General features: G+C 37.2%; 3 protein-coding genes and 1 long non-coding RNA gene across 4 annotated transcripts; 2 read left to right on the top strand and 2 right to left on the bottom strand.

Moving 5' to 3' along the window:
• Nucleotides 1-500: 500 nt before the first annotated feature.
• LOC146884179 (uncharacterized) lies at nucleotides 501-2590 on the bottom strand. Its single transcript, XM_085665883.1, has 4 exons — nucleotides 2329-2590; nucleotides 1977-2071; nucleotides 1092-1559; nucleotides 501-794 (listed from the first exon to the last, which is right to left on the bottom strand). Exons 1-4 carry the CDS (start codon nucleotides 2588-2590, stop codon nucleotides 501-503), a joined length of 1119 nt encoding a protein of 372 aa, XP_085522009.1.
• A 21270-nt stretch (nucleotides 2591-23860) lies between these two features.
• On the bottom strand, nucleotides 23861-24646 carry LOC114194889 (uncharacterized). Its single transcript, XM_028085297.1, has one exon. It carries the CDS (start codon nucleotides 24644-24646, stop codon nucleotides 23861-23863), a length of 786 nt encoding a protein of 261 aa, XP_027941098.1.
• Nucleotides 24647-31593: 6947 nt separating this feature from the next.
• On the top strand, nucleotides 31594-38385 carry LOC114194888 (uncharacterized). Its single transcript, XM_028085295.2, has 4 exons — nucleotides 31594-31875; nucleotides 37165-37548; nucleotides 37743-38042; nucleotides 38155-38385. The coding sequence occupies exons 1-4, from the start codon at nucleotides 31594-31596 to the stop codon at nucleotides 38383-38385; spliced, it is 1197 nt and encodes a 398-aa protein (XP_027941096.2).
• Nucleotides 38386-39280: 895 nt separating this feature from the next.
• LOC146884178 (uncharacterized) lies at nucleotides 39281-40805 on the top strand. Its single transcript, XR_014984108.1, has 2 exons — nucleotides 39281-40279; nucleotides 40550-40805. It is a non-coding gene; the product is annotated as an uncharacterized LOC146884178 (long non-coding RNA).
• The last annotated feature ends 31284 nt before the right edge of the window (nucleotides 40806-72089 follow it).

Here is a 72089-nt window from a genome sequence, read left to right as displayed (position 1 = left end):
TGGTCATTGTAAACTTGGAATCGCACCCCATAAAGATAGTGTCTCAATGCTTTCAAGGCAAACACCACTACAACCAACTCAATGTCATGTGTTGGATAATTTTTCTCGTGCACCTTCAACTAACGGGATGCATACACCACTGGTCTCTTTTCTTGCATCAACACGCATCTAAGTCCCTGATAAAATGCATCACAAAAAACTTCAAAAGGTTTACCAGTATCCAAAACCACTAAAATTGGAGCAGTTGTCAATCTTCGCTTCATCTCTTCAAAGCTAGCCTCACACTTGTCTGACTAGATAAAAGGTTAATCCTTGGGTGTCAACTGGGTCAAAGGTCCCACTATCTTGGAGAACCCCTCCACAAACCTCCGATAATAACCTACCAAACCCACAAAGCTTAGTACCTCTGTTACCAACTTCGATCGCTCCCATTTTAACACCGCCTCCACTTTTGCTAGGTCTACTGAGATCCCTTGAGTAGAAATTATGTGTCCCAAAAACTACATTTCCTCCAACCAGAACTCACACTTGGAGAATTTTCCATACAGTTGTTGTTCCCTCAAGATCTCTAACACAGATCTCAAATGTTTAACATGTTCTTCCCGATTCTTAGAATAGATGAGAATGTTGTCAATGAATATGAGCACAAACTTGTCTAGGCAAGATTGGAAGATGCGATTCATATAATCCATTAAAATTGCAGGAGCATTTGTCACTCCGAAAGGCATCACAACATACTCATAGTGTTCATAACGTGATCGAAAAGTTATCTTCTGAACATAATTCGGCTTGACCTACATTTGATGATATCCAGACCTTAAATCGATCTTCAAAAACACACTGGCACCCCTCAACTGATCCAACAAATCCCCGATCCTAGGCAAAGGGTAATTGTTCTTAATCATAACTTCGTTCAGTTGTTGGTAGTCAACACATAATCGTGAACTCTCATCCTTCTTCTTTACAAGCAAAATTGGAGCTCCCCATGATGATACACTTAGGCGGAGAAAATTTTTTTCCAAGATATCTTCTATCTATTTTTTCAATTCTGCTAGCTCAGCGAGGGCCATTCGGTATGGAGCCAGTGACACCAGACCCGTTCCTAGCACTAAATCAATTGCAAACTCGACTTCCCGACTCGGTGGTAACCTTGGAACTTCTTCCGAAAAGATGTCTACAAATTCCTCCACCACTAGTATGCCAATGATTTTCTCCTCTATATTCTTCTGTTTTTCTTCTTCAACCCATACCACGTAGCACACTACTCCTTCTCTGGTATCCTGTAAGATTACCCATGATGTTGCAATCTGTCCAACCTTTATGTCCGGGAAAACCACCTTCCGCTTTCCACAATCCATGATGACATCATTGGTTGTCAAACAATCCATCCCTAATATCACGTTAAACCCTTTAAGTGGTAAGCATACCAAGTTAACCTTGAACTTGCGTCCTACTACTTCAATTGGACAACCAACACAGACTGAATTGGTTGAGACATATCCTGATGTTGGCGTAGAAACCACTAACTCACATCCGAGATCATTGACCGATAATCCGAGCTTTTCCGAACACATTAAGGACATAAATGAATGCGATGCACCCGAATCAAACAGAACATTGACACATTCACAACACAACAAATATGTGTCTTGAATTAATTTACATGATTTATTTGCCTCTGATCCGGACATGGCGAACACCCTTCCTGCCGCCTTCGTCTTCTCTCTGGAAGACTTTTGTTGCTGCTATGGCGCTCCAAAATTCCTCTCAGGACAAGAGTTCGCAAAGTGACCTGGTTTTTGGAAATTGTATCACTTCCTCTCGTTTAGCTTCGCCCCAGGGAGTTTCATACAGTTGTGCTAGAGATGAGCTCTTCCACATTCGAAACACTTCATTGGTCCCTGTCCACCCTGCTGAGGTCTAAAGTAGGGTTTCTTTTGTTGCCTCCCTCCATTGCTATTTCCATGGTGTGTGACCTCATAACCTGATGGGGGTCCACCTCCAACTGCTCTATCATCTTTGCCTGCTCCACTAAGAGTGGAAATTCTCTGATCCTCATAGGCACTGTCACCTTCATTAGATTGTGACGCAAGCCCCTTTCAAAAATTTTGCATTGCCACTCTTCACTCATATTCTAATAGTAGAATCGAGCTATATATTCAAAGTGATCAACATAAGCTTGTACAAATTTATTTCTCTTTAGTAGTGTTAAAAACTCTACTTCCCTTTCTTGTCTGGCGTTGTCTAGAAAGTACTGCCCCATAAATCTCGTCTAGAAACTTGTCCAACTGATGGCCTCATTGCAAGCTTCCATCATTCGTTGCATACCTCCACACCAGTACTCAGCCTCGCCAATAATAAAAAACGTAGCATACTCTAGTTTTTGTGCGTTAGTGCACCCTAGCACCCGAAAGATCTTCTCATTCTCTCGAATCCATGCATCCGACTCATTTGGAGTTGCTTTACCGTTGAACTTTAACGGTTTGTGGCACATGAATTCACTTATACCATTATGTTGCACTGGTTTGTGCATTGTCTGTGGTTGCTGGTGTTGCATCGCATCCACCAATCGTTGAATAGCCTGAGCCATTTTGTTAACAGGGGTGGTCGAGTTTTGTGATCCACATGTAATTGCTCTAATATATGTAATCAATTAACAACCAATTAAATGTAAAAAAATAATACACAATTCAGAGTCACACAACATCAACTAGACGAGCTCACTCCCCACAATTCCAAAGTTTTTTCGAAAACCAGACTCTAATACCAAAATGTAACACCCTTAATTTAGGATGTCACGAGAAGCTATCATTCAACCAATTCATATTTCGTTTAAAAGTAAAACGATTATTTCACAAAAATGTACTTATAAAAAAATTATACTTTAAATGTAAATAGGTAGTTCAAAACTTCCATTGATAATAGTAAATATACTCTCAACCACTTAAGCTAGTACTTTTCCATAGTCTTCAATGTTTGATTTAAATCAACTAAATAAATAATAAACCCTTGCGTTCATTCCATCCTCTCAACAATCTACTTTGTGCCAGAAACATCTGCATTACCATTTGCTCTCGCATAACACACACGTTATACGATCATTGCACATGCAACACACACACCAAAACAAACAAATAGGGGTAAGCTAACCATAAACAATGATATATACACAATAAATCCAAACATAAAACCTCAACATCACATCCAAGTAAAAAAATTTAAGCATTACAATCACAATCAAGTTTTTAGTTTTAACACACCACTCTCAAATTCCAAACAACCATACCAAACCAACAGACTATCGCATTCATCTAAAATCCTTAAACATAGTAATCATAATCAAGCTTTTGTTTTTTGAGCCTTTTACCCCACAACAACATCTAGTTTCCTAGAAATAGATGGTTTGATGTGTCCCACTATTGCAGCCAGATTGTCTCCTTTATTCCTGAAGGAATTATGAGTAAAAACGTCGATGCATCGCACACCGGGCACTATAGTCGCAACGAGTCGAAATAAGGTGAAACATCTTTCCCCTTCCCACTAATTCACACAGGTGAGAGAGTACAACACTCGGACCAATCCTCTAGCACTGCTTCACACAGGTGAAAAGGACTCATTTCCACTACTTCACACAAGCGAAAGAGTCATAATTGGGTCTCTAGGTACGAAAAACCTCACACAATGTTTAATTTCACCAAGATTCTTCAAGCAAGGCAAAACACTCCCAACATGCAACACATGAGAATTACAAATTGCCAAAAAAATACACACCACCACATCATGCTTGAAAAATAAAGTTCCATTTAAAACTCATCAACTTAGGAGCCAATACCTTCAAGCAACGAACTTAACAAGTGGTTTCCAAAAACTAAAGAACCAAGCCACCATTTTAATTTGAAAACCATGCAACTGAAATATTACATACAACCAAGCAAAAGACATAGCATTGATATTGCAACTATGACGTTCAACAAAATAATCATCACATGATATAAAGCACAAAGTAAAGTCAAAGAACACGTCATCCCTTCAAATACCAAACACTTTAAAATATAAGATAATTAGTAAAACCAAATAAAAGCATCACACGAAAAAGTATAAAAAGACAAAACGTAATTACATCCCAAAGACCATAAGGAAGGAAAACGTGTTTTTAATGTGAATCAATAAAAAAATGAAAGCTATACTACAATATGTATTTACGTAATCCACATTCTAAAATCCTAAAAAGAAAGTTAAATGAACTTTTGGCCATGCATGATTGTCACATCAAGGAAAAGTTATTTTAAATGGTAATGAAAGAGAGAGAAAACAAAGTGGAGTTTGATTGTCAGCACCACCACAAAATATTTAGATGCACTGTGGGCCCCTACACGTACTATGAATTAGTGAAATGTGGAAGAAGAACAAAAATCACACTCCAATGTCCCATCACTGTTTCTCCATATAGGCCATTAGATGAAAACATGCACCACTACCATGAGTAAAACAAAAACCATGCGGACCATAACTTTACTATAAAGCAGCATCACGAAAACAAAAGGCACAGAGAAACTCCACCAAACTAAATGAAGGAAACCAATTTTTCATGTGCCCAAACTCCTACTAAACATAAAAAACATAAGGTAAAAAGGAACAAAAAAAAAGCATAAAGAAGATAAATTCAATTCATATGGTATGCACCTATAGTAACACTTTCAATCCTATGGCTGCCTTATCATAAAATGAACCAATGTGCTTGTTGCCTCCTAAACGTGGAACCTAAAACACTCAGCCCAACAATGTGCTTGTTGCCTCCACCATTCATCATCATGAACACCCATGGCTTCCACACAACCCAACAATGACTCCAATCGCATCAGATTGAGAGTTTAAACCACCTCAATCATCTTGCATAACGTGACACCGTCCTTTTATAATAACATGAGACTCATGTTGAACCCAAGACTAAGCTTTCTTTTAGAACCCACATCCCATACTAACTTCATATTACAATTACAAAGCTTCAAACCCTTAAATGCATGGATGGAAACCGTGATATTTAGCCAAAGAAAAGACACCTGCATGTAAGGATGGAAAAAGAATATGAAGTTATGGGAGTACACACATGAAGAAGGTTTCGATGCAGGTTATGGGTCTTCCTCCAAGAACCCAACTCCTGTAGGCTATGGAAAAGTCTAAAAACAAGAAATCCCATGCATCACAAAAACGAATCAAACCTGCCCCAAGAACAGAATATATGCAAACCATAGTTTTTGGTTACACCGCAACGAAAAAGGATAGCACAAAACTATGCAAGTCGTGGCTTGAATCATACGAGTAAAAAAAAAAACTGCATCAATAAACCATTAACATTGCACCATATATAACAAGAATAACAAACACATTGACCATACAAATTTGGCAGCACAAACCAATCTAAGGACTCATTTATAGAACAATCAAAATATAATAAAAGAAGAAAGAAAAGAAACAGATCAAGCTTCATGCATCAAGCAACTAGAAAAAAAGGAAAACAAAAATGAGATGTAGCTTCCCCTACCTAATGGGTCTCTTTGGAGTTCTCTTTTCTCTACCACAGCCGCTGGAAACCCTCCAACTTGCACCCTTGTTCTCCGTTCTCACTCCCGTCCTAATTCTTCTCCCTAAAACCTTCTAGGGTTTGGCCTTATCTAATCCTATAATAAATTTGTCAGTTAAGATTCTAAAAAAATCCCATCTATTTTTGTCTATTAATTATATATCATAAACACTATCTAAAACAAAACCCAACTATATGATATTTTCGAAAACAAATGTGAATCCTATACTAAGGAGATTGAAAATCCAATAAACAATTTCGTGGGCCCCACAACTTAATGGAGAGAGAAAAGATAAAACAAAAAAATATGATTTTGAAACCAACACTACTGAATCTCAACCATCCAGGTTTAGACCCCAATCCTACACAAATCTGACATTATTGCCGCCACTAGGCCACATGGCATCACATGATATAAAATACATTACAAATATTAAAACACTTCTTCTCCATAAATCATAATTAATTAAATTAGACAAATAGCAACTAAAATCACTCAAAGTTTTTCATAGGTCTTACATTCTCCCTAACTCAGAAATTTTCGTCCCCGAAAATTGTCCTATTTTGAAAAAAGATATGGATACTCCTTCTTCATATACTCCTTTAGCTCCCAAGTCATTTCCTGCGTCTTTTCATCCCAAAGTATCTTCACCGTGCAAATCTCCTTCCCTCTAAGCTTCTTTGTTTGAATGTCTAATACTCATATTGGTCCGACATCCAAAGCTAGGTCCTCTCTAACTTGAATGTCATCCACCTCCAACATATGTTGTGGATCTGGAACATATTTTCTCAATTGAGATACGTGAAACACGTTATGCAAATTTGCCAATTGAGGCGGTAGCGCTATTTCGTAAGCTATTGGTCCAATCTTCTTGAGAATTTGATACGGTCCAAGAAACTTTTGAGACAACTTCTTTGATCGAATAGCCCTTCCCACTCCTACATCAAACTCCAATGGTCTCCTCCTTTTGTTTTATATGGTGCAAGGCAAAAGCTCGTTGCAGATTGTCTGATGGAAGCATCTTGTCACCAAGTGCCATGTGCATTTGAATCCTCTGACCTTGCAGGTATCGCCTAGCGAGACCTCCCTCACCGCAACGCATTCCAAAGCTTTCCTGGTTCTTATTATCGCCTGATGGCTTACCCCGTGCCACTAGGCGTCACACTAGTAGTGTCTGTAAGACCCAAGAAAATTAAATAGTTATTTGAATAATTATTTAATTATGGCGGGTAATAGAAACATTTAAAACAATTAATGTGTGGAACTATGATTTGGAAAAGTACTAGCTCAAGTGGTTGGGAGTACCTTATTGTGTGTGAGAACTTGGGTTCGAGTCTTATATGTGCCACTTGAATGTTATTTAATTTATGCATTTTTGTTGAATGAAATATTGAATGTGTGGCGTGATGATAAATTCCTAAAATTGTAGGAGTTATCACGAAAGATGATTTGGTTGAATTGGTTGTACTCCCAACGTGGTAATTGATTGGTTGTGGGTTCGAGTCTCGCTAAGAACCAAAATAAATGGTTTTTTTTATTTTCTTTATTTTTTTTTTTGCATGACATTGGAGAGGTGTAGGAACCCTAACTGCAGAAGGAGGCAATCTAAGGGTTGAAGGCTTTATGCTAATGGGTAGTTGTCTAGTCATTAGGCACATGAAACCTAATTTTTGATTTATGGTGTGACGGGGGCACTTAAAGGTTATAATTGTGAGAGAGAGATCATCGACAGAGAGGGCTGGAAACTGAGAGTGAACTAGACAACAGCATTTTGGTGTGTTGGCACGTACAGTTGAGAGAACTGAGGGTGGAAGATAGTGTGGGAGTGCAAGAGAAGACTCAAGGAGTTGTCGGGTTAGTGAAATCACTAAGGATTCGAGTGAAGAACGGGAAATCCAGGTAAGGGGATTTGTTTTCGCTTGTTTCCATCGTAATTCATCATATTGTGCTTTGTATGATCATATGTGTATGAAGCCTTCATCTGGTATGTGCTGTTTTTCGCGTTTCTGGGTTCTGCCTAGAAACCGCCTGGCGGGTATGCATGTGCCGCCAGGCGGTTCATCAGTTTATGCATGGTTTTTGGTTCTGATTGGTTGAACTGCCTGGCAGGGATGAATATCCGTCAGGCGACGCGTCTGTGTTCGTGTTTCTGTTGAATTGCGTCTTGTGCAGGGGCATCGAAACTTGTGATGGTGAGTTTATGTATTGGTAGTGTAATCTGATGAGAATTGGGGTCGAATGGTGCTTGAGAATACTCCTTTCTACTTTAACATGAATAGAGTTGGTTGTGGGAGTAGGTAGAATCAGAATTGAGTTATTAGGGTTCACGGTATGTTCGAATATGAGGCTATAATGTCAAAGGAAATTAGGACAGTGAATTAGGTGTGATTCATCGTGTGATACTGGCTGTGGAGTATAGGTTAAATTCTGGATAGCTTGGCAGATCACAGGTTCAGCAACCTGGAGGATTTCTGAATTCTGATATACCGCCCGGCGGTGTTCAGCCTGCCGCCAGGCGGCAGCGGGGACAGGGGCACAACATACGCGTTTGTGTTGGTTGCACTGGAAAAGGGTATAAGTGCTAGTAGAAATTTGAGGAGAACTTAGCACGAAACCATATGCTTAGGTAAGTGAGTATAAGATTGGAAAAGAGGTTGATGATATGACTACGCCATGAGTTGTTAATAGTCGTGTTAAGGAAAGGAAGATAATTGGATAACATTAGTTAATGGATCAAAATTTGAAAGCTTAGTGTTTTGCCTAATTGTTGTTAAATATCTTTGATTATTAATTATGGGCTTTAGGTGTTTTTGGTGACTTGTAAGCTAAATGTAAGGCATGTGATTATGCAATATTGTATGGGACAAAATGCATGTCAGTACAGCGCGAGATAAGTATGAGGAGAGGAGGTTTGATAATGTTCCTGAAGTGTGGTAATTTGATAGTGAATGGAGTGTCTTGTTACTGGAGTGGTGATTAACAGTGAGAGAAGAATGAAAGAGAGTGCTTAAATGTCGCTAGCTTAGGTACAGGAGCTATACGTGGGAAGGTATAAGGCTGGAAATTAATAAACTCTGATTAAACAAGTGTGCAGTATATTCTAGAGCATTATGGAATTGCAGAACTAACCATTTTGAGTGCCAAAACCAATAGCAGGTAGTTATTGGTATGGCACCTAACGGTCTGCTGATATCGTCAGGCGATAGGAATCACTGAAAAGACTTCTGCACCGCGTGGCGCCTGTCGCAACCTGAATCGCGACGGGACGACAAACTAAAAATAAATTAATTTGGAAAAAGAGATTAGAAGTCGCCACCATAGTTTATTCAGGAAAACTATGAAAAACCATAAAAATAAAATAAAGTCTGCGAAAACCAAATTTTGGGTCCGGAAGTTGGTTACGCGTAGGGAAGGTATTAGCACCCTACAATGCTCGCCCAAAGGCGGTACCTTTAATTAAATTTGAAAAAGAGATGTGTTTATTTTAAATATTTATTTTTCCCATAAATAAGAAAATATTTAACAAAATTATTTTTTGATTAAAAAGGACCCGACAAGGATTAACCTTGGTCCTACGTATTCTCATTAAAAAAATAAGAAATCAGGGCTACGTAGTTCTTTATACAACAATTTGAAAATGATTTGAAAAAACCTTTTGATATTTGGGAAGTGAACCTGACAAGGACATGCCCTGCTCCTACGTAGTTCTTGATAAAACATGATTATAATATTTAATTTTTAAAGTTGTCGTTTTGACATTTTTGAAAATAACTGTCATTTGACGGGTGCGGCAGGGTTGACACAAAAATAATTTTTTATACCTTGTATTTATGAAAAGGAGTGTCGTGCAACGCGAGCGGTCGATTAGACAACAAAATATTTTTATAATTTTTTAGATTTTTTAGAAAGAGTGTCGTGCGACGCGAGCAGTCGATTAGACACCAAAATATTTTTATAATTTTTTAGATTTTTTGAGAAAGAGTGTCGTGTGACGCGAGCGGTCGATTAGACACCAAAATAATTTTATGATTTTTATACTTTGAAAAGAAGTGTCATGAGACACGAACGGTCGATTAGACACCAAAAACAATTTTTATCATTTTTATTTAAAATATCGTGCGACGCAAACGATCGATTAGATACTAAAATATTTTTATAATTTTTGTATTTAAAAGGAAGTGTCGTGTGACGCGAACGGTCGATTAAACACCACAACAATTTTTATAATTCTTTTATATTAAAAAGAGGTGTTGTGGGATGCGAGCGGTCGATTAGACACTAAAAGAAAAAATAAAGAAAAAAATTTCAAATTTTTATTTATTCTTATTTTTATCATTTTGGAAAACTATTTTAATTTTAATTTTAATTTAAAATATTTTTATTATTTTTGAAAATGATATGATTGAAATGTGATATTTTATTTAATTAGAAAAAAAGTAAAATTGGAAATAGAAAATGAGAGTGTGTAAGTGATTATGTAGGTGCAATGAGAAAAACTACACATATAGAAACGAGGTGCATAAAGTAAACGCATCCTAACTTAAGAAGATAAATTAAAGAAGTAGGGTGTGTGCTTAGTGAAAACAGAGACACATAAGGTAAAATAAAACTTAATGTAAGGGGTGTGGGATTATTACATTGGGAAGTCCATGAAGTAAATAAATAACAAGAACCCAAATTAAAAATGGGGGTGTGCAAATTAAATTATGGAGGTGCGTGAAGAAAAAATTAAATCTGCCAAAACCCTAAAGCCATATCAAAACGCAGCATCTGAACTTAACCCTTAAACTTCATCTTCTTCATCTCGCTAACGGCCACCATGCAAACACCAATAAACTGAATGGCCAAACCACCAGCGACAACCGCAGCCACGACGACAACAACAGCCACTCTCGGACCCGCTATCACCAACAGCGGCGGCAACCACACGGATTCGCCCCTATCCATACTCCGCATCTTCTCCGTCGAGCCACCACCACTGTCCGCGACTTCGACGGGACTACCAACAGCAACGACGCAACCTCACTGTCGTCAACGATATCACCATTGTCAATATAACGACTCCTTCTCACATTCATCGCATCGTCCAATCAAACACTTAGGGTTCAACCATGGCACACCATTGCCTTTGCTCTCACAGTTATCTCTTGTTCTTTAATTACTCATGGTATTGTATGAATTCATGGGCAATATGGTAATGTGAAAATGATTGATTCGAATGTGAGAATGTATGGGTGTATGGGTGATGCGTGAATTGTTGTTGGATGAACCCTTGGGGAAGAAAGGGAAAGAAGATGAAAAAGGTCTTGATGATGAATCGTGAATCGATGAAAAGTTAATGTTTTCCGTCAGTGTTCTGAGGGAGCAATGGTGATGAATTAAAGTGTTGGCCAGGAAGATGATGGTTACTGCGCAGGTGTCATAAAAAATGAACGTGTTCCCCAAAACTTAATTAGAAGATGTGATGAGCAGTTGGAGGAGTTGGAGGAACCGTAAGAGGAAGAAACTGCTCTTCTAATTTTTAAAATTGTTTTTAATTTAATTTAATTATTTATTATTTATTTATTTATTTATTTATTTTTAATTATTTATTTCTAATTTCTGATTTTTTATTTTAATTATTAATAATTTTTTAATCTAAAAAACAAAATCCTTATTTTACTTAAATTTAAAAAACATAAATTAAAGAAATCCCCTTTTTTTAATCCCTTTTATTATTATTATTATTATTATTATTATTATTATTAATTTTTGTAAGACAATTTATTTTTATTTTTTTTAATTAACACTTATTTTTGGTTATTTTGAAAACAATTTTATTTATCCGGACGAAATTGGGTGTTGACAACTGCCCCTCTTTTCTTAGATTTTTCATGGTAATATGAAAATTTGACATTTTCATTTTATCAGAGTAAAAGATTTGAAAAGACAGAAACACTAATTTCGTGCGGGTTTTAGAAGGTAAAGAAACAATGATAAACAAGAACAACTAATTTAAACAGATACATCAAAAGGAATTCATCGACCATTACTAAGTAGAGGGTCTCGATCCCAAAATTGAAAGTGAGGTGTACTAACCTCATGGAGGGTGTACAAACCCTATGGATGAATGCATTGAGGTGTACCAACCTCGTGGAGAGTGTCCAAACCTTATGGAAAGGAAATGAGGTGTACTAACCTCGTGGAAAGGAAATGAGGTGTACTAACCTCATGGAGGGTGTACAAACCCTATGGAAAGGAATTGAGGTGTACAAACCTCGTGGGGGTGTACAAACCCTATGGAAAGGGATTAAGGTGTACAAACCTCGTGGAGGGTGTACAAACCCTATGGAAAGAAATTGAGGTGTACAAACCTCATGAAAGGTGTACAAACCCTATGGAAAGAAATTGAGGTGTACAAACCTCATGAAGGGTGTACATACCCTGTGGAAAGGAATGAGGTGTATCAACCTCATAGAGGGTGTACAAACCCTATGGAAAGGAAATGAGTCATTCATATGAATGAAGAGGACCATCAATCTAAATAACTAGAGAACTAAAGCTTTAATCATTTATGTTTGAACATTTATGATGATATGCATATGATTTTGTTTATTCTAACACATGTTTATGTTTTTCCTTTCAAATTTGATGATGCATAATTATGCTAACATGTGAATGACAAATGCATGGAAAATTATTCTTTTCTTTTTCTTCTAAATGCAATGTTTATGTGTGAAATCTTGATATGCATGAACACATGAATGCATGATGGAAAACCTTTTTGATTTCTCTATTTCTTATTTTTTCTTTCTCTCTTTCCTTTTTCTTCCATTTTTTGGAGTCAACTTGTTTTCTTTGAAATCATCAAATCCATGTCTATTTCATATTTCTTTTTTTCTTCTGCTCATTTTTTATTTTCAACACTTTATTTCCGAAAAATGGGGATATCACAAATTCTGAAGCCCAATTTCAAAATCATGTTTATATGCTTGACCTTTCCTTTTTCAACACTGATGCACGCATGTTTGATTATGGATTGGTGAAAAACGTGAAGGATATGTGAAAAAAAAAATGGGTAGAGATTGAGACAACCTTGTGTATGTTGCTTCTCACAATCTTCTCTTGGAGGTAAATCTTATGAACATATGTGAGACCACAAAGCTGCCCCAGTTTTGGTGTATGGGGAAAGGATCTATGAACGTTATGGTGAGAAATTAATATGAGACCAAAAAGTTGCCCCAGTTTTGTGCATGGAGAAAAATTTGGAATATGGAAAGGATCGCCTAAATGGTTCATTTTTCCTTCGCTTGCTTTTGCTTAATTAAGAGGGTATTTCCCTTTTTCCAAGGCACCATTTTCTTTTTCTTTCTTTTCTTTTCTTCTTTTTTTTAGCGACTATATTGTTAGCCATGTCATCTTATCATAAAATTAAACTTTGTGAAAATCAGAGCAATCATATTTCAATCAGCGTGGACTTTATTAGGCTTGTAACGTGGCCATCGGCTAAAAGGCTACGAAAGAAATGGATATACAGGCCCAAATAAATGTTTGCAGGCTTTAATTTTGAAACAAGGATTATCAACCAAACGTCGTGTCAACCATTATCGGGAGCTCTGAGCATTTATCTTTCTTTTCATTTTTCTTTCCTCTTTTTTTCTTTTATTTTTCATTTCTTGCCATATGAATCACTTTGTGATTTTCCTTTAAAACTTTCAGTTCTTGACTTTTTGTCTTGCTTATTTTGATTTTTCTTCATGTTTGCTCTTGAGCAGTCTTTGACACGTAGATAATCCTCGTTTAGGGAATATTTGAAAAAGATTGTGATTTTGGCTCAAAGTAGGTAACAAAGGATATTCATTTTACATACTCTTTTCTTTTTTGGATAAAGAAAAATGGCCACCCATCATTTTGAATCATGACTGCTTTATTTTCACAAGGATTAATTTTGCAATAAAAAGGATGGCCTTAACACAAATCACTTTTTTCTCTTTTTATTTGTCATTTCTTGCCTAAACTGTCCTTTCAGGTTTTCAGTTCAGCAAACAATCTCTTTTTTTTTGTTATTATTTATCTATTTTTTCTGAAAGTTTTGCTTGCCTTCGAGGATTCAGGAATTACCCAACTAACGCATGCAAGAAAGATTTAACAAAATTTGTCCTAGTGTAAAACTCATATTTATATTTGGACTCTATCACCACTACTAGGGCAAATCCTTTTGCTTTGGGGATGACACAAGTTTAAAGGTTATCAAACAATGTGCACAACTGTTGTAAAAGGAAATTGTCAGCAAGTTAATCTAGATTAAGCATTTGACCACAGAAAAATATGACATCCCTCTTTATTGATTCATTTTTTTTTTGGAAAGTCATAAATTTGATGATTCGCGAAAAAAAACAACTGACTCAACCATGAATTTTTACATTCATTTCTCTTTTTGCACTTTTTTTTGTTTTATTATGATTATTATCATTCTTTGATGAAGGATTGACCCCAACCAAGGATGAAGGCACATGCTTAAGAAGACTAAGCATGTTTAGAAAGGAAGTTCACTAATCCTTCATCCCTTTCATTTGTGTTTGTTATTTTTGATTCCCTAAGTTGACTTAGTTGAATAAACTTTAGTTGACTTGTTGAACTTTGACTAGGTTTGACTTGTTGACTATAGTTGACTTGTCTTAAGCCAACATGCTAATCTATGTTTATTTGCTTTGTAGGTTAATTAGGAGTAAGAAAGCAATGCTAGGTGGCGCATGGTGATTGGGGAGTATAAATGATGTGGAAGAAAAAGTAAAGCAAAGGCATAAAGCATAAAGTAAAAGGCATGAAGCAAGTGTACCTATGTACCTTTGGTCTCCTTTGTTTTTAGCACACTTTGACCACTTTTTGGAGACATATGAGATACATTCTTTGTCTCCTTTTGTGCTAGAACGAAATTAGCCTTGCACACACCACAGTTATCTCTTTTGTCTCTCATTTCTGTAACCTTATTTGGTAGCATAACACCTAGTAAAAATGGCCAAATGGATTCACCAAGCAACACATTAGCTCTCGGCCAAACTGTTTTTGGTCATGAAAATAATTTTTCTTTTCAAAACTAGGTACTTAAGATGATGAGAAGGATATTTTAGGGTGTCTTGAACACTTAGTTCCTTAAAAATTAGGTCAAAATCAATTTCAAGGAGCATGCTACAACAAAAGGCATAGATCTCATGCAATAGCTCAAATACTTAGAAACAAGAATAAGAAAACTCAAAGAAGCATATGACATATGACTCAAGCAAGAGTTAGACACATTTAAAGACTCAACATGACATACACAAAGACATAAACATGTAGCTATCATGCATTTAAACTCATGGATTTGAGGCTCAAAGACTAAGCATCCAAAGACATGTTATCCAACCACATTTAGGAGCTTAAAGAGGTGCAAAAACCGTAGCCAAACTGCCACACTAGAACCTAAAAACGTTGATTCACGTATTCTTGGCAGATCTGACCTTTGCTCACTAATTTGATCATAAATTTCTCCACAGAACTCCAAATGCGTTGGTTCTTTTTTTTCTGGAAACTACACTCAGAGAGCTTTCTTTTGACACCAAAAACGTAATTTTTGGACCGCTGAGATGGTACAATTTAATGTTTTAAAATCGTCACGTTTTCTGCCAGCACCGTTTTTGTGTGTAATGGAAATGGATTTGAACCATACAAAGATAGCTACAACAAGACAAGGTTAGCACATGAAAAACACCATATTCAAGATAACCTAGGCTCTAGATACCAAATGATGAAGGATTATCTTGTTTTCTTTTAAGATTATTGAATATGGTGTGAGTTGATTAAGAAAGCTAAGTGAAATCCCCACTGGACATTAAGATAGCAAGCTATCTAGATGTGAAGGTTCCTTTCACAAAGCTCAAGAGAAGAAGATGATGGATTGATTCAAAACAAAAAGGAAATGGAAAGCACATAAACCATAGAAAACCAAGAACAATTAAAGGAAGAAGAAAACATAAAATGGAAAGGAAAGAAAATGGTAAAAATGTGAGAAGCACGCCACTACAAGGCTAGGCTAGAAGCCATGGCAACCTTGAAGATGAGTGGATGTGTGCCGCCACTTGCTATGCAAGATAAGGCTTAAAAGTATTCACTCCCTAGGGAGGAAACTCTCACAAATGGTTGAGACACAAGAGTGTTTTTACTTCAAAATGTTCAACCCTTTTACATGTCTAAGAGAACCCCTTATATAGAAGAGTATAGGGGCCTCTAAGCAAATAAAAGATACCTAAGGATGTCTCTACAAAAACCTAACACTGGCTTCTAGAAACTAGGTCAAATAAGGTTACAAAAAATGAGAGACAAAAGAGCTAACTATGGTGTGTGCAAGGCTAATTTCGTTCTAGCATAAAAGGAGACAAAGAATGTGTCTTATATGTCTCCAAAAAGTGGCCAAAGTGTGCTAAAAAAAAAGGAGACCAAAGGTACATAGGTACACTTGCTTCATGCCTTTTACTTTATACTTTATGCCTTTGCTTTACTCTCTCTTCCACATCATTTATGCTCCCCATTCACCATTAGCATGTTGGCTTAAGTCAAGTCAACTATAGTCAATAAGTCAAACCTAGTCAAAGGTCAACAAGGGTTAAAAGGACTATATTCATTCATTTTTAAAGTTTAGGGACCAAAATTTATCAAAGTTTCGACCAGGGACGAATTCCAATTTAATAAATTAAATAACACACAATTGGCATACACATGACTTGAACCCAAGTCCTCTTAACACAATCAAGTACTCTCAACCATTTGAGCTAGTACTTTTCCACATCATACATTTAAAATTAAATACCATAAAGGCTCTCACTACCCGTATTTGTTAATTAATTAATTTTTACGGGTCTTACACACTTCAGGCCCACCAAGGTCTCCAATCATTAAATTCAAAAACCAACTCCATGTCTCCTTATTTTCAACTTTAACTACTACGTATGACAAAGGGAGCATTTGGTCATTTCCATCTCTTCCTTCAATTTTCAACAACTCACCACCATATTTGCCCTTCAAAAAACAGCCATCTACACCAATGATGGGCCTTCAAGACACGAAGTTGTCTTTGCAAGCCTTCAGACAAACATAAAGTCGTTTGAATATTGGGTTCCCCTCATTCTCTTAAACATGAACTTTAATAGTTGAACCCGGATTAGACCTTAAAAGTTCATGTGCATAATCATAAATTCTTTTATACTATTCCTTAAATGATCCATTAATATTTTTATATGCCATTGTCCTTGCCCTAAAGGTCATAGACCTAGAAACACCGATGCTCCATTTCCTACCGATCTTGTTTTTCAAGTCAGTCAGTTTAACACTTGGATTGTCTCTTAATGTCTTCTCCAACTATCACTATTTACATCAAACTCCTCCTCAAACTCCTCAACATCCTCTTCCACAGAGACCTCTACACCACGCTTCGTGAGCACACCAACATCTACATCAGCTGGATCAACTGCAATTCCACCCTCCAACCAACCTCTTCAGCAAATTTATTCTCACCTTCTACCCAACCTCTCGATCACCTCCAATTCCAAAATCCTCTCCAACCTCTACAGCACCTGCAATCCCAACCTCCACATCAACCTCTGGAGCAGCTCCAATTCTAGCATCTTCTCCAACCTCTGCACCACCTGCAATCCCAACCTCCATATCAACCTTTGGAGCAACTCCAATTCCAGCATCCTCTCCAACCTCTACACCACATGCAATCCCAACCTCCACATCAACCTTTGGAGCATCTCCAATTCTAGCATCCTCTCTAACCTCTGCACCACCACCGTTCACACTAACTTCTGCATTAGCTGCAACCTCGTTAACATAATATTCCAACAAATGAACTATTTAAGGTTCAGACACCATGTGTGCAACATAAAGTTGCACTTGGCCATTCAGTAGGGAAATATTCACCATATGGCATGCACCTTTGTCATCACTTAGCAATTCCAACCTTCCTTCCAACACAAAACCTCCATCCACTATATACCACATCTCCTTGATGTTCACATATCCCATGATGAAGGATTCACCCCAACCAAGGATGAAGGCACATGCTTAAGAAGACTAAGCATGTTTAGAAAGGAAGTTCACTAATCCTTCATCCCTTTCATTTGTGTTTGTTATTTTTGATTCCCCAAGTTGACTTAGTTGAATCAACTTTAGTTGACTTGTTGACCTTTGACTAGGTTTGACTTGTTGACTATAGTTGACTTGACTTAAGCTAACATGCTAATCTATGTTTATTTGCTTTGTAGGTTAATTAGGAGTAAGAAAGCAATGCTAGGTGGCGCATGGTGATTGGGGAGCATAAATGATGTGGAGGAGAGAGTAAAGCAAATGCATAAAGCATAAAGTAAAAGGCATGAAGCAAGTGTACCTATGTACCTTTGGTCTCCTTTGCTTTTAGCACACTTTGACCACTTTTTGGAGACATATGAGACACATTCTTTGTCTCCTTTTGTGCTAGAACGAAATTAGCCTTGCACACACCATAGTTAGCTCTTTTGTCTCTCATTTTTGTAACCTTATTTGACCTAGTTTCTAGAAGCTAGGGTTAGGTTTTTGTAGAGACATCCTTAGGTATCTTTTATTTGCTTAGAGGCCCCTAAACTCTTCTATATAAGGGGTGCTCCTAGACATGTAAAAGGGTTGAACATTTTGAAGTTAAAACACTCTTGTGTCTCAACCATTTGTGAGAGTTTCCTCCCTTGGGAGTGAATACTTTTAAGCCTTATCTTGCATAGCAAGTGGCAGCACACATCCACTCATCTTCAAGGTTGCCATGGCTTCTAGCCTAGCCTTGTAGTGGCGTGCTTCTCACATTTTTACCATTTTCTTTCCTTTCCATTTTATGTTTTCTTCTTCCTTTAATTGTTCTTGGTTTTCTATGGTTTATGTGCTTTCCATTTCCTTTTTGTTTTGAATCAATCCATCATCTTCTTCTCTTGAGCTTTGTGAAAGGAACCTTCACATCTAGATAGCTTGCTATCTTAATGTCCAGTGGGGATTTCACTTAGCTTTCTTAATCAACTCACACCATATTCAATAATCTTAAAAGAAAACAAGATAATCCTTCATCATTTGGTATCTAGAGCCTAGGTTATCTTGAATATGGTGTTTTTCATGTGCTAACCTTGTCTTGTTGTAGCTATCTTTGTATGGTTCAAATCCACTTCCATTACACACAAAAACGGTGCTGGCAGAAAACGTGACGATTTTAAAACATTAAACTGTACCATCTCAGCGGTCCAAAAATTACGTTTTTGGTGTCAAAAGAAAGATCTCTGAGTCTAGTTTCCAGAAAAAAAAGAACCAACGCATTTGGAGTTCTGTGGAGAAATTTATGATCAAATTAGTGAGCAAAGGTCAGATCTGCCAAGAATACGTGAATCAACGTTTTCAGGTTCTAGTGTGGCAGTTTGGCTACGGTTTTTGCACCTCTTTAAGCTCCTAAATGTGGTTGGATAACATGTCTTTGGATGCTTAGTCTTTGAGCCTCAAATCCATGAGTTTAAATGCATGATAGCTACATGTTTATGTCTGTGTGTATGTCATGTTGAGTCTTTAAATGTGTCTAACTCTTGCTTGAGTCATATGTCATATGCTTCTTTGAGTTTTCTTATTCTTGTTTCTAAGTATTTGAGCTATTGCATGAGATCTATGCCTTTTGTTGTAGCATGCTCCTTGAAATTGATTTTGACCTAATTTTTAAGGAACTAAGTGTTCAAGACACCCTAAAATATCCTTCTCATCATCTTAAGTACCTAGTTTTGAAAAGAAAAATTATTTTCATGACCAAAAACAATTTGGCCGAGAGCTAATGTGTTGCTTGGTGAATCCATTTGGCCATTTTTACTAGGTGTTATGCTACCAAATTTTATACTTGGATTTTGGGTGATATTGGCAAATTAGTTCCATGCTTTACCTTGGTTATGATCTTTCTTGGTGTATGCATAATTTGAGGTATAATCTTGGCTTGTTCAAATGCTTTCCATAGAGTCTTTAAATGTGTGTTTCATTGCTTTAGTCTTGTTCAAGTTTTGTCTTTAAAACAAAATTTTCTTAGAAGTTAAACTTTCTTGTTTTTGTGCTTTTCTTGCTTGTCACTAGGTGTTCTTTGTTGTGTCATAGTAGTTTTCTTTTCTTGAAACTCTTGGGATGTTGTGGCCGAATCACTTGTCTTGCATTTGAAAGGTTTTGAACAAGTTTTTAAAAGTGTTTGCTTCACTCCTTTGGTGGATTTTGAGTGCTAGCCTTGCCTTGTTACTTTGGGAGTGTGATCTAAACACTTGGGTTGCATTTTGGGTTGGATTTGGTCTCGATTTTCATGTTGTCTAACCCCTAATCCATTTATTTTCTCTCGAATTTGAGTGTTTTTGTTGTAGGAATCATGGCAAGTTCATCAAATGCACCTATACCAAACAAAAACAATACATTGATGAGATTGCTTTGGGATTTGGAGTTGTCTAGGAAGGAGGCCTTTGAACAATTGAGAAAGGACAAGGAGCAAAGTGACCTAAGAATCCAAGAGCACATTCAAAGGCTTGAAGCTAAGGAGCAAGAAAGAGAGGCTAGGAAAAGAGGGCATTCTAGGCGCAAACCATCACAAGAGAAGCAAACTCCAAAGATTCCTAAGTTCAAAGGAGAAAATGACCAAAACATCTACATTGAGTGGGAACAAAAAGTGGACCAAATTTTTACCATTCATGTAGTTAGTCATCAAAAGCAAGTAGATTTGGTAGTCTTAGAGTTTGAGGATTATGCCATGACTAGGTGGCATCAATTATGTATGGACAATATTAACCAAGAGTCACTCGCGACTTCTTGGAGGGACCTTAAAAACTTGATGCGCGCTAGATTTGTTCCTTCCTACTATAGGAGGGAGACTCTTTTGAAGCTCCAAAGGCTTCAACAAGGGTCCATGTGTGTGGATGAATATTAGAAGTTAATGGAGTCTATGCTTCTAAAAGTAGGACTCCAATTTGAAAGTGAAGAGGAAAAGGTAGCTAAATTTGTGAGTGGGTTAAGGAGGGACATACAAGATTTAGTAGAGTTATATGAGTACTCCTCTCTTGACAAAGTTTTACATTTGGCCATCAAAGTTGAAACTCAATTGCAAAAGAAAAAAGAGGCCAAGAGGAGTGGTTCATACAATGACACTATTCTAGTACTTGGAAAGATAAAGAAAGAAAACATGATAAATCACCACTCAAGAGTTCCAAAGACCCACCTCCTAAGACAAATTCGTCTAGGCCTTCTAATGAAACTCCTAATTCTTCTTAAGGTATAAGGACAAGTTCTATAAAATGTTTTAAGTGTTTGGGATATGGGCACATAGCTTCAAATTGTCCCACCAAAAGAACCATGGCCTTAAACCTTAAAAAAGAAGTAGAGAGTGAACATTCTTCTCCTCCTTCCCCCAAAAGTACTTCTTCCCACACTTCTTCTTCAAGTGAAAGGATTAAACCCCTTGAAGGTGGATTGTTAATGATAAGGCACCAACTAAGACAAGTTTCCAAGGAACTTGACCCTTCTCAAAGACAAAACCTTTTTCATTCAAGGTGTCATATCAAAGACAAACTATGTCCCATCCTCATAGATAATGGAAGTTTTGTAAATGTGGCTAGCACAAGGGTTGTGGACAAGCTTGGCTTGAAAACTATCCCTCATGCCAAGCCCTACAAGCTATCATGGCTTAAGAAAGAAGACATTAAAGTAACTCAATAAGTCCTCATTAACTTTTCAATTGGAAATTTTAAAGATGAGGTGTTATGTGATGTTGCGCCTATGGAAGAAACTCATATTTTGTTAGGTAGGCCATGGCAATTTGATAGAAAAGTCTTTTATGATGGCCATGCTAACACCTATGCTTTCTCCTTCCAAGGCAAGAAGTTCACACTCCTACCTCTCTCACCCAATCAAGCAAATGAGGACCAAAATAAAGTGAAGATAAGAGAAAAGATGAAAAAGAAAAAGAGCAAGTTACCTCCAAAGTGTTACTTGCCTCTAAAAAAAGATTTTCAAAGAAAGATGGACATCACCATTCTTTCTTCTCTTGCAAGGCTTAAAAGGAAGACCCAATGCACAAGCATGAGAAGAAGAGTGGTCTAGAAAAGAGGGATGGCCTAACCAAAGCTAGGGTTAGTACCCTTAGAAAAGATGGAACAAGAGCTCATAAAAGGGAGGCGCAAAACCTCCCCCAAATCAAGTCAAACTCCATCTACAAAGGCTTAAAGAATTTGTGGTCAAATTCTCTCCAAGAAGGGGAGGATGATGAAGGATTGACCCCAACCAAGGATGAAGGCACATGCTTAAGAAGACTAAGCATGTTTAGAAAGGAAGTTCATTAATCCTTCATCCCTTTCATTTGTGTTTGTTATTTTTGATTCCCTAAGTTGACTTAGTTGAATAAACTTTAGTTGACTTGTTGAACTTTGACTAGGTTTGACTTGTTGACTATAGTTGACTTGACTTAAGCCAACATGCTAATCTATGTTTATTTGCTTTGTAGGTTAATTAGGAGTAAGAAAGCAATGTTAGGTGGCGCATGGTGATTGGGGAGCATAAATGATGTGGAGGAAAGAGTAAAGCAAAGGCATAAAGCATAAAGTAAAAGGCATGAAGCAAGTGTACCTATGTACCTTTGGTCTCCTTTGTTTTTAGCACACTTTGACCACTTTTTGGAGACATATGAGACACATTCTTTGTCTCCTTTTGTGCTAGAACGAAATTAGCCTTGCACACACCATAGTTAGCTCTTTTGTCTCTCATTTTTGTAACCTTATTTGACCTAGTTTCTAGAAGCTAGGGTTAGGTTTTTGTAGAGACATCCTTAGGTATCTTTTATTTGCTTAGAGGCCCCTAAACTCTTCTATATAAGGGGTGCTCCTAGACATGTAAAAGGGTTGAACATTTTGAAGTAAAAACACTCTTGTGTCTCAACCATTTGTGAGAGTTTCCTCCCTAGGGAGTGAATACTTTTAAGCCTTATCTTGCATAGCAAGTGGCGGCACACATCCACTCATCTTGAAGGTTGCCATGGCTTCTAGCCTAGCCTTGTAGTGGCGTGCTTCTCACATTTTTACCATTTCTTTCCTATCCATTTTATGTTTTCTTCTTCCTTTAATTGTTCTTTGTTTTCTATGGTTTAGTGCTTTCCATTTCCTTTTTGTTTTGAATCAATCCATTATCTTCTTCTCTTGAGCTTGGTGAAAGGAACCTTCACATCTAGATAGCTTGCTATCTTAATGTCCAGTGGGGATTTCACTTAGATTTCTTAATCGACTCACACCATATTGAATCATCTTAAAAAGGAACAAGATAATCCTTCATCATTCTCCACGACACCTTTGGGGCTCGCTCCAATGAAGCACATGGTATCCACAACAAAATGTACTCACGACAATTAAAACATCGGTGCAACCACAAAGGTAGAAAGAAGCTTAGAAAACACAAATTGATACCATTTACATAGGAAAATAAATGTACCCAAACAACCATTAAAGTATCATCAACATAAAAAAATTGTCCATCTTCACCCAAAATGATCAATCAGTATATGGAGAAGCATCATGTTTGTGTTCTTTAAAACATAGCAACCCAGACTCGATCAAAGATTGCACCTTATACTTTAGAGTCATGCATTGCTCAGTAGAATGCCTGATATCCCCCCTGTGGTAATCACACCTTGCATCTGGATCATAATGCTTAGGATAAGGAGGTCGTACAGGTTTAGTAGGACATACAGTCACTAGAGCGTTGTGGAGAAGATCTGGTAACAATTCTGTGTAGGTCATGGGAATAGGAGTGAATTTCACAAACCTCTTGTCTAGATTAAGAGCATTTTGGTTACTGATTTGGTCAAGGTTATGAGTGGGTTTGGATTTAGGTTTCCAATTCTGTTTGGGGTGAGGAAAGGTTCTTGGTTGATATGGCAGAGCGTAAAAAATGGGAGATACATTGGCAACAGATGAAAATTGAGAGGTAGGATTCTGGTCAATTTTTCCTTCTTTATTCCCTCTAGAATGGGATCTAAACTCGTGTATATTCACCACCGTAGACGGGTCTTGTGCAATCTTCCCGCTTTTTATTCCATCCTCAATTCTCTCTCTGATAATCACTATATCAGCAAAATTAGAGGAGACATTACCTATCATGTGTTTGTAGAATGGATGTTCCACTTTGCTTATAAACATTGCTAACATCTTTTTATCGCTTAAAAGGGGCCCCACCTGGGCTGCAACTTCTCTCCATCATTGAGCATATTCCTTGAAGGTTTCTGTCTCGCTCTTAGTCATATTCTGCAGTTGTATTCTATCAGGTTCTATATTGGTATTGTATTTATATTGTCTTAAGAATGCAATAACCAAATCTTCCCATGAACGGATATGAGTTGGATCCAAACGGGTGTACCAATTAAGAGCCATGCCAGTTAAGCTTTCCTGGAAGAAGTGAATCAACAGTTTCTCATCATGAACATAAGCAGTCATTTTTCTGCAGTACATGGTTATATGAATCTTTGGACAAGTTTTCCCTCGATACTTTTCAAATTTTGGCAACCTGAACTTTGGAGGTGTAACCACATCAGGGACTAAACATAGTCCTGCAACATCACTGAATTCAAAAATTCCTTCGCCCTCTATAACTTTCAACCTCTTCTCAAGCATTTCTAATTTACCCTCGGTGTTGTCAACATCCATTGATATAGCAACATGTGGTGAAGACCTCACCTCAGGTTGCTTTGTCAAATTTACGTGCACATCATTTGGCTGGATGGTTTTGTCGAAACCTGTTGCCCCAAGTTTATTTTCTCCAGTAGTCGCGTTGTTTTCAGCTTTTTGAACGCAAACTTGCCCCAAGTTGGCTTCCATGGGTGGAGTGTAATTCAGAGGGTGGCCATGTGGAGGGAAAATTTGGGCCTCTTCACTCAATTGTTGATGGTATGATGTGCATATTTCTCCTTGGCTTTGTAAGACCTTCAAGGCCTCTAGGATTTGGCCCATTTGCCCTTTTAACTCCCCAACATCGGCTTTCACCATTTCCTGAGCTTCTCCTTAATTCTCCATAATTTTGCAATTGGCTTGTGTCCTCTAAGGTGTCCTTGAGGTTTTGTCGTACTATTATTTTTGCTGAATTTTTATTAAATGAATAAATTAAGAAAAAGAAAAGACTAATGAAATGACAATGTAATGCAAATACTCTGATCAGAAACTATAAAGCTGTGAAAACAATATCAAGTACGAATTGGAAATTAACACAAAATAGAGTCCATAAGGTAGTCCACAAAACAAACATCCAGATATTATAAGTTCATGACACGTGAAGCAAAGGAAATTATGATCAACTATCTCGGGCCCTAGCCATCACATTCTTCATTTCTCCTACCAACTCCTGGCAGTGACTGAGGAAGGCTTCAATCTCTCTAGGAGGATTAAAGATTGGCATTGCAGATTCAGCATCCGCTAATAACTTGGGAACATTTTCCATAGCTGTATTAGTAAGGGAAGCAAGTTGTGAGAAACATCTCTTCCAGTGTTCTATATCTTGTCCTTGTTCAACTGTATATTCTTTCATCTGACCCATCAATTCTTGGTGCATTTTTTCTAATTTTGCACGGTGCCAACGTTCCTTCTCTAGTTTTGCCATTGATTCTTTCACCTGTTGTTTAGAGTCATCAAGTATTATATGCATGTTGTGCAACTTCTTCAATGCTTCTTCTTTTTCTCTCTTGAGTTCACTAAACATTTGCTTTCGAACACACTCTGCTGACTCAAATATACTGCATTCTAAGGCTTTAATCCTCAGCTCAATGTGGGCTGTAGCTAAGTCTTCCTTTTGCTTTCTAAGAAACTCTTTATATACTCCCTTGCTTTCCAAACTAACCCGTTTCAAGTCTGCATAGTCTCGTTGCAGATTCTCAAGGTCGTTAGTCAATCTCATATTCTCTTGTTTCGTCTGCTCCATATTTGCTCTCAAAAATTCCACCTCTTCGATTTCACTATTTGGTGATGTCTTTTCAGTACTCGGACAAAGAGAAATTGACTTGAATGGCAATTTAATCTCCTGAACTCTCTCTACAACCCATTGATGATAAGAGACTTTCTCATTTATGCTCCATGGTCTTGGATCCCTCTTAGCACGAAGCACTCTCTTCCAAGCATTTCTGATTTGATGAAGAACATTAGTAGAGAACCCTTCTTCATAATAAATTCACAATGTCACAAGAGATAAAGGTGTTGGCGCCCCTTTTATAGGAATCCCAAATTGCCTTTGAGTTAAAACAGGATTGTAATTAATACAACCTTGGGTGCCCATGAGAGGCACATTAGGGTAGTTCCCACAATAATATATGATTTGTGATTTTCGTATCCAAGACACGTGCCAATTAACCTTTTCTTCATTCAAGTCTGCACAGAGTTATACCCATTCTTGTGGTTCTCTTAACTTTGGTTTGCAATGTCGCAACTCCTCCACCTGACATATATATTTAGAGTGCCCTTACTTACACGTGAAACAAACCACACATATAACACTGGCAAACAACATAACATCTTTTTTCTCTTCAGTTCATAACACTAGTCAAAAGTCCCATAAACCTCAGCTAGGACAGCAACAACAGGATTTTATGATTGAGTTTTATATGCCACAAATACATTAATAGCGGCATAGTCAACAAAATTCTCAACATTAGGGAAAAGCATGACGCCATATAGGACGAGAGCTAGGACGTCCATAAATGTTTCCCATCTCTCTTTCTTCATCAATTGATACAAGTACCACTCTAGGTATCCCTGAGGAAGGCCCATGACCTTGCCCTTAACTGTGACCTTTTTCTCAAACTTCACAAGATGTATCTTCATGATTTCTGCTAGTCTTAGGACAGGGGTGTATCGTCCAAGGTAGTTGTATGGAGTTTTTCCTTCCAAAGGTAAGTCCAAGATCTGCTCAAATTCTTCCACTGTTGGTACCAACTGAAAAGTCTTGAAAAGTGAAACATCTTAAAGGCGTGTCATAGTATTGAGCTAGAGCAGTAATCTCTGGTTTCTGGACCTCTACCTCTAACAGGTTAAGCAAATTCCCATATTCCCTTCTGAAAGCATCCTTCTAGGTTGTGGTCATTTTCTTGACCAGTTCTCTTAAGCCATTCACATTTCCTTCCTTTACTTTGATAGGTATCCTTTTCTTCATAGTTTTTGAACTTGAATGCCCCTCAACTCCAACTCTCATGTTAATTTCCATTTTCTTTTAGATTCAATCACAACTTTATAACTTCTGGCCTCATATCAACAAGATGTAATGAGATGATATGACAAAATGCATGTTGAACATGAACAAGTTAAACAACATGACATGAAATTATGTACAAATGGAACAGAAAAAAGAAAAGCATAACGAGAATTAGTGTACATATCTCCCTTTGTGCCCTAGCAAAGGTTCAACACTTTATTGGATTAAGGTTCAATATATGCGCTCACTAGGAGTGTCTCCTACTTCCTAAGGATCAAGGTCACTAGAGTTATGGTCCACTTCACGGTATTTCCCACAATAGTTGGTAAACAACACGATGTAAGAGTACCAAATGAAGCAAACAGACTCTAGTTGGGGTTCTCACAATAACCATTTGGGAAGTACATCCACTATGGCACTGTTACACAATCCCCTTCTAATTCTAAGCTACTCAGACCCGGGTATAGGCCCTCACTCATGTCATGTACAAAATATCAAAGTGAGTGTGTGAAGGGAGAAAAATGCACACCTAAACTCTCACCTGCAAAACAACCAGACAAAAACCAAGCAAATACAAACATGTTTTCTACCCTAAGTTTGAATATCAATAAATATTCAATACATCAACTCAAAAACTAAATAGACATACACAAAGATGTGAAAAATAAACATTTAAACAAAACAAATCACTTTCGCATATTCAATTAAATAGGCCTGACTCTCGGATGTCCCTAGTGAAGTCGCCATCTGTCGCAACCTGAATCGCGGCGGGACGACAAACTAAAAATAAATTAATTTGGAAAAAGAGATTAGAAGTCGCCACCATAGTTTATTCAGGAAAACTATGAAAAACCATAAAAATAAAATAAAGTCTGCGAAAACCAAATTTTGGGTCCGGAAGTCGGTTACGCGTAGGGAAGGTATTAACACCCTACATCGCCCGCCCAAAGGCGGTACCTTTAATTAAATTTGAAAAAGAGATGTGTTTATTTTAAATATTTATTTTTCCCATAAATAAGAAAATATTGAACAATATTATTTTTTGATTAAAAAGGACCCGACAAGGATTAACCTTGGTCCTACGTATTCTCATTAAAAAAAATGAGAAATCAGGGCTACGTAGTTCTTTATACAACAATTTGAAAATGATTTGAAAAAAACCTTTTAATTTTTGGGAAGTAAACCTGACAAGGACTTGCCATGCTCCTACGTATCTCCACTTACAATGGAGAATCAAGGATCACGTAGTTCTTGATAAAACATGATTATAATATTTAATTTTTAAAGTTGTCGTTTTGACATTTTTAAAAATAAGTGTCATTTGACGCGTGCGGGTTGACACAAAAATAATTTTTTATACCTTGTATTTATGAAAATGAGTGTCGTGCAACGCGAGCGGTCGATTAGACACCAAAGTATTTTTATAATTTTTTAGATTTTTTAGAAAGACTGTCGTGCGACACGAGCAGTCGATTAGACACCAAAATATTTTTATAATTTTTTAGATTTTTGAGAAAGAGTGTCGTGCGACGCGAGCGATCGATTAGACACCAAAATAATTTTTTGATTTTTATACTTTGAAAAGAAGTGTCATGCGACGGGAACGGTCGATTAGACACCAAAAACAATTTTTATAATTTTTATTTAAAATATCGTGCGACGCAAACGATGGATTAGATACTAAAATATTTTCATAATTTTTGTATTTAAAAAGAAGTGTCGTGCGACGCGAACGGTCGATTAAACACCACAACAATTTTTATAATTTTTTTATATTAAAAAGAAGTATCGTGCGACGCAAGCGGTCGATTAGAGACTAAAAAAAATAAAGAAAATAATTTCAAATTTTTATTTATTCTTATTTTTATCATTTTGGAAAACAATTTTAATTTTAATTTTAATTTAAAATGTTTTTATTATTTTTGAAAATGATATCATTGAAATGTGATATTTTATTTAATTAGAAAAAAAGTAAAATTGGAAATAGAAAATGAGAGTGCGAAAGTGATTATGTAGGTACAATGAGAAAAACTACACATATAGAAACGAGGTGTATAAAGTAAACGCATCCTAACTTAAGAAGAGAAATTAAAGAAGTAGGGTGTATGCTTAGTGAAAACACAGACACAAAAGGTAAAATAAAACTTAGTAAGGGGTGTGGGGTTATTACATTGGGAAGTCCATGAAGTAAATAAATAACAAGAACCCAAATTAAAAGTGGGGGTGTGCAAATTAAATTATGGAGGTGCGTGAAGAAAAAATTAAATCTGCCAAAACCCTAAAGCCATATCAAAACGCAACACCTGAACTTAACCCTTAAACTTCATCTTCTTCATCCCGCTAACGACCACCATGTAAACACCAATAAACTGAACGACCAAACCACCAGCGACAACCGCAGCCACGGCGGCAACAACAGCCACTCTCGGACCCGCTATCACCAACCGCGACGGCAACCAAACGGATTCGCCCCTATCCATACTCCGTATCTTCTCCGTCGAGCCACCATCACTGTCCGCGACTTCGACGGGACTACCAACAGCGACGACGCAACCTCGCTGTCGTCAACGATATCAACATTGTCAATATAACGACTCCTTCTCACATTCATCGCATCGTCCAATCAAACACTTAGGGTTCAACCATGGCACACCATTCCCCCCTGTCGCGACCACTACAGCAACGTCGGCGACCACCATGAACCACTACACCAACGCTCTTCTTCTCCATTTCATTTATTTATTAGTTTGCCAATTTTTGTTTATGTAAAACACAGAGAAATCTCTAGTTGACGTTCAATTCAAATTATTATTTTTTATCGGAATGCCTACTGTCATTAATCATACACAGTAACAAAATAAACGCAAAACATCATTTTGAAATTATGAACCTGATTGTGTTTCAATATGCCTCAATCTTGCCTTTGCTCTCACTGTTATCTCTTGGTCTTTAATTACTCATGGTATTGTATGAATTCATGAGCAATATGGTAATGTGAAAATGATTAATTTGAATGTGAGAATGTATGGGTGTATGGGTGATGCGTGAATTGTTGTTGGATGAACCCTTGGGGAAGAAAGGGAAAGAAGATGAAAAAGGTCTTGATGATGAATCGTGAATCGATGAAAAGTTAATGTTGTCCGTGACTGTTCTGAGGGAGCAATGGTGATGAATTAAAGTGTTGGCCAGGAAGATGATGGTTATTGCGCAGATGTCATAAAAAATGAACGTGTTCCCCAAAACTTAATTAGAAGATGTGATGAGCAGTTGGAGGAGTTGGAGGAACCGTAAGAGGAAGAAACTGCTCTTCTAATTTTTAAAACTGTTTTTAACTTAATTTAATAATTTATTATTTATTTATTTATTTATTAATTTTTAATTATTTATTTCTAATTTCTGATTTTTTATTTTAATTACTAATAATTTTTTAATCTAAAAAACAAAATCCTTATTTTACTTAAATTTAAAAAACATAAATTAAAGAAATTCCCTTTTTTGTAATCACTTTTTTTTTTATTATTATTATTATTATTAATTTTTGTAAGACAATTTATTTTTATTTTTTTTAATTAACACTTATTTTTGGTTATTTTGAAAACAATTTTATTTATCCGAACGAAATTGGATGTTGACAGCGCCTGACAGCAAGAAAGTGCTCTGCTAGGCGGTGTTGGGAAAATAGTGGCACTGGGAGGGCGTGGCGCTTGGCGCCGGGCAGGTACTGCCAGGCGGTCTGAACCTGTTTCGCTGGCGGTGCTGGCTGATGCGTCAGGCGACTGCGCAACAGGTTATGAGTTGTGTGTGTTGTTTTTAACTGACAATGATGCTTTGCTTGGATCGGGAGATGCTGTGCCATGAGCGGGTAGGTTCATGGATGGTGGTTAACGTGTGATGATATGAACGGGGAGGTTCATATCCAGTTACTCTCACGTGGGGATACGAACGAGGTAGGTTTGTATGTTCCGTGCTCACGTTGAGAGATGCCACGTGCGGGGAGGTACGAGGCTGGTGGATCATATGTGTTGGACTACGGGCGGGCAGGTCCGTAGAGCAGGACTACGAGCGGGGAGGTTCGAAGAGGCAGGACCACAAGCGGACAAGTTCGTGTGAGCATCATATTCCCGAGTCCAAGGCTAACCTGTTGTGTAATTTGAAGGCTACAAAGCCTTGGGGTTAAGGTCTTGGCCAAGAATTATGTAGAATGAATAAGATGGGTGTATGATTTATTTTGTGTTCTATATACCTGTTATTTTATTTTCTCAGCTCACCCTTTCTATTTGTGTATGGCGATGATCGTGTGATTCGTTACACGGGAGCAGATGTTGATATAGGTGGTGCTGAGGATGTCCAAGCGACGGAGTGAGGGCTAGCTTTGGGATTAGAGCTAGGATTTTCTCACATGTATTTTATGCTTTTATTTATGAACACGAATTTTGGGAACTTGTAACACTTTATCGTTTAAGTTATGAGTTTTGGCATGCTTTTTAATAAATTTAATTTTTCCCGCGTTGTGATTATTATTAATGCAACTTTTGATATCATTTAATTCTTTTATTATTTATCTTTTAAGTAATATTCCTTAGGGATGTTACATTTGGTATCAGAGCAAACATTTTGATTTTTTTGGGAAAACTGGGGAGTGAGCTGACGTTTATTGTGTGAAATTAGTTGATGTGTGTTGATTGTTAAACTTGATAGTGTATATTTTAATCTTTAGCTGTTTGATTTTAACAGCTGAAATATGTGGCGTGCACAGGCAATGGCAAACAGGAGGCGTAGAAATATCGTTGGGGCTGATGAGATTGCTAACGGAATCCACAGGATGGTGGATGCGATGCAGCCCGTAGCAGCACCGCCAAGAGCCATGATTCCACCTGTGAGACCTGTGACCATGGAGGACTTCATGCGTCATAGGCCGGCGAAATTCACTGGGAAAGCCATCCCAGATGAGGCTGACGCATGGCTCCGAGAGTGCGAGAAGATATTTAGAGTGATAGAGTGCACGGAGGCCCAAAAGCTTAACTTCGCCACATTTCTGTTGGTGACTGATGAAGGATTGACCCCAACCAAGGATGGAGGCACATGCTTAAGAACACTAAGCATGTTTAGAAAGGAAGTTCACTAATCCTTCATCCCTTTCATTTGTGTTTGTTATTTTTGATTCCCAAAGTTGACTTAGTTGAATCAACTTTAGTTGACTTGTTGACCTTTGACTAGGTTTGACTTCTTGACTATAGTTGACTTGACTTAAGCCAACATGCTAATCTATGTTTATTTGCTTTGTAGGTTAATTAGGAGTAAGAAAGCAATGCTAGGTGGCGCATGGTGATTGGGGAGCATAAATGATGTGGAGGAGAGAGTAAAGCAAAGGCATAAAGCATAAAGTAAAAGGCATAAAACAAGTGTACCTATGTACCTTTGGTCTCCTTTGTTTTTAGCACACTTTGGCCACTTTTTGGAGACATATGAGACACATTCTTTGTCTCGTTTTGTGCTAGAACGAAATTAGCCTTGCACACACCATAGTTGGCTCTTTTGTCTCTCATTTTTGTAACCTTATTTGACCTAGTTTCTAGAAGCTAGGGTTAGGTTTTTGTAGAGACATCCTTAGGTATCTTTTATTTGCTTAGAGGCCCCTAAACTCTTCTATATAAAGGGTGCTCCTAGACATGTAAAAGGGTTGAACATTTTGAAGTAAAAACACTCTTGTGTCTCAACCATTTGTGAGAGTTTCCTCCCTTTGGAGTGAATACTTTTAAGCCTTATCTTGCATAGCAAGTGGCGGCACACATCCACTCATCTTCAAGGTTGCCATGGCTTCTAGCCTAGCCTTGTAGTGGCGTGCTTCTCACATTTTTACCATTCCTTTCCTTTCCATTTTATGTTTTCTTCTTCCTTTAATTGTTCTTGGTTTTCTATGGTTTATGTGCTTTCCATTTCCTTTTTGTTTTGAATCAATCCATCATCTTCTTCTCTTGAGCTTTGTGAAAGGAACCTTCACATCTAGATAGCTTGCTATCTTAATGTCCAGTGGGGATTTCACTTAGCTTTCTTAATCAACTCACACCATATTCAATAATCTTAAAAAGGAACAACATAATCCTTCATCATTTGGTATCTAGAGCTTGGGTTATCTTGAATATGGTGTTTTTCATGTGCTAACCTTGTCTTGTTGTAGCTATCTTTGTATGGTTCAAATCCACTTCCATTGCACACAAAAACAATGCTGGCAGAAACTGTTCACGATTTTAAATGATTAAAATGCACCTGCTCAGTGATCCAAAAATTACGTTCTTGATGTCAAAACAAAGCTTTGTTAGTCTAGTTTCTAACAAAAAAAGAACCAATGCATTTGGAGTTTTGTGGAGAGAGTTATGATTGAAATAGTAAGCAAAGGTCAGAGCTGCCGAGATCACCGCGAATCAACATTTTTTAGGTTATATTGGGCAGTTTTGGCTACTATTTTTGTTACTCTTCTTACTCCTAAATGTGGTTGGATAACATGTCTTTGGATGCTTAGTCTTTGAGCCTCAAATCCATGAGTTTAAATGCATGATAGCTACATGTTTGTGTCGTTGTGTATGTCATGTTGAGTCTTTAAATGTGTCTAACTTTTGCTTGAGTCATATGTCATATACTTCTTTGAGTTTTCTTATTCTTGTTTCTAGTATTTGAGCTATTGCATGAGATCTATGCCTTTTGTTGTAGCATGCTCCTTGAAATTGATTTTGACCTAATTTTTAAGGAACTAAGTGTTCAAGACACCCTAAAATATCCTTCTCATCATCTTAAGTACCTAGTTTTGAAAAGAAAAATTATTTTCATGACCAAAAACAGTTTGGCTGAGAGCTAATGTGTTGCTTGGTGAATCCATTTGACCATTTTTACTAGGTGTTATACTACCAAATTTTATACTTGGATTTTGGGTGATATTGGCAAATTAGTTCCATGCTTTAACTTGGTTATGATCTTTCTTGGTGTATGCATAATTTGAGGTATAATCTTGGCTTGTTCAAATGCTTTCCATAGAGTCTTTAAAAGTGCTTTTCATTGCTTTAGTCTTGTTCAAGTTTTGTCTTTAAAACAAAATTTCCTTAGAAGTTAAACTTTCTTGTTTTTGTGCTTTTCTTGCTTGTCACTAGGTGTTCTTTGTTGTGTCATAGTAGTTTTCTTTTCTTGAAACTCTTGGGATGTTGTGGCCGAAGCACTTGTCTTGAATTTGAAAGGTTTTGAACAAGTTTTTAAAAGTGTTTGCTTCACTCCTTTGGTGGATTTTGAGTGCTAGCCTTGCCTTATTACTTTGGGAGAGTGATCTAAACACTTGGGTTACAATTTGGGTTGGATTTGGTCTCGGTTTTCATGTTGTATAACCTCTAATCCATTTATTTTGTCTCGGATTTGAGTGTTTTTGTTGTAGGAATCATGGCAAGTTCATCAAGTGCACCTACACCAAACAAAAACAATACATTGATGAGATTGCTTCGGGATTTGGAGTTCTCTAGGAAGGAGGCCTTTGGACAATTGAGAAAAGACAAGGAGCAAAGTGACCTAAGAATCCAATAGCACATTCAAAGGCTTGAAGCTAGGGAGAAAGAAAGAGATCTTAGGAAAAGAGGGCATTCTAGGCGCACCCATCACAAGAGAAGAAAACTCCAAAGATTCCTAAGTTCTATGGTGGAAGTGATCCCAAAGTCTTCCTTGATTGGGAAGCTAAAGTTGATCAAATTTTCAATGAAAATCATGTAAAGGATCAAGCACAAGTTGATCTAGTAGTTTTAGGATTTTTGGAGTATGCCAATACTTGGTGGCATAAAGTTTGTAAGAACTATGACCAAGGGCCACCCGCGGCTTCTTGGATGGACATTAAAACTCTTATGCGCGCTAGATTTGTTCCTCCCTCCTATAGGAAGGAACTTCTTTTGAAGCTCCAAAGGCTTCACCAAGGTCCTATGAGTGTGAGTGAGTACTTTAAAGAATTAGAGTCTCAAATGCGTAGGGTTGAAATAAAAGAAACTAACAAAGAAAAAATAAAAAGATTTGTGAGTGGTCTTAGGAGAGACATACAAGACCAAGTAGAGTTGTATGAGTACTCCACTCTTGAAAATGTTTTCACACTTGCCCTTGGGATTGAAATTCAATTGAAAAGAAAAAGAAGGGCAAGGAAGAGTTACTCACCCAACCACTACTTTAGTCACTCATGGAAGGGAAAGGATAAAAAGAAACATGATAAGTTCCCTTCTAACTCTCATCAAGAACCACCAAGTAAAAGTAAGTCACCAAGTGATCACATTCACCATTCCACTTCTTCAAGATCAAGTTCCATTAAATATTTTAAATGTTTGGGTTATAATCACATTGCTTTAAATTGCCCAACCAAGAGGACCATGATCTTAAAGAAGAATAATAATGTTGAAAGTGAACACTCATCTCCCTATTCTCTTTCAAAAGAATCTTCTTCCTCTAGTAAAACAAAATTTTTTGAGAAAGACCCTATGTTATTAAGGTGCATGATAGGTCAAGATCAAAGTGAGCTTGAGCCAACTCAAAGAGAAAACATTTTTCAATCTAGATGCAAAATTAACAAATGGGTTTGCTCTCTAATTATTGATGGAGGAAGTAGTACCAATGTAGCTAGCACAAGGTTGGTGGAAAAGCTTAGCTTAGAGATCATTCCTCATGCTAAGCCCTACAAGCTTGCTTGGATAAGTAAAGAGGGAGAAATAGATGTCAATAAACAAGTCCTAATTAACTTCTCTATAGGAAGCTACAAAGATGAGGTGTTATGTGATGTTGTTCCCATGGAAATCACACATATCTTACTAAGTAGGCCATGACAATTTGATAAACAAACTTTACATGATGGTCATACCAACCAATACATTTTCTTCACAAATGGGAGAAAGACCACTTTACAACCTCTATCACCTCAAGAAGTTAATAAGGATAGAAATATAATAAGAAAAGATAAAGAAGAAAAAGAAAAGAGGCAAGCTTTCACTAAAGTGTTACTGCCTAAAAAAATTCTTCCAACGCAAGATGTGCATCACCCTTCCTTCTCTTCTCAAGCCAAAAAGGAAGGCCCAAAGCACAAGCAAGAGAGGAAGAGTAGTCTAGAAAATAAAGATGGCCTAACCAAAGCTAGGGGTAATACCCTTAGAAAGGATGGAACAAGAGCTCATAAAAGGGAGGCGCAAATCCTCCCCCAAATCAAGTCAAGCTCCATCTACAAAGGCTTAAACAATTTGTGGTCAAATTCTCTCCAAGGAGGGGAGGATGATGAAGGATTGACCCCAACCAAGGATGGAGGCATATGCTTAAGAACACTAAGCATGTTTAGAAAGGAAGTTCACTAATCCTTCATCCCTTTCATTTGTGTTTGTTATTTTTGATTCCCAAAGTTGACTTAGTTGAATCAACTTTAGTTGACTTGTTGACCTTTGACTAGGTTTGACTTCTTGACTATAGTTGACTTGACTTAAGCCAACATGCTAATCTATGTTTATTTGCTTTGTAGGTTAATTAGGAGTAAGAAAGCAATGCTAGGTGGCGCATGGTGATTGGGGAGCATAAATGATGTGGAGGAGAGAGTAAAGCAAAGGAATAAAGCATAAAGCAAAGGCATAAAGCATAAAGTAAAAGGCATATGAGACACATTCTTTGTCTCGTTTTGTGCTAGAACGAAATTAGCCTTGCACACACCATAGTTGGCTCTTTTGTCTCTCATTTTTGTAACCTTATTTGACCTAGTTTCTAGAAGCTAGGGTTAGGTTTTTGTAGAGACATCCTTAGGTATCTTTTATTTGCTCAGAGGCCCTTAAACTCTTCTATATAAGGGGTGCTCTTAGACATGTAAAAGGGTTGAACATTTTGAAGTAAAAACACTCTTGTGTCTCAACCATTTGTGAGAGTTTCCTCCCTTGGGAGTGAATACTTTTAAGCCTTATCTTGCATAGCAAGTGGTGGCACACATCCACTCATCTTCAAGGTTGCCATGGCTTCTAGCCTAGCCTTGTAGTGGCGTGCTTCTCACACTTTTACCATTCCTTTCCTTTTCATTTTATGTTTTCTTCTTCCTTTAATTGTTCTTAGTTTTCTATGGTTTATGTGATTTCCATTTACTTTTTATTTTGAATCAATCCATCATCTTCTTCTCTTGAGCTTTGTGAAAGGAACCTTCACATCTAGATAGCTTGCTATCTTAATGTCCAGTGGGGATTTCACTTAGCTTTCTTAATCAACTCACACCATATTCAATAATCTTAAAAAGGAATAAGATAATCCTTCATTAGTGACCGAGGCCGAGTATTGGTGGATGAGCATGCAACAACAGATGTTAAACAAAGCTGAAGAGGTGACTTGGGCCAGCTTCAGGACGAGGTTCCTGGAGAAGTACTTTCCTGACAACGCTAAACACGAGGGCGAGGCCGAGTTTCTCACCCTGCAGCAGGGGAACTTGTTGGTGCAGGCGTATGTGGAGAGGTTTGAGTATCTCTCGAGGTTTTACTCTCAGACAGTGACGGAGGAGTGGTGCTGTAGGAAGTTTGAGGGTGGCCTCAAACATGAGCTGAGGCGGTTTATTGTACCGCTGAGGGTACGAGAGTTTCCAGTCTTGGTGGAGCAAGCCAAGAGTGTTGAGCAGCTTGAGATGGGACCCAGCCGGGTCAACCGCACTCAGAAGAGCAATGTTGAGGCAGACAACAAAAGAGGCCCTATAGTAGACCGACTCCGTCTTCACAAAAACTAAGGTGCTATAACTGTGGAGGGGAACACCTGCGGAGAGACTGCACTAGGTCAGCGGGTAGTGGAGGCAGCGGTATGAGCACTCGCAAGTGCTACACATGTGACCAGCCAGGACATTTCGCCAACAAATGTCCTAATAGGAAGACTGCTCCAGTATCATGATCTCAGCCATCCTCATCTGACAGGCCGAGAGCAGCAGGCCTGGTTTTTGCCATGACCAGTACCGAGGCCACCTGGTCAGGTAACCTGATTCTGGATCATTGTTTGCTTTTTGGTAACAGTGCGTTAGTACCGTTTCATTCAGGAGCTTCGCACTCCTTCATATCCCACAATTATGTGGAGAGATTGGGGTTGTCTACTCGTGACCTAGGATACGAGTTGATAGTCTCGACACCGGCATCTGGGAAGGTTTCAACAAATTTAGCCTATGTGGGATGCTTAATGGAAGTAGAGGGCAGACGCTTCAAGGTAAATCTAGTTTGCTTGCCCTTGGAGGGATTGGAGGTCATACTGGGAATGGACTGGCTGTCTATCAACCATGTGGTGCTTGATTGTGGACGGCGCAGAATTGTGTTCCCAGGAGAAGATGAGTACAAAGGAGCAGATTAGTAAGATACCAGTTATGGATGAATACGCCGACGTGTTTTCGGATGAGATACCTGAGTTACCACCCAGCCGGGATATAGATTTCTCAATTGATCTAATCCCTGGAGCGGGTCTAGTGTTGGCAGCACCGTACAAAATGGCACCTGCTGAACTAGCAAAGTTGAAGAAACAGATAGAAGACTTGCTAGAGAAGAAATTCATCTGACCCAATGCCTCACCGTGGGGAGCTCCGGTGTTACTAGTAAATTAGTCCCCAATTTAACTCGTATTGCTAGTTCATATGTGTATAAATCAATCCAACCTCCGTTCAATTGATTTCCCAGTTCCATATTTACTATTACTCCGTCTCACAAGAATCCCATAACCATCCCTGTACTTCACAGCCACATAGTTCTCTTGTTCTGTACTGGCGCCTAGCGGTTATATCAGTACCTCAGACGGTGCATCCAGTTCTAGGTAAAACTTAGAATCTTTCTGCACCTGTGCGACACTAAGTTCCTCACAATTCAATCCTATAATCTTATCATACATTTCACTCAAAAATTTCTCTTCAGCACACATTCACATTCAATTTCATCATCCAATCGCTAATTTATGTACGACATTGATGAGTTCAAATTTTTGCCCCTATTTAATATTTAAATTTGGGGATTTAATTGAATTTTCTGTGCTTAAAGATTGATTTAATTAGGATTTGTGATTATTGGATTTATTGAATAAGTTTGGTAAAAATGACGTAAAAATTGATTTTAGTTGCATAAAATATTATTGGATATTCTAACGTTTGTTAATGCAGCTGGAATTTATTTTTGGTCATTAATAGTGTGGATTTGAAATATTCAAAGTTACAAAATAAGTCCAAAATCAGGAAATTCTGGAAAAGAATAAATCAGGAGCTAAATGCACCCCCAGATTTTATTTGCACACTCCTTCTAAAGTCGACCACCAAAAACCCGTTTTGCACCTCTCCTACCACTTAAACTCCACTTAACCAGATCATGCCATGTGGCAATCCCCACCTTTCAAATCAGGCCAACCATATGCTGACACGTGTCATAATCATACATTCACCAAAATGACCAATTAGACATTGCCACGTCATCATCTCCTCCATCTCACACATGAAACCCTAACCCTAATTTTCATCATCTCCTTCCATCACCATGGCAGCCGCCACCCTAGTCGCTAAACTCGTCGCCGGCCACCACGATTCCACGCATACAACAACAGCGAACCAGCGACGCCATCACCACTGCCATTCGTTCACGCACCTATCGCAGCCATGAGCGAGAGCAAACCACCTGCATCCATCTTCTCCGACAGCCTCCGTCATCACCTTCACGCAACCAAGGAAGCCGGAAACAACCATAGCGAACCAGCGACCATCAACTCCGCACCTCGCATCATCTTCGAACATCCCTGCCATCCATTGCAGCGGAAACCTTAGCCACCGTGAAGAACCACCACAGCAGCAATCAACTGTCATTCGCCCTCCACCCTCGCCGGCACCTACCGCGAGTTCCACCTTCGCAGTATCAACCATCGTGATACTCGCGTACAACCACCGTGACCAGCATCAACCATGGCAACAACTCCACATCGTTCCTGCAATCTCGCAAGCAACATCACCTCCGCGCACCAGATCGGAGAAGAAGAATCACGCATCCACCACTTCACGCATTCTTCATCTTTACCAAACTTGAGCAGCCTCTTCGTTCACGATGCAGTAGCGCACCGCCACCACCATTTCTGCATCTGCACCGTGAGCTAACCATTGCACCGCCGCCAGAAAACGCAAACCAGAGAAGCTTTCTCGCACACCACCATGGCCACCGTAGACCTGCAACCAGCAACAACAGCTTGACCGAAGAAGAAGAAGCAGTCACGCCTGAAGTAATCACGCTTGGAACAAGTGACACGCAACGTTCGACCACGCTAACGCACCAGCCGTCAAAGAGACCAAATGCACAGCCTCACTCATTCCTCCATGGCGGAAACCCTAGTCTGGAGAGAGAAAGTACACTCTGCCACGTGTCATCCTTTGATTGCACAGCCAAATGGTCAACTAGTCAAACTCTGGTCAAAGTTGGTCAAATCTGGTAAAAAAGTCAAAGACTTGTCAAAGGAGAAGGGTTTATTTGCAAATATTCATATTTTTGGATCTCTCTGCAAAATTGGACTACAAAATTGAAAATGGGCTATTTAGAAAATTAATACAAATATTATTTGGTGATAATTTATTAGATATCTTTAAATAATTTATTTATTTAATTATATCATAAATTATTAACCAGCTATATTTGTCAAATAGTTTATATCTCTCCAAATATCTTTGAATATTTATCTTTATCTTTATTTTTATTTGAAAGGTTTTAGCAACAAAAAAGCCTAGTCCAATTCCTATATAAAGAGACCAAGGGAGAAGCAGAAGAACAAGCTCGGGACTTCAGAGTTTTGGAACCCTAAGGGGTGCCTAATTTCGTTTCCTTTCTCTCTCTTTTCTTCTCTCTATTCTTCTTTTTATTTTGTATTGCATGGATTGCTAAACTTCTTGCGTTGATTCCATTGTAATTTCATTATGGATTCTGAGGTTAGAATGAATTAATTTCTTTGTTCTTTTTATTATTGTTGAGGTTTTAATTTATCTATGTCTTTTATCTTTGAATCACATAAAAAGTAATGATTTTAAATTTGTATGCATATTGATCATATGAGTCAAGGGTTTTTAAATTTAATTGAGACTTTACTTTGATTTTATTTAGAAACTTTCATATGATTAAATGAATTTTTACCAATAATTGAGACTTTACTTTGGTTACAAGTATTTACTCTAACTACAATTAATTGAGACTTTACTTTGATTAATTAAGCTTTTTATTTGGTGAGGAGATAAAAGAATAGACATGATTAGGCATAGTAAAATTTGATTGAGACTGTACTTTGGTTGAATTTACTGTGGATAATCTAAAAGTTCTCACTTTTAATTGAGATTGTACTTTGGTTAAAAGTGAGAACGCCAACAAATTAATTGAGACTTTACATTGATTAATTTGTAAATCTACAACAATAATTAATTGAGCAATAATCTTTAGATAACCGATGATGAATCTATTTTGAAAAAGCAATGGAATCAATCTATTTTCTTTACTATTGTTTTTATTTCTTTTTATCTTTTAAATTTTATTTCTATCTTTGTTTATCTTAATCTCCTATATTTTTTATTTTATTTGACTAACTCATTTGTATAGTTTTATAAGAACTAATTTGTTAAAAATCAATTCCGTGTTCGTCGGGAGACGACTTAGGGTTACTTTACCCTTTCTATTTTGTTGACTACTTTCTTAAGAATACTGAAGTTTTTATAGATAAGTAGTATTAATTTGATCGCTTGACGACAGCGTTATCAAATTTGGCGTCGTTGCTGGGGAATACGGTTAGTATTTCTTATATTTTGATTCTGTTTTTATTTATTTATTTTATTTTATTTTTTATTTTATTTTTTTTACGCATATACGTTTAATAGAGTTTGTGTTTTTTGTAGTCTTTAGTTTTCTTTTAATATATTTCAAGAAAAGTTCTATTTTTGTTTTGATTAAGAATTTCTTTTAAGAAATTTTTTGAGACTAGTTTGGAAAACTCTATCTAGGAAAGACTTGGTATTTAAGTTGTCCACTGAGACGCACCTCTCTTTCCTGGGAGTAGACCCAACGACATCTTAACTTATTTCTTTCTTGAAATCTTTCTTCAAAACAAGAATAGGAAAAAAAAATAGAGAAACACTTTTAGGTGGACTGCGTAGTGTATGACTCGGGCCAACCCTGATCAATTCTATCAACTTGATTCAGAACTTGAAAGGAACTTGCGTAAATCACGCAAGAGACTTGAACTCAGGTGTTCTACTGAAGGAGCACCGTCATCATCTGAACCTACCACTGAAAGTGTACCGCTAGAATCACCTTCGGTGATTAACATATCTTCTGATCCATCACCTTAACCAGAAATTCAAGAAGATAGAATGCAAGAAAGAACAATAAGAGAGTTGGCTTCACCGGATGCAGCAATTACACAAAACATGTGCATCCAATATCCCGATGGAGAATGTGAGCTTAAGTCTGGGTTAATCCATCTTTTACCCAAATTCCATGGATTAGTAGGAGAAGACCCGTACCATCATTTGAAGGAATTTCATGTTGTTTGTTCATCCATGAGACCTACCACAGTGACAGAGGAACATATTAAGCTTAAGGCTTTTCCATTCTCATTGCAAGATGCCGCTAAGAATTGGTTATACTGCCTTCCACTAGGATCCATCAATACTTGGGGGACTCCGAAAAGATTATTTCTGGAAAAGTTTTTCCAGCATCTAGAGTTGCTGCTATTCGCAAAGATATTTATGGGATAAGGCAACAAGAAAGAGAAAATCTTCACGAGTATTGGGAAAGATTCAAAAATTTATGTGCTTCCTGTCTTCATCACCAAATAAACGAGCATCTCCTTATTCAATACTTTTATGAGGGATTGAGTATCATGGATAGACAAATGATAGATGCTGCAAATGGAGGATCATTGGTAGACAAAACGCCAACAAATGCAAGACAATTAATTGAAAATATGGCGTCGAGCCATCAACAATTTCCACCAGGGGTAATTCTATAACTCTATTGAAGGGAACCCATGGAGTAGAAGCTTCATATGTTGCAGATCACAAGAAAATAGAAGGGAAGTTGGATGACTTAGTGGCCATGGTAAGGACCTTGACAGACTTACAGAAAAAGCCTATCTCTTCTACCTTATGTGGAATTTGTGCTTCTGCTACTAATCCTACAGAGGCTTGTTTTATGTTAAAAGAGACAGGGACATTAGACAATGAACAACCTCAGGCATATGCTGCAAACATTTATGGCAATAATACACCACCTCGGCAGCAATACAACCATGATTTGTCCTACAACCATGATTTGTCCTCCAACAAGTACAACCCAGATTGGAAGGAATATCCCAGCCAGAAATGGGGAAATCAATAGCCTTAACACCAACAAGTCTATGTTCCACCTCAACAGAGGCAACAACCACAACCAACTGCAACCTCTAGTGATTCAAACATGGAAGCAATGATGAAAATGATGGCTGACATGATGAAGGGACAAATCAATGAGTTGAAACAGACGATGGAAGCAACCAATCAAAACTTGCAGAACCAAATTGGACAAATGGCAAATGTGTTAAATCAGATGAAGTCTCAACAAGGCTCAAGCAATTTGCCTGCACAAACTGTAATTAACCCGCGAAATGTAAGTGTTATTACTTTAAGATCGGGTAAGCAAATACAAGGCCTTGGGGATGCCCAAGAAGATGAAGATAAGGACAATGAAGTTGTACCTAATAATGAAAGTGGAAGATCAGATGAAGCAACACAAGCAACATCTGAAATGCCTGCAGCTAGTGATAACTCTAGGTTGGTATCCCCTAATACTTCCTCTGAAAATTCTTCTCCTTATTATCCTCCTCCTCCCTATCCAAACCGTTTGAAACCAAAAACTAAAAAGATGGAGGAGTTAGACAAAGAAATCTTGAATACTTTTAAGAAAGTGGAGATAAACATCCCTTTGTTGGATGCTGTGAGACAAATTCCTTAATACGCAAAGTTTCTCAAAGAATTATGTACACATAAAAGGCGTATTATGGACAAAGAGGTAGTGAACATGGGAAGAAACGTGTCTAGCTTAATTAAGAAGCCTGCAGTCAGAATGCCGCAAAAGTGTAAGGATCCAGGTATGTTTTCTGTTCCCTGCATTATAGGAAGTACTAAGTTTGATAATGCTATGTTAGATTTAGGATCTTCCATTAATGTAATGCCTTTATCAGTTTTTACTTCACTTCATCTTGGACCTCTTAAGTCTAATGGTGTAGTCATTCAATTGGCCAACTGTAGCAAAGTTAACCATGCAGGTGTTCTAGAAGATGTGCTTGTCCGTGTGGACAAGTTAATTTTTCCTGCAGTTTCTACATCTTGGACATGAAGGATGATGAAGGAATGAGTTCAACCACAATCATCTTGGGAAGACCATTCATGATGACAACACGTACCAAGATAGATATGCATGCAGGATCCTTAACTATGGAGATAGGAGATGAGAAGGTGCAGTTCAATGTGCTAGAAGCCATGAAGCACCCGACCGAAGACCATTCTTTGTTTTGTATTGATTTATTGAGTAATGTAGTAAACAATTATGCTTTTGGACTTTTGGACGTTTTATCAGGTTTTTCTTCTTCTTTGGATTTTTCTTTTTCGAATATTTCGGGCTCAATTTTAGACGAAAGAGAAAATTGTAAAACAGGTGATATTGAGGACGCGGTGTCACTATTTGATACCTCGGTGGCGTCCGAGTGTGATGTTGAGGTGGCTGAAATTACCTTAGGCAGTAAAATGTTGCCATCTGTGGAAAAACCACCTATTTTGGAGTTAAAACCTTTACCATCTCATTTGAAATATGTTTATCTTGAGAGGGATGGGAAACTCCCTGTTATTATATCTGTCTTGCTTATTGACGAGCAGGAACAAAAGTTATTGCATGTTATCAAAGATCACAAGCGAGCAATAGGCTGGACTTTGGCAGATATTCCTGGTATTAGTCCTTCTTTCTGCATGCACAGAATACTCTTAGAGGAGGATGCTAAGCCAGTGAGGCAACCTCAGAGGAGACTGAATCCTCAACTGATGGAGGACAAATCATGGTTGTATTGCTGCCGAGGTGGTCTATTATTGCCATAGATGTTTGCAGCATATGCCTGAGGTTGTTCATTGTCTAATGTACCTGTCTCTTTTAACATAGAACAAGCCTCTGTAGGATGATTAGTAGAAGCACAAATTCCACATAAAGTAGAAGGGATAGGCTTTTTCTGTAAGTCTGTCAAGGTCCTTACCATGGCTGCTAAGTCATCCAACTTCCCTTCTAATTTCTTGTGATCTGCAACATATGAAGCTTCTACTCCATGGGTTCCCTTCAATAGAGTTATAGAATTACTCCTTGTGGAAAATTGTTGATGGTTTGACGTCATAGTTTCAATCAATTGTCTTGCACTTGTTGGCGTTTTGTCCACCATTGACCCTCCACTTGCAGCATCTATCATTTGTCTATCCATGATACTCAATCCCTCATAAAAGTATTGAATGAGGAGATGCTCGTTTATTTGGTGATGAGGACAGGAAGCACACAACTTTTTGAATCTTTCCCAATACTCGTGAAGACTTTCTCTTTCTTGTTGCCTTATCCCATAAATATCTTTGCGAATAGCAACAACTCTAGATGCTGGAAAAAACTTTTCCAGAAATAATCTTTTCAGAGTCTCCCAAGTATTGATGGATCCTGGCGGAAGACAGTATAACCAATTCTTAGCGACATCTTGCAATGAGAATGGAAAAGCCTTAAGCTTGATATGTTCCTCTGTCACTGTTGTAGGTCTCATGGATGAACAAACAACATGAAATTCCTTCAAGTGATGGTATGGGTCTTCTCCTGCTAATCCATGGAATTTGGGTAAAAGATGGATTAACCCAGACTTAAGCTCACATTCTCCATCTGGATATTGGATGCACATGTTTTGTGTAATTGCTGCATCCGGTGAAGCCAACTCTCTTATTGTTCTTTCTTCCATTCTATCTTCTTGAAATTCTGGTTCAGGTGATGGATCAGAAGATATGTTAATCACCGGAGGTGATTCTAGTGGTACACTTTCAGTGGTAGGTTCAGATGATGATGGTGCTCCTTCAGTAGAACACCTGAGATCAAGTCTCCTACGTGATTTACGCAAGTTCCTTTCAAGTTCTGAATCAAGTTGATAAAATTGACCCGGATTGGCCCGAGTCATGCACTATGCAAGTCCACCTGAAAGTGTTTCCCTGTGTGTTTTTTTTCCTTCCTATTCTTGTTTTGGAGAAAGATTTCAAGAAAGAAATGAGTTAAGATGTCGTTGGGTCTACTCCCAGGAAAGAGAGGTGCGTCACAATGGACAACTTAAATACCAAGTCTTTCCTAGACAGAGTTTTCCAAACTAGTCTCAAAAAATTTCTTAAAAGAAATTCTTAATCAAAACAAAAATAGAACTTTGCTTGGAGTATATTAACAGAAAACTAGATACTACAAAATAACAAACTATATCAAACGTATATGCGTAAAATAAATAAAAATAAAAATAAAATAAAATAAAATAAAATAAAATAAATAAATAAAAATAGAATCAAAATAAAAGAAATACTAACCGTATTCCCCGGCAACGGCGCCAAATTTGATATCGCTGTCGTTAGGCGATCAAATTACCACTACTTTAGCAACTTCAGTATTGCCAGTTTGTAGTGAAGAAAATAGTTAGGGTTAAGATAACCCTGAGTCGTCTCACAACGAATACGGAATTGATCTCAAATATTTGATTCTCAAAAATGCAATTTAAAACTAGCAACTATAAAAATAGGGAGGTTTTGATATGCAAAGAAAATGACACGGAAGATTGTAAACACAGTAATAATAAATAGGTCAATTCCACTGCTTTTTTCTAAATAAGATTCTTCATTGGTTATCTAGAGATTATTGTTAAATTAATTATTGTTGTTGATTTACAAATAAATCAATGTAAAGACTCAATTCATTTGTTGGCATCCTCACTTTTAATCAAAGTACAGTCTCAATTAAAAGTGAGAATTATTAGATTGTCCATAGTAAATTCAATCAAAGTACAGTCTCAATTAATTTTACTATGCCTAATCATGTCTATTCCTTTGTTTCTTTACCAAATAGAAAACTTAATTAATCAAAGTAAAGTCTTGACTAATTTTAGTTAAAGTAATTACCTCTAATCAAATTAAAGTCTCAATTATTGGCAAAAACTTATTTAATCAAATGAAAGTTTCTAAACAAAATCAAAGTAAAGTCTCAATTTAATTTAAAAACCTTTTAACTCATATGATTAGCATGCATGTAGATTTAAAATCATTATTTTCTATTCGATTGAGAAGCAAAGGACATAGATAAACAAAAACCACAACAATAATCAAAATAACAAACACATAAATTCATCTAACCTCAGAATCCATTTAAGAAATTACAGTGGAATCAACCCTTAAAGCTTAGCCCTCCATGGCTTTGATGGAATACATGATAATATGATGAAGGAAAGAAAATAAAAGAAGAGAATGAGAGATGTGGTGGAGATGGTATCTGCCAAAACCAGAGAGTTCTAAGTGTCTAAGCTGTCAGCTGTAAATTGTCAGTCCCCGTTTCTGCTCCCTTAAGTCTCTTTATATAGGCTTCAACTGGACTTTGGGCTTTATCTGTCAGTTGCTAAATTCTTTCATTTTTATTTAATTAATTAGCAACTCAATTTCTGTCAAATTTCCAATTCTGCCCCTCTTATTTAAGCATTTTTACAAAATTGACCAGAGTTTGACCAGTTTGACCAGAGTTTGACCAGTTGACTGCCTATCAGATGCTGACACATGGCAGTGCAGATTCTCTCTCCAGAATTAGGGTTTCACTCTCACACTCTTCTCCTTGGCTGCGCGGCTGACGGCGGCTGCTCCGGCTTCTTCTCCGGCGAGCGTGGCGGCACTGCTGCAGCTTCTCTTCTCCTCTGGTGGTGCGTGGTGGTGACGGAGCTTGCGCGATCTGTGGTGGCGCGAGTGAATGATGTTCGCTGCTGGTGCAAAAATGGTGGCTCTGCGGAGAAGATGGAGAGGCATGGTGGTTGCGGCGTAGCTGCTGTTGCGGGAACTCGCGCAGGTCGCGCTAGCGGTGGTTGTAGGTCTGGTGCGGAGTCCGTAGATCTGGTGCGGAGGCCATGGTGGTGGAGCTTCTGCGCGAGAAGATGGTCGCGATGGCTGCTGTAATGGTGGCCGGCGAGGTGAGTTGCGGTTGTCGTGGCTGTGCGCGATTCGTGGTGGATGCGCGCTACACGAGTGAAGTGGCTGAACGCTCGCGGGGAAGGTTCGCGCGGAGCTGCGATGGCAGTTCTGTTGCAGCGGCGTGGTGGTCGTGATGGATGCGCGCTGCAGGTGATGCGTCGCGGTGGCCGGCGGCGAGATTGGTGGCTAGGGTGGCGGCGGCGGCTGCCATGGTGATGGAAGGAGAGGAGAAAATTAGGGTTAGGGTTTTGGGAGATGAAGATGATGACGTGGCAGAATCTGATTGGTTAATTTGGTGAGGTGGGGATTATGACACGTGGCGGCTTATGGTTGGCTAATCTTAAAAGGTGTGGATTGCCACATGGCATGATCTGGTTGAGTGGAGTTTAAGTGGTAGGAGGGGTGTAACTTATTGAAAACTGGGGGTGCAGAACAGGTTTTTGTGGTCCACTTTAAAAGGGGTGTGCAAATAAAATCTGGGGGTGCATTTAGCTCCTGATTTATTCTTTTTCAGAATTTCTTGATTTTGGACTTATTTTGTAACTTTGAATATTTCAAAATCACATTATTAATTGACCAAAAATAAATTCCAGTTGCATTAACAAACGTTAAAATATCCAATAATATTTTATGCAACTAAAATCAATTTTTACGACACTTTTACCAAACTTACTCAATAAATCCAATAATCACAAATCCTAATTAAATCAATCTTTAAGCACAGAAAATTCAATTAAATCCCCAAATTTAAATATTAAATGGGGGCAAAAATTGAACTCATCAGATGTGAAGAAACTAACCTTGTTTTAAATTTTGAAAAATGTCATTTTATGGTGGAACAAGGTATAGTTTTAGGTCACGTTGTTTCCAAGAATGGTATATCTGTAGATCCTGCTAAAATTGATATTATTTCACAATTGCCTTACCCCTCTTTTGTGAAAGACGTTCGATCTTTTCTTGGACATGCAGGATTTTACAGGAGGTTTATCAAGGACTTCAACAAGATAGCCAACCCTCTCTCCAACTTGTTGCAAAAGGATGTAGTATTTGACTTTGGAGAGAGGTGCAAAGATGTGTTTCATACATTGAAAAAGGCGCTTACCACCACTCCTATCATCCAGCCACCTGACTGGACATTACCATTCGAGTTTATGTGTGATGCATCAAACTTTACAGTAGGAGCGGTGCTTGCACAAAAAGATGGGAAGCTATAACATGTGATATATTATGCTTCCAGAACGTTGGACACAGCGTAGGCTAACTACACCACGACTGAGAAGGAATTATTGGCTGTTGTGTTTGCCTTGGACAAATTCAGACCGTATATACTTGGTTCTAAGGTAATTGATTATACTGATCATGCAGCATTAAAATTCCTTCTGAAGAAAGCATATTCGAAACCAAGGTTGATCAGATGGATGCTACTGCTCCAAGAGTTTGACATTGAGATTCTAGACAGAAGTGGAGCACATAACTTAGTAGCCGACCATCTTAGCAGGATTGAAAATGGAGAAGATAATATTCCTATTCATGATGACTTTCCTAATGAAGTCCTCCTAGCATTGACTGTTGTGAAAGGTATGTTTCCTGAACCTTGGTTTGCTGACATTGTTAAGTATTTGGTTGTTTCTGCTATTCCTCCTTCATTTTCCAAATATGAAAGAACCAAGCTAAAAAGTGAGGCAAAGTACTATATATGGAAAGACCCAATCTTATGGCGCATTGGTAGTGACCAAGTCATAAGGAGGTGTGTTCCAGATATCGAGATACCTCATGTGCTTGAGTTCTGTCATTCGTCTCCTTTTGGTGGACATTATGGCACACAAAGAACAGGTAGGAAGGTGTTGGATTGTGGATTATATTGGCCTACTATCTTTAAAGATGCACAGAGGGTATATGAAAATTGTGAGCAGTGCCAAAGGGCAGCCAGATCCATTACAAGAAGGGATGAAATGCCTTAACAACCCATGCTATATTGTGAGGTATTTGATATTTGGGGTATTGATTTTATGGGTCCTTTTCCTCCTTCTTTTGAGTTTTCTTATATTTTGCTTGCTGTAGACAATGTCTCCAAATGGGTGGAAGTCATAGCTACAAGGACTAATGATTCTCGAGTTGTTATAAGTTTTGTCAGGTCTAACATTTTCTGTAGGTTTGGGATACCGCGAGCCATCATTAGTGACCAGGGGACTCATTTCTGTAATAAGCTACTTGAGAACATGTTGAAGAAGTATGGGGTGACATATCGCATTGCTACACCATATCACCCCCAAACTAATGGGCAAGCAGAGATCTCTAACAGGGAAATTAAAAAGATACTAGAGAAAGTAGTGAAGCCTAGTCGAAAGGATTGGGCCACAAGATTGGATGATGCACTTTGGGCACACAGGACAGCCTACAAAACACCTATAGGTATGTTACCTTTTAGGGTGGTTTTTGGAAAGGCTTGTCACTTACCTGTGGAGATTGAACATCGGGCCTATTGGGCCGTGAAAGCATGCAACTTGGATTTGAAAGAAGCAGGAAATGAGCGAAAACTTCAGTTGCAAGAACTAGAGGAGATTAGGCTTGCAGCCTATGAAAACTCAAAGTTCTACAAAAAGAAAACCAAGAAGCTCCATGACCAAAAGCTTGTGGCTAGAAAGGATTTCAAGGTAGGCCAAAAGGTGTTACCTTACAAATCCAAGCTTGGTCACATGAGTGGTAAGTTGCGCTCTACTTGGGAAGGACCATACATTGTTACAAAATTCTTCCCTTATGGAGCAGTGAAGATCAAGGAAGAATCCTCAGCAAGAACTTTTAAAGTTAATAGGCATCGTCTTCGGATATTCAATGAAAATCAAGATATGCTAAATAAGACGATGGATGGGATGAACTTGACTTCTCCCTCATACCTTCCACCTTGAGGAGGTAAGTACCCTTCATACTTTTTCTTTGCATTTTATACATATTGAATACATTGAGGACAATGCATGGATAAAGTGTGGGGGTGTGGGGAGATTTCCCCCTTTTCTGATTTCGTTTTCTATTTGTTTTGTTTTTTCTTTTCTAATTTTGTTTTCTGTTTGTTTTTATTTTGGGATTTGATTCACTAATTGGAACGATCATAATTTTGGGAAAATAAGAGTCATGTGCTATGAATGGATTGTTTCTGTGATTTACTAATTAAGTTGATTTGAGAGTTTTTGGAATAAATCTTTTGTGAAAGAGTTTTTGACCTTGTGAGTTTTGAGCTTTATTGTAAGGATGAACTACCATGTGTCATTCCTATTTTTCTTGTGTGACTTGCTCGTGTCTTGTTGATACTCAAATGTTTAGCTTGATTTTGTTGTTTTGCATCTTAGGTGAACATGCATGATTTGATATGACTGAGGCATTTCTTGTTTTTAGCTACTTGGCCAAATAAGCTAACCATGACATTGATCCATTGGTATCCCCCTTGAGCTTAAACCCATTTTTCTTGTTTCGAGCATATTGCTAAACCTTAAAAAGAAAAAGACCATGTTTTCCTTGCCTTAGGGAGAAAGAAGGAGCTAGTGGATTATGTTGAGATTGGTTGAGGAATAAAGTGTGGGGGTGAGTATTTCCCCCACAAAGTTATAAAAATGGCAAAAGGAAAATAATTGTTGATGACAAAGTATTGAAATGAAAAATGATTGCTATCTGAAAACAAAAAGAGTAACAAAGGATAAAAGAGAAAAAAAAACAAAGAAAAAAAGGATTGTTTTTGAAACTATGTTCCATAATTCTTTCTACCTTACTTTTTCAAAAACACTAAAATCCTAAAAAAATTTCCTACCTTTGCCTTGGCCCTATTATAACCTGTGAAAAGTCCTCATGATTTTTGAATGCATGTTTTCTGAAAGCAGTGAATATTAGAGTCTTGCTAAGCATTGAGAGTGTTTACTTGCATGGGTATTTTGAGTTAAAACACAAGCCAAAACACTTGAGAAAATTTTGGTGAGAAAATATACATTTAACTTGAGTGTTTCTCTTTCATATTTGATTATCTTGTAAACTCAAAAGATTAACTCATGTGTGAAAAACAGAATCTTTCCATTTATATGTGCATGACAACATGATTTCTAGAAGATTGATCTGTTTCCATTTGTAATCATTTCTTTAATCCAGTGAAAATATGAAATAAAAAAAAACCTTGGAAACAAAGTTTTGAAAATGTTCAAATTTTGCCCAGGAGTGCAAAAGGATAAGTGTGGGTGTGTGATGAGTTCAAATTTTTGCCCTCATTTAATATTTAAATTTGGGGATTTAATTGAATTTTCTATGCTTAAAGATTGATTTAATTAGGATTTGTGATTATTGGATTTATTGAATAAATTTGGTAAAAATGGCGTAAAAATTGATTATAGTTGCATAAAATATTATTGGATATTCTAATGTTTGTTAATGCAGCTGGAATTTATTTTTGGTCATTAATAACGCGAATTTGAAATATTCAAAGTTACAAAATAAGTCCAAAATCAGGAAATTCTGGAAAAGAATAAATTAGGAGCTAAATGCACCCCATATTTTCTTTGCACACTCCTTCTAAAGTGGACCACCAAAAACCCGTTTTGCACCACCAATTTTTACTAAGTTGCACCTCTCCTACCACTTAAAATCCACTCAACCAGATCATGCCATGTGGCAATCCCCACCTTTCAAATCAGGCCAACCATATGCAGACACGTGTCATAATCATACATTCACCAAAATGACCAATTAGACACTGCCACGTCATCATCTCCTCCATCTCACACATGAAACCCTAACCCTAATTTTCATCATCTCCTTCCATCACCATGGCAGCCGCCACCCTAGCCGCCAATCTCGCCGTCGGCCACCACGATTCCACGCATCTAGCAGCAGCGAACCAGCGATGCCATCACCACTACCATTCGTTCACGCACCTGCCGCAGCCGTGAGCGAGAGCAAACCACCTGCATCCATCTTCTCCAGCAGCCTCCGTCATCACCTTCACACATCCAAGGAAGCCGGAAACCACCACAGCGAACCAACGACCATCATCTCCGCACCTCGCATCATCTTCGAACATTCATGCCATCCATTGCAGCGGAAACCTTAGCCACCGTGAACGAACCAGCACAACAGCAATCAGCTGCCGTTCGCCCTCCATTCTCGCCGGAAGCTACCGCGAGTTCCACCTTCGCAGCATCAACCATCGTGATACTCGCGCGCAACCACCCTGACCAGCATCAACATGGCAACAACTCCACACCGTTCCTGCAATCTCCCAAGCAACATCACCTCCGCGCACCAAATCGGAGAAGAAGAATCACGCATCCATCACTTCACGCATTCTTCATCTTTACCAAACTCGAGCAGCCTCTTCGTTCACGCTGCAGTAGCGCAACGCCACCACAATTTCTGCATCTGCACCATGAGCTAACCATTGCAGCGTCGCTGGAAAATGCGAACCAGAGAAGCTTTCTCGCACACCACCATGGCCACCGCAGACCTGCAACCAACAACAGCAGCTTGACCGGAGAAGAAGAAGCAGTTGCGCCTGAAGTAATCATGCCTGGAACAAGTGACGCGCAACATTCTACCACGCTAACGCACTAGTCGTCAAAGAGACCAAATGCGCAGCCCCACTCATTCTTCCATGGCGGAAACCCTAGTCTGGAGAGAGAAAGTACACTCTGACACGTGTCATCTTCTGATTGCACAGCCAAATGGTCAACTAGTCAAACTCTGGTCAAAGTTGGTCAAATCTGGTAAAAAAGTCAAAGACTAGTCAAAGGAGAAGGGTTTATTTGCAAATATTCATATATTTGGATCTCTCTGCAAAATTGGCCTACAGAATTGAAAATGGGCTATTTAGAAAATTAATACAAATATTATTTGGTGTTAATTTATCAAATATCTTTAAATAATTAATTTATTTAATTATATCATAAATTATTAACCAACTATATTTGTCAAATAGTTTATATCTCTCCAAATATCTTTGAATATTTATCTTTATCTTTATTTTTATTTGAGAGGTTTTAGCAACAGAAAAGCACAGTCCAATTCCTATATAAAGAGACCAAGGGAGAAGCAGAAGAACAAGCTCGAGACTTCGGAGTTTTGGAACCCTTAGGGGTGCCTAATTTCGTTTCCTTTCTCTCTCTTTTCTTCTCTCTATTCTTCTTTTTATTTTGTATTGCATGGATTGCTAAACTTCTTGGGTTGATTCCATTGTAATTTCATTATGGATTCTGAGGTTAGAATGAATTAATTTCTTTGTTTTTTTTATTATTGTTGAGGTTTTAATTTATCTATGTCTTTTATCTTTGAATCACATAAAAAGTAATGATTTTAAATCTATATGCATATTGATCATATGAGTCAAGGGTTTTTAAATTTAATTGAGACTTTACTTTGATTTTATTTAGAAACTTTCATATGATTAAATGAATTTTTACCAATAATTGAGACTTTACTTTGGTTAAAGGTATTTACTCTAACTACAATGAATTGAGACTTTACTTTGATTAATTAAGCTTTTTATTTGGTGAGGAGATAAAAGAATATACATGATTAGGCATAAGAAAATTTGATTGAGACTGTACTTTGGTTGAATTTACTGTGGATAATCTAAAAGTTGTCACTTTTAATTGAGACTGTACTTTGGTTAAAAGTGAGAACGCCAACAAATTAATTGAGACTTTACATTGATTAATTTGTAAATCTACAACAATAATTAATTGAGCAATAATCTTTAGATAACCGATGATGAATCTATTTTGAAAAAGCAATAGAATCAATCTATTTTCTTTACTATTTTTTTATTTCTTTTTATCTTTTAAATTTTATTTCTATCTTTGTTTATCTTAATCCCTTATATTTTTTATTTTATTTGACTAACTCATTTGTATAGTTTTATAAGAATTAATTTGTTAAAAATCAATTTCGTGTTCGTTGGGAGACGACTTAGGGTTACTTTACCCTTTCTATTTTGTTGACTACTTTCTTAACAATACTGAAGTTGTTATAGATAAGTAGTATTAATTTGATCGCTTGACCACAGCGTTATCTAACATGATGTTGGTTCATGTTCAATATTTATTTACAACCAAAATGCACCCCCAATTGCTTCTAAGACTCCTCCATACGTCAAACCATAACACAATCATAAATACATGGCACCCCGCCTCAATAAACCTTAAACATCATTTTCCCCCAATCAGAATCAACTTAGAAATCTGACAGAAAAAAACAAAACTAGTTAAATTGACTCGCGTCACTTGTCGGTTGTTCATCACTTCCAAACAGTTCATACAAAACCCATAAAACTGGGTGAACAAGCATGCGTCACCTAACAAATAGTTCATGCTGCCAGGTGATTCCTCATAGGAACCTAGAAATACACAACGCTTCACAAGTGTCGCCTGGCGGCTTTAAAGGCCCATCAGGTGGTTTCTAGAAAATTTCCAGAAACAAAAAAACTTCGTAGAATTAGCAAAGTACATATATCCAGTTAATCATACATCACACAATACATTAAAGTAAGTTAAATTCAAAGAGTCTAGCTCCCCTATGAGCCCTATGAGCCCATCCTGTCGTTGACGCGTTCAAATTAATACTACTTATCTATAACAACTTCAGTATTGTTAAGAAAGTAGTCAACAAAATAGTAAGGGTAAAGTAACCCAAAGTCGTCTCCCAACGAACACAGAATTGATTTTTAACAAATTAGTTCTTATAAAACTATACAAAGCGGTTAGTCAAACAAAATAAAAAATATAGGGGATTCAGATAAACAAAGATAGAAATAAAATTTAAAAGATAAAAAGAAATAAAAACAATAGAAAAGAAAATAGATTGATTCCATTGCTTTTTCAAAATAGATTCATCATCGGTTATCTAAATATTATTGCTCAATTAATTATTGTTGTAGATTTACAAATTAATCAATGTAAAGTCTCAATGAATTTGTTGGCGTTCTCACTTTTAACCAAAGTACAGTCTCAATTAAAAGTGAGAACTTTTAGATTATCCACAGTAAATTCAACCAAAGTACAGTCTCAATCAAATTTTACTATGCCTAATCATGTCTATTCTTTTATCTCCTCACCAAATAAAAAGCTTAATTAATCAAAGTAAAGTCTCAATTAATTTTCGTTAGAGTAAATACCTTTAATCAAAGTAAAGTCTCAATTATTGGTAAAAACTCATTTAATCACATGAAAGTTTCTAAATAAAATCAAAGTAAAGTCTCAATTCAATTTAAAAACCCTTGAACTCATATGATCAACATGCATATAGATTTAAAATCATTACTTTTTATGTGATTCAAAGATAAAAGACATAGATAAATTAAAACCTCAACAATAATAAAAAGAACAAAGAAATTAATTCATTCTAACCTCAGAATCCATAGTGAAATTACAATGGAATCAACCCAAGAAGTTTAGAACTCCATGAATGCAAAATAAAGATAAAAGAAGAATAGAGAGAAGAAAAGAGAGAGAAAGAAATTAGGCCCCCCCTAAGGGTTCCTAAATTCCGACGTGCCGAGCTTGTCTTCTACTTCTCCCTTGATCTCTTTATATAGGAATTGGACTGGGCTTTTCTGTTGCTAAAATCTCTCAAATATCTTTTGAAATAAAGATAAATATAAATATTTAAAAATACTTGGAGAGATATAGACTATTTGACAAATATAATTGGTTGATAATATCAATATCTAATATAATTAAATTAATTAATTACTTAAAGATATATGATAAATTATCACCAATTAATATTTGTATTAATTTTCCAAATCAACCCTTTGCAATCTCCTTAAATTATCTTCTAAATAATCCAATATCTTCAAGATATATTTGTTTGTTGTGGAACTAAAAAGATTCAAGAAGATCTTGTCATATTTAAAAAGATTTGGTAGTTATTATCTTTTAATATTTTATGATATAATTAAATAAGATAATTATTTAAAAATATCAAATAAAATATCTAAAGATATATTTTCCCAAATTATCTTCTATCATAAAGATAAAGAAAACCGCAAGGTCCAATTTTTCTTTCCTCTCTTCTTGGTTTAGCCAAACTTCTTCACTTTTTCAAGCTTTTCTTGTCGTCTTCATGTAATGCTTGGCCTGAATTTTTGTGCTTTTGATAATTTCTTATTCTTTGATTTACCTTTAAGGTGTCATGAAGCTTTAATCAATTTATTTCCACACCTCTAAATGAGCTTAAAACTTAACTTCAGCTGCATCAACAAACGTTAAAATATCCAAAAATAATTTATGCAGCTAAAAATCACTTTTTAAGACATTTTTATCACACAAGCTCAAACAACCTAATTATCAAAATTATCAATTAAATCACTCTTTAGGCACATAAATTCAATTAAATACCCAGAATTAAACATTAAATGAGGGCAAAAATACGTACTCATCATACCCACACACTTATCCTTTTGCACTCCTGGGCAAAATCAAACAATTTCAAAACTTAATCTGAGGTATTTTATTTCACATCAACATTGGATCAAAGGAATGAACATCACTAGAGACAAATCAATACTCTAGAGATCAAATTATCATGTATATACAAACAGAAATGTTCTATTTTTCACACATAAGTTAATCTTTTGAATTCACAAGACAATCAATTATGAAAGAAAGCACTCAAGTTAAATGTGTATTTTCTCACCAAAATTCTCTCAAGTGTTTTGGCTTGTGTTTTCACTCAAAATACTCATGTAAGTAAACTCTCATAATACTTAACAAGACTCTAATATTCACAAACTTTCAGAAAATATGCATTCAAAGATCATGAGGACTTTTCATAGGTTATAATGGGGCCAAGGCAAAGGTAGGAAAAATTTTAGGATTTTTGGGTTTTTGAAATTAAAATATAGAAAGAATAATGGAGCATAATTTCAAAAATAACTTTTTTTCGTTTATTGCTCTTTGTTGCTCTCTTTTTTTTTATAAAGCAATATTTTTTTTCATTTCAACACTTTTTCATCAACAATTTTTCCTTTTGCCATTTTTATTAATTTGTGGGTGAGGTACTCATCCACACACTTTATTCCTCAACCATTCCTGAACACAATCCATTAGCTCCTTCTTTCTTCCTAAGGTAGAATATAGTCTTTTTCTTTTCAAGGTTATGCAATAGGCTTAAAACAAGAAAAAGAGGTTTAAAGCTCAAAGGGGCTACCAATGGATTAATATCAAGGTGGGCTTATTTGGCCAAGTAGCTAAAAACAAGAAATGCCTCAGTCATATCAAATCATGCATATTCACCTAAGATGCAAAACAAAAGACTCAAGCTAAACATTTGAGTATAAACAAACATGAGCAAGTCACTCAAGAAAAAAATAGGAATGACATATGGCAGTTCATCCTTTACATTAAGGCTCAAGACTCACAAGGTCAAATTCTTTCACAAAAGATTTAATCAAGAAATTCTCAAATCAACTCAATTAGCAAATCATAGAAACAGTCCACTCATACCAACATGACTTTTATTTTTCTAGAATTATGATCATCCCAATTATTGAATCAAATCCCAAAATCCAATGTCAATATGTTTTATTGAAAGCAGGGAAATATTTTTGGTGGATTTCTTATGAGACATATTGTTTAAAAGTTTCACTTAGTAAAAAGTTAATACTTTCACAATTTTCTCAAAAAGAAATCACAATTTTTTTTTCTTTTTAAATGAAAACAAAAAAAAAATAAATCCTACCTACAGTTTGTCTCCCCCACACTTATTTCAAAAAAAATGTCCTTGATGGACTTATTTTGGGGAGGAAACGAAAAATCTTGTGACTATTGGCTCAATCTGGCCATATGTCAAAATTTATTTTCTTTAATTTTATAAAGTACAAGTCAGCTTGTACCATTTTTTTAATTTTTACTTTTTGAAGTTTATGAAAACTAAAAACAAAAAAACATATTTTTGAAATTTTTTTATATTTTTTATTAAAATCAAAAACAAAAAACAAATATGCATGCAATTTAAATTTTTTATCAACAATGCTTTCAAAAGAATTTGAATCTAACCTGTTTTCTTGTTGCAGCAACCTTTCTTCTTTTTCTGCAGCCATGTCAACAAAGATAACCACTGAAAACTTATTTGCATTATTCACATCAACAAACTTGATGTGTGGATTGTGTGGCTTCAACTCAACTTGAGCATCATCAAGTGAATTCAGATTGTTAACAGGATCATCAGTAATCCTCATAATCTCACCTTGTGAGCAAAAATCTGCACTTGAAGTAGTTGAATTTGCTGCTTCATTATTAACCAAGTCAGTTGCAATAGTAGATGCTTCAGCTGCATCTTCGAATATTGTTGGCTCTTCAACTGCACTTGGTTCCTCCATTGTATTGTTCTCACAACTTTGCTCTTGAAAATGATCATTTGTACTCATATCCTCATCCATGGGTACAACTTTATATTCACATTGAGCATCATCAACATATCCATCAGTAGATATGTTTGTGTGAGAACCTTCAATTTCTTCATCAACTTCAGCAACATCCTTAATATGTCCATCAGTAGACATATTACTATGACAATCATTATATCCATCAGTAGATATATCGATGTGATGTGATTCTGCTATTGATTTTTCAGACTGACTCTGCAAGCTTTGTGTGGCGGCATTCATCATCTCTTTCTGATCTGTCTGATTCATCTTCATCATTTCAGTCATCATTTTCATCATATCTTCCAAAGTGACCTTTCTCACTTCATCATTCATTAGCTGACTCAAATCTTCAAACATTTGTTCAGCTCTGATGGCTAACTTCAGAAGCACATCTTTGATTTCATGACGAAGTGTATTAAAATCTGGATTTTCAGGAAATCTCTGATGGGGTTGAGGGGTGGTATTAACAGTTACAAGTAATTCTATGAAGTTGTTCTTACTTGCATCCCTCAACATATCAGACAATATTTGCTTATTTTCGTACCACTCTTGCTCAATATTTCTGCATCTTTGATCAACTCGCAACCTTTCATCCATGGACTCTAATTTCTCTATAACTTCACCCATTAGTATCATAACTTCTTTGTAGGATGGTCCATTCGTTGCTTCAAATTGCTGTGGTGGTACATATTGTTGCTGAAAACTATTTGGAACATATGGTTGCTGAGGTGGACACTCAGAATATGGTTGTTGCTCATATCCCAAAAAAGATGATCTAGGATATAGATCATTAAATTGTCGTAAAGTTAACCCACTTGTATCAGGTGCAGACGTAGGTGTGACAATTTGTTGCTGATAATCATATGAATCACGTGGTTGCTGTGGATAGTAATCATAATTCACTTGAAAATCACACTATTGATTATTTTCATATGAAAAACTATTTTGCATTTTTGAAAGAGGTTTTCTGAAAAGAAATACATTGAAAGCTTGTTGAGTAGACTTCCAGGAAAGAGAGGTGCGTCTCAATGGACAACTTAAGTACCTTGTCTTTCCTTAGTCAAAGTTTTTCCCAACTAGTTTCACAAATTTCCCAACAAAATTCCTCAAACAAAAACTATGCTTAAAAAAAATAACTAAATAAAATCAAATAAAATAACTAAAGAAAATAAAAAAAATGTTAGAACAAAAATTGAGAAAAGAAAATGTTAGTGATAAACAAAAAATAAAAATAAAAATAAAATCAAAAGAATAAAAATAATAATAAGAACTAAAATGATAAAAATTCTAACCGTGTTCCCCAGCAGCGGCGCCAAATTTGATAACGCTGTCGTTGACGCGTTCAAATTAATACTACTTATCTATAACAACTTCAGTATTGTTAAGAAAGTAGTCAACAAAATAGTAAGGGTAAAGTAACCCAAAGTCGTCTCCCAACGAACACAGAATTGATTTTTAACAAATTAGTTCTTATAAAACTATACAAAGCGGTTAGTCAAACAAAATAAAAAATATAGGGGATTCAGATAAACAAAGATAGAAATAAAATTTAAAAGATAAAAAGAAATAAAAACAATAGAAAAGAAAATAGATTGATTCCATTGCTTTTTCAAAATAGATTCATCATCGGTTATCTAAAGATTATTGCTCAATTAATTATTGTTGTAGATTTACAAATTAATCAATGTAAAGTCTCAATGAATTTGTTGGCGTTCTCACTTTTAACCAAAGTACAGTCTCAATTAAAAGTGAGAACTTTTAGATTATCCACAGTAAATTCAACCAAAGTACAGTCTCAATCAAATTTTACTATGCCTAATCATGTCTATTCTTTTATCTCCTCACCAAATAAAAAGCTTAATTAATCAAAGTAAAGTCTCAATTAATTTTCGTTAGAGTAAATACCTTTAATCAAAGTAAAGTCTCAATTATTGGTAAAAACTCATTTAATCACATGAAAGTTTCTAAATAAAATCAAAGTAAAGTCTCAATTCAATTTAAAAACCCTTGAACTCATATGATCAACATGCATATAGATTTAAAATCATTACTTTTTATGTGATTCAAAGATAAAAGACATAGATAAATTAAAACCTCAACAATAATAAAAAGAACAAAGAAATTAATTCATTCTAACCTCAGAATCCATAGTGAAATTACAATGGAATCAACCCAAGAAGTTTAGAACTCCATGAATGCAAAATAAAGATAAAAGAAGAATAGAGAGAAGAAAAGAGAGAGAAAGAAATTAGGCCCCCCTAAGGGTTCCTAAATTCCGACGTGCCGAGCTTGTCTTCTACTTCTCCCTTGGTCTCTTTATATAGGAATTGGACTGGGCTTTTCTGTTGCTAAAATCTCTCAAATATCTTTTGAAATAAAGATAAATATAAATATTTAAAAATACTTGGAGAGATATAGACTATTTGACAAATATAATTGGTTGATAATATCAATATCTAATATAATTAAATTAATTAATTACTTAAAGATATATGATAAATTATCACCAATTAATATTTGTATTAATTTTCCAAATCAACCCTTTGCAATCTCCTTAAATTATCTTCTAAATAATCCAATATCTTCAAGATATATTTGTTTGTTGTGGAACTAAAAAGATTCAAGAAGATCTTGTCATATTTAAAAAGATTTGGTAGTTATTATCTTTTAATATTTTATGATATAATTAAATAAGATAATTATTTAAAAATATCAAATAAAATATCTAAAGATATATTTTCCCAAATTATCTTCTATCATAAAGATAAAGAAAACCGCAAGGTCCAATTTTTCTTTCCTCTCTTCTTGGTTTAGCCAAACTTCTTCACTTTTTCAAGCTTTTCTTGCCGTCTTCATGTAATGCTTGGCCTGAATTTTTGTGCTTTTGATAATTTCTTATTCTTTGATTTATCTTTAAGGTGTCATGAAGCTTTAATCAATTTATTTCCACACCTCTAAATGAGCTTAAAACTTAACTTCAGCTGCATCAACAAACGTTAAAATATCCAAAAATAATTTATGCAGCTAAAAATCACTTTTTAAGACATTTTTATCACACAAGCTCAAACAACCTAATTATCAAAATTATCAATTAAATCACTCTTTAGGCACATAAATTCAATTAAATACCCAGAATTAAACATTAAATGAGGGCAAAAATACGTACTCATCAACGAGATAGACTCGCTTGGGCGAGACCTGCAGAGTCCCTCTTTGTCACACACGCAATTTACCCAAAACAATGCCAAACCACACCCAAAAATATACCCCAGTAACATTCAATCGGTACCAACACAATGTAATGGCAAGCAGAACTCATAATCATGATATCTTAACATGTGGAGAACCAAAATTCGAGTATACAATCATCAATTAATCTGCAATATCAAAACACTCATCCCAAAACATACAATGTATAACATAATTGGGCACTCCAACTCTCAATCGCTACACATAATACATGCCAACAGAAACTAATTGAAACAACATTGGTCCAAAACCATAACACAACTTAGTCAATTTAAACACATAAGAACAGCTCCCCTAACCTGAATGCTTGATTGAAATTTGGAAGAAAATGGGGTTCCTTGGTTCACCAATGATTTGCCTCAGCCTCTCTCCCAATTCAGCCCTTGCACACCCAAAAACTCACCTCTCACTCTCAATTTCGTGTTCCTCTCTATAGGTAAGCTAACCAAACTATAGAAACCCTATTCCCACTTAAATTTTTCCTTTTATAAGTGCCTTAAGGTGGGTTAATGAAAAAAAAACGAAATTGGCTTTAGTGTGGGCTTAATTGCTATTCAAGTCCCTTAGTTGGTGATTTTTCAGCACCTAATGATTATCCTTCTGCTAGGTTTTCTTTGCCTCTTCACCTTCAAACCACAACTAATATTTAGCAAAAATAAAACTTACTTTTTGTCCATCAAGGTTTGAACTTGTGACCCTCCATTCATAATGCCAAAGCACAACCACTATGCCAGTTCACATTGGGTGATAACCATTAAAATCTTATGATTATACTATCACTCACCATCCACAATTATATTACTAAAACAAAATAATAATAAACCAAACAACACATAATTGGCATACATAGGACTCAAACCCAAGTCCTCTCACATAAACAAAGTATTATCAACCACTTGAGCTAGTACTTTTCCACGTCACATCAAACAATAATTAATGCCATAAAGTCTCTTTCTACTCACATTTATTAATTAATTAATTATTTAATTAATTAATTTCACGAGTCTTACATTACCCCACCTTTAAAAGTTTTCGTCCTCGAAAATAAGACATACCAGCAAATAGGTGAGGATAAGACTTCCTCATGAGATCCTCCATCTCCCAAGTCATCTCTTGGGTTGCCTCATCCCATAGAACCTTCATCGTCCGAATCTCCTTCCCTATGAGTTGTTTGACTTAGGAATCTAAAATTCTCACCGGTCCAACTCTAAAGGTCAGATTCTCACGCACCTGGACATCATTCTGCTCCAGCACATGAGTAGGATCCACCACGTACTTCCTCAGTTGTGATACGTGGAAGACATTGTGCAGGTTAGCCAAGTGAGGTGGCAATGCAATCTTGTACGCCACCGGTCCAATTCGCCTCGTAATCTAGTACAAACCGATGAATCGAGGAGTCAACTTCCTCGACTTCAACGCCCTCCCAATACCTGCTATAGGTGTAACTCTGAGAAACACATGGTCACCAGCCTCAAACTCAAGAGGCCTTCTCCTCTTATCTGCGTAGGATTTTTGCCATCTTAGAGAACCCTTCCACAAACCGCCTGTAATAACCCGCCAGACCCAAGCAACTTCTCACCTCAATAACTGTCTACGGTCTCTCCCACTTCACCACTGTCTCAATCTTAGTTGGGTCCACCGCTATTCCTTGGGCTGAGATTACATGACCCAAGAACTGTACCTTATCCAGCCAAAACTCACACTTCGACAGCTTCCCATATAGTTTATGCTCTCTGAGAATTCCCAACACCACTCTTAGATGCTCTGCGTGTTCATCCCGACTCTCAGAGTATATCAGTATGTCATCAATAAATACGACAACAAACTGATCCAGGTACAGTCGAAATATTCTATTCATGTAGTCCATGAAAATAGCAGGAGCATTTGTCACCCTGAACGGCATCACTACATACTCGAAATGCCCATAGCGTGACCTTAACGTCGTCTTCTACACATCCTCTAGTTTGACTAAGATCTGATGATATCCATACCTCAAGTCAATCTTAGAGAACATTGCGACTCTCCTCAATTGATCCAACAGATCATCTATCCTCGGCATCGGATACTTATTCTTTATGGTCAGCTTATTCAACTGACGGTAATCAACATACAACCTCGAACTGCCGTCCTTTTTCATTACTAAGAGTACCGGTGCTCCCCAAGGTGATGCACTCGGCCAGATGAACTTCTTTTCAAGCAAGTCTTCTATTTGCTTCTTCAACTCAGCCAACTCTGCTGGTGCCATCCTATAAGGCGCCATGGATACTGGGCCAGCTCCAAGGATAAGATCGATGGTGAAATCTACATCCCTACTCGGTGGCAACTCTGGTATTTCATCTGGAAACACATCCGCATACTCCTCCACTATTGGAATCACACTGATCTTCTCGGCGGTGTTATTCTTCTCTACATGAGCCACTACCATAAAATAGGTGGCTCCGGCTTCCACTTCATTAATCGCTCTCTGAGCCGAGATTAGCTCTAATCCTTCATGTTCTGGGAATACCAAATTGCGCCGTCCACAATCAATTATAATGTGATTGTTAGACAGCCAGTCCATCCCCAAGATTACATCTAGTCCCTCCAAAGGCAAGCACACCAAGTTCACCTTGAATCTGTGACTTGCCACTTCCATTGAACACCCAAAGCAGACTGAACTGGTAGCCACTTGACCTGAGGAGGGAGTTGAAATAAGCAACTCACACCCCAAATCGCATTTCACCAAATTCAATCTCCCCACACACGCATTACCAATGAAAGAATGTGTTGCTTCAGAATCAAACAACACCAAGACTAACTGACCCAACAACAAACATGGCTCGAGGATGAGATTACTTGATTTAGTAGCCTTTGTGGAAGTCAAAGCAAAGACCATGCCAACCGCTCTAGCTCTCTTTACTGGCGATGCTGCTGGCTTCTTCACACCTAAATTCTTCTTTTCTGGGCAATTATTGGCGAAGTGTCCCGGTTTGTCGCATATAAAGCACTTGCGACGGTCGTCTGACCCGCCCACTCCACCTGCCAATTGAGGACAATTCCTCTTTAGATGGGGTCCGCCACACTGGTAGCAAGAGGGACCCTAGGATGCCTATGGTCGGCTATAAGGCTTTTTCATTTACCTAGCTTCAGCGACATTTTTCTGATGTCTACTCACAACTGGGCCAGGGCCCTTCTCCAAGTGCTCAGCACTCTTGGCCTGTCCCATCAAGACTGGGAACCTTCTCTCTCGCAACGGTGTTACCACCCTCTTCAGCTCATGTCTGAGTCCTCGCTCAAAGTTTAAACATCTCCATTCTTCAGAAATAGCTTGTGAGTAATACCTCGCCAGGTGCTCAAACCTGTTCACATATTCTTGCACCGTCATATCCCCTTGCTGTAGTGCAAGGAACTCAGCTTCCCTGTCTTGTTTAGCCGTGTCTGGGAAGTATTTCTCCAGGAAACATGTCCTGAAGTTGGTCTAATCCATCTGTTCCTGTCGGCTCTGCATCTATTGCTGCATCCCCGCCCACCAGCACTCAGCATCATCATTTAGAAGGTAGGTGGCAAAAAGTAGTTTTTGCTAATCCGCGCAGCTCATCACAGTGAATATCTTTTCACACTTGCGGAGCCATGCTTCCGCTTCATCAAGAGAGGCTTTGCTAGTGAACTCAACTGGCTTGTGGCGTAAGAAGTCCTCCATAATTGGCATCCTAACTGGTGCGATCGTCGTCCTAGGCTGTGCCGCTACCAGTGTTTGCATTGCATCCACCATCCGGTGAATAGCCTCAGCGATGTCATCAGCACCACTACTCCTCCTCCTCATGTTAGCAGCCAAAGCCTGGATACGTCACATTACAACTGTTAAAAATCAGTCACTTATTCAAACAAAACCACTCACACCTCTTCAACATTCAACACAAACACGCAACAAACAACCTCATCGATAAGCTCACTCCCCAATAGCCCCAAAATATATAAAAATATTTTCAAAACTTTTGCTCTGATACTAATTGTAACATCCCTAAGGAATATTACTAATATTTAATATATAAAATAAGAAATAAAAATAAATTCCTCATTTAATATAATACCATTTCCTAAAAACACAGGAAATTTAAAACTTTAATACAATGTAATAAAAACAGGAGTCCATAATTATAAAACTGAAGTAATATTCAAATGGCTCCCAAAAGGGTTACAAAATTATCTCAAACCAAAATAACAAATATATATACAAAATCCCATGTTATCCCTACTTCGAGTCTATGCATCTCCTGGCCTACCTGTCACATCATCTGCTCCCGGATAACGAGTTATCCGATCATCGCCACACACACACAAAAAGGGTGAGCTATGCACAATAGATAAAAACACACATGAAATAAATATGCCACTCATCCCAAAATAGCATAATTAAATATCTCATTGTTTTCAAATTACCCATCCATGAACTCATAGTCCTTCATGAGTCAATTACATGAACTAGATCTTGGGACTTCACTGTGCTCCCACGAAACTATCCCATTCATGGTCCAACCCTATGAGCCCATCCTGCTGATAGTCCTGCCTTACAGACTCATCATCAGTAGTAAAACATCCAAGTCTTCTAAACTTGGATCTTGGCATGCACGCAATCACCATACTATGGATTCCTCGCCCAATAGTAGCCGACGGGAACATCACAGTTCCTTGCCCTTCGTGTGTCTGACGCATGTAATCACCATACTAAAGACTCCTCACCCACTAGTAGCCGACGAGAACTCAACTAATTTCATGCCCATCATGCGTCCAACCATCAAGCACATCCCAGACCCCTATTGGACTTAGTCCTTCAAGCCCAAACACCACACCACATGCATATATTGCCTATACTTAGGAGAAAGTAGCCAAACCAACACACACAAGCACACACAAACATGGCAATTCGCATAAACTCGCTTAAGCCAGGGACTCTCGCCAAAGCTAAGACCTCAGCCTCGTTTAGGCTAGTTCACCTCGCCTAAGCGAGCTTAAAACAATGTCATCATCACGTTATCTCGCTTAGGCGAGATCCTCTCGCTTGGGCGAGCCATACCATCGCTCAAAATAACACACACCTCGCCTAAATGAGGATTCAATCAAACAAACATCAATTCTCAATGCGACCTCGCTTAGGCGAGCCATTCTCGCCTAAACGAGCATGCCTATCGCGCTCAGAACATCCAGGTTTCCTCATGACCTCGCCTAAGCGAGCCATTCTCGCTTAAGCGAAACTAGGTGTCGTTCAACCCTAAACCAGGTCGCCTGAGCAAGTAGCGCGAACCAAACCAGAAACGAGGTTCTACAACTCTCACTTAGACGAGATAGACTCGCTTGGGCGAGACCTGCAGAGTCCCTCTTTGTCACACACGCAATTTACCCAAAACAATGTGAAACCACACCCAAAAATATACCCCAATAACATTCAATCGATACCAACACAATGTAATGGCAAGCAGAACTCATAATCATGATTTTTAAACATATGGACAACCAAAATTCGAGTATACAATCATCAATTAATCTGTAATATCAAAACCCTCATCCCAAAACATATAATGTATAACATAATTGTACACCCAACCTCAAACCACTCCAACTCTCAATCATTGCACATAATACATGCCAACAGAAACCAATTGAAACAACATTGGTCCAAAACCATAACACAACTCAGTCAATTTAAACACATAAGAATAACTCCCCTAACATGAATGCTTGATTGAAATTTGGAAGAAAATGGGGTTCCTTGGTTCACCAATGATTTTCCTTAGCCTCTCTCCCAATTCAGCCCTTGCACACCCAAAAACTCACCTCTCACTCTCAATTTCGTGTTCCTCTCTATAGGTAAGCTAACCAAACTATAGAAACCCTATTCCCACTTAAATGTTTCCTTTTATAAGTTCCATAAGGTGGGTTAATGAAAAAAAACGAAATTGGCTTTAGTGTGAGCTTAATTGCTATTCAAGTCCCTTAGTTGGTGATTTTTCAGCACCTAATGATTACCCTTCTACTAGGTTTTCTTTGCCTCTTCACCTTCAAACCACAACTAATATTTAGCAAATATAAAACTTACTTTTTGTCCATCACGGTTTGAACTCATGACCCTCCACTCATAATGCCAAAGCACAACCACTATGTCAGTTCACATTGGGTGATAACCATTAAAATCTTATGATTATACTATCACTCACCATCCACAATTACATTACTAAAACAAAATAATAATAAACCAAACAACACATAATTGGCATACATAGGACTCGAACCCAAGTCCTCTCACACAAACAAAGTACTCTCAACCACTTGAGCTAGTACTTTTCCACGTCACATCAAACAATAATTAATGCTATAAAGGCTCTTTCTACTCGTATTTATTAATTAATTAATTATTTAATTAATTCATTTCACGGGTCTTACAATGTCCAGCTGCTATGTACTCAGCCTCAGCTGTAGAGAGTGCTACACAAGCTTGCTTCTTGCTATTCCATGAGATTAGGCTTGATCCAAGTAGATGGCATATGCCACTTGTGCTTTTCCTATCCAATTTGCACCCTGCATAGTCAGAATCTGAAAAACCACTGAGAGCAATGTTAGATTCATTAGGATACCATAATACAACATTAGTTGTCCCTTTCAGATACTTGAGAATCCGTTTTGCAGCTTTGAAGTGTGATTCCTTTTGATTGGATTGAAACCTAGCACACAAGCAAACACCAAATTGTATATTTGGCCTAGTAGCAGTTAGATATAGCAAGGAACCAATTAACCCTCTATATTTGGTTGAATCAACTTGGTTTCCAGCTTCATCTGCATCTATAAGGCAGTTTGTAGCAATTTGAGTGGCAACCTCTTTGCAATCCTCCATTTTGAACTTTTTTCAGTGGGTTAAAACAGTATTTTGACTGGCTTTAAAATGTCCCATGCTTGAGTTGCTTCACTTGCAGCCCTAGGAAATAGGTTAGCTTTCCCATCATAGACATCTCAAATTCTCCCTGCATAGCTGCAATAAACTCTTCACACATGGAGTTATTATTTGATCCAAAGATTATATCATCTACATTACATCACTTCATGCTTTCTAATGAAAAGTGTTTTATCAACAACATCTCTAGCATATCCTTTAGATAAAAGAAAGTTGCTAAACCTCTCATACCATTGTCGTGGTGCTTGTTTCAAACCATATAAAGCCTTTTTCAATTTGAAAACATGATTAGGATAAAGGTGATCTTCAAAGCCAGGGGGTTATGATACATACACTTCTTTATTTAAGAAACCATTCAAGAATGCACTTTTCACATCCATTTGAAAAAGTTTGAATTACACATGCATGCATATGCTAAGAATAACCTCACAGCTTCTAGCCTAGCCACAGGTGCATATGTTTCATCAAAATCAATGCCTTCCTCTTGATTATAACCTTTAGAAACTAGCCTAGCCTTATTCCTAACTATATTACCATTTTCATCCATTTTATTCCTAAACACCCATTTAGTACCAATCACATTCATTGCATCAGTTTTATGAATAAGAGACAACACATCATTTTTAGTGAATTGATTAAGTTCATCTTGCATAGCAACAACCCAATTACTATCACACAATGCATCATTCACATTCTTAGGTTCAATTTGATAAACAAATGCAACATGTTGAAAGAATGCAAGCTTGCGTCTAGTGGATACTCCATGTTCTATATCACCAATTATGTTGTCCTTTGATAGTCCTTTGGGTTCAATCCACTCCTTGGGTAAGTTGTTGTCTGCAGCTTTTTTAGTCGACTGAATTTCCTTTTTAGCTGACTGATTTCCTGCAGTAGTTTCTAATTCTACAGCAGATTTCTTTTCTTGTGCTGTTTCTTCTTGATCTACAATCTTAGGCACATGATCTTGCAATTTTAGGTTAGTTTCATCAAATACAACATGCATAGACTCTTCAACAGTCATCAATCTCTTATTATAGACTCTATATGCATGACTTTGTGTAGCATAGCCTAGAAAAACACCTTTATCCGTTTTTGCATCAAACCTGCCAAGACTTTCTTTACCATTGTTTAAAATGAAACACTTACATCCAAATACTTTTAGGTGACTTAAAACAGGCCTCCTCCCTTTGAAAAGTTCATAGGGTGTTGACATAGCAAGCAGTGTTGACTGCATCAGCCCAAAAGTACTTAGGTAGTGAATTCTCATTTAACATAGTTCTAGCTAGTTCCTCAAGTGATCTGTTTTTCCTTTCAACAACACCATTTTGTTGTGGGGTTCTTGGTGCAGAAAAATTATGTTTAATGTCATGCTTTTCACAAAAGTGTTCAAACTTTTCATTTTGAAATTCCCCACCATGATCACTTTGAATGGACAATATCTTGGAACTCTTTTCATTTTCAAGCAACTTAGCAAGTCTTTTAAAAGCATGAAAAGTGTCATTTTTGACAGCTAAGAACAAAGTCCATGTGTACCTAAAGAAATCATCTACTATGGCTAATGCATAAAGATTGCCACCAAGGCTCATGGTTCGAGATGGACCAAATAGATCCATGTGAAGCATCTCTAAAGGTCTTTCAGTTGAAACAACATTTTTGGTTTTGAAAGAGACCTTGGTCTGTTTTCCTTTTTGACATGCTTCACACACTCTATCCTTCTCAAACTTGAGTATTGGTAGTCCTTCAACCAACTATTTTTTGTTTAGCCGATTAAAATGCTGCATATGTATTTGACAAAGTCTCCTATGCCATAACCAAGTGTCATCCTCTTTTGTAAGCAAACAATGGATGCTAAATGATGCATGATGCAGATCAAGTAGATATATATTGTTGACTCTCTTTCCTATCAAAACAATACTACCATGTGCATCATATATCAAGCAATCATTTGGTTCAAACATCACTTTAAAGTCTTTGTCACATAATTGACTTATACTTATCAAATTATGTTTGAGCCTTTCTACTAGCAACACATTCTTGATGTTGAAGGAGGATCCATTGCCTATGACTCCATTTCCAAGGATTCTTCCTTTGTTGTTGTCTCTATAGGTTACAAATCTTTCTGCTTTCAATTCCAACTTTGCAAATTTGGTCTTATCTCCTGTCATATGCCTTGAGGAGCCACTATCTAGGTACCATAGATCCTTCTTTTCCTGTTTTATGACCTGCAAAACAGTATAGTATTACATGGTACCCTTTGATAGTTTGGGTCCAACATGGTTATGCCTTTCTAGATCCTTTTGGGATCCATTTCATAATTCCCTTAGGTACATCATACTTTCTAACATGACAATTCTTAAGAATATGATCTTTCTTCATATAGTAGTTGCAAGAAATGAAGGGCATAGCATTTGGCTCACTCTTGGAAAAGAAACTAGAAAACTTCTT

This window comes from Vigna unguiculata, chromosome 8, assembly GCF_037176805.1.
Source record: "Vigna unguiculata cultivar grain cowpea cultivar isolate G323 ecotype 2 chromosome 8, ASM3717680v1, whole genome shotgun sequence".
Lineage (NCBI taxonomy): Eukaryota > Viridiplantae > Streptophyta > Magnoliopsida > Fabales > Fabaceae > Vigna > Vigna unguiculata.
The sequence above is the reverse complement of the archived record's forward strand: the minus strand, read 5'-3'. Positions and strand labels throughout refer to the sequence as shown.

Coding starts and splice junctions, on each gene's coding strand:
- LOC146884179 (XM_085665883.1), bottom strand. CDS start 2,590: ATGGCTCAGGCTATTCAACGATTGGTGGATGCGATGCAACACCAGCAA. Junction 2,072..2,328: donor GGCTGAGTACTGGTGTGGAG/GTATGCAACGAA, acceptor AATCTAATGAAG/GTGACAGTGCCTATGAGGAT. Junction 1,560..1,976: donor GACCCCCATCAGGTTATGAG/GTCACACACCAT, acceptor TGTTCGGAAAAG/CTCGGATTATCGGTCAATGA.
- LOC114194889 (XM_028085297.1), bottom strand. CDS start 24,646: ATGGTGAAAGCCGATGTTGGGGAGTTAAAAGGGCAAATGGGCCAAATC.
- LOC114194888 (XM_028085295.2), top strand. CDS start 31,594: ATGGCAAACAGGAGGCGTAGAAATATCGTTGGGGCTGATGAGATTGCT. Junction 37,549..37,742: donor ACAACAAAAGAGGCCCTATA/GTAGACCGACTC, acceptor TCATGATCTCAG/CCATCCTCATCTGACAGGCC. Junction 38,043..38,154: donor TAGAGGGCAGACGCTTCAAG/GTAAATCTAGTT, acceptor TTGTGTTCCCAG/GAGAAGATGAGTACAAAGGA.